Source organism: Carassius auratus, chromosome 2, assembly GCF_003368295.1.
Source record: "Carassius auratus strain Wakin chromosome 2, ASM336829v1, whole genome shotgun sequence".
NCBI classification, from domain to species: domain Eukaryota; kingdom Metazoa; phylum Chordata; class Actinopteri; order Cypriniformes; family Cyprinidae; genus Carassius; species Carassius auratus.
The window spans coordinates 18660470-18732558 of NC_039244.1; the positions used below are offsets into that span (position 1 = coordinate 18660470).

Genomic DNA, 72089 nt, shown 5'->3' on the forward strand with positions numbered 1-72089 from the left:
ACAGTAGCATTTCATCTTTTATAAAATGCGATTTGGCCAAATGCATTTTACCACAGGAAAAACTGAGCGCTCCGTCTATATAGCTACAAAAACTAGTTTGTAACCTGTAGATGCAGGTGCCGTCGCCGTTTTAATGACGGACAAAAAAAATCAAATTTGCACACATTCGCTGGTCAAAAACTATATATTGATAAGTAATACAACAACATATAATTTGTTTTTACCATCGGAAAATCATAACAGGTGCGCCCCCGCGCTGTTTCGTAGGCCTACTGGAACTTAAGGCTGGTTCACACGGCAGGATAATTAGGCCGATTTTAGCCCGATTCACCCCTTCCGACAATCTTAGGATGCTCCGATTATCGTAAAATAATCTGATCAAATATTCCTGCCGTGTGTGGTGTGTTAAAACTGCTCTCCTCTGCTCGGAAGAATGTCGGGACCGCTCCGATCTCAAATCGGGGATATCCAACATTTTGGATTTATTTGGCCCGATTTCTTCTCGTGTGTGGTGTCCCCCGAGGACAAACAATCACCCAGCCTGTGGACTGTGGCGTGTAGCCAATCAGAAAGCGAGGTGACGAGGCAGTGATAGTACCGGGAAACAAATCAAAACAGCCGGCGTATATAATATAACAAATATAACAAATACAAATAAAGTCGATGGGCATAACTACATCCAAAACTGCAGTCCACCAGAGTACATGGAAACGAATATATGAACGTTTATTTCAACGGTTATTAATCTGTGTAGTACGTAACAACATTTCTATGAGATAAAACAACAACTTATCTCCATATTATGATATAGCAAGTATAGTCCATGCTCGCGTTGTCTCCACCTCTTTGAACATCGCCTTTTCTTGTTTTTCTTATGTTTTTTTTTTGTTAAAAAAAAGCACAAACTATGGCCACTGCATCCTCTTCGTCCGCCATGGTTGTTTACTCTAAAGGCACGTTTGATCTTGAGAGATTTTGCGAGATTTCCCGTCTGACCTGGGAATGCTCGGGAGTTAAATCGGTTCGTGTGTGATGTGTTGATATTGCCGTGTGGCTGCACACCACACACTGAACAACCAAAACTGTTAGACCCGTGATTTTTTATCGCCATGTGTGGGGTCTCTCAGGTTTGGAAAATCGGCCGACAATTTTAAAATTGTCCCGTGTGAACCAAGACTTACACAAAGCGACGAGTGATCCTCATCACCTAGATAACATATATTTCTAAGAAATTTCTTCTTTGATTTATGATTGCTGATACACTTAATTTATTAACATTTAGGGTAATCATGTTATGGTACTCTCCGCTCGGCCTCACATGTATAAAATGTAGTAAAACATGGTTTTACTACGGTAATGTAGTAGTAACTAAGATTTTTATTTACAGAAGATCACTGTGAAATCTTTATATTTTATCATGCAGAATATAATTCATGATTCATTCCAAGGCTTCATTTATTTGATCCAAAATACAGCAAAAACAATAATATTGTGTAATATTTTTACAATTTTAAATAACTGTTTTCTATTTGAATATATTTTAAAATTTAATTTATTTTTGTGATCAAAGCTGAATTTTCAGCATCATTACTCTTCAGTGTCACGTGATCCTTCAGAAATGCTTTTCACTGCAACTGTACTTTTCTCACTATTTTTATTAATTTTTTATTAACATTGCTGGCTTATTTTAGGTAAAGTGTAGTGAATAAGAGACCTTCAAGAGACCAACATCCCTGGTCCACCACAGTTTCAAATTTTTGCCAGGTAGGCGGATACATGTTGTTATGTTATAGTAACGGTATGGCTATAGTTTCTTATAATTTGGAATTGAGTTGGACATAATTACTTAAATTATATTTCAAAAAAGTTTGTCAAAAATACTTGACTCATTGGTCACCTTCCCTTCTTCTCAATGTCATTCATTATCATGTTAACCAAATAATACAAATTAGCTTATAAAACCAAACAGAATAGCTAAAAAAGAGAATATATATAATTTTTTTTCATAAAAAAGTGAATAAAGTTCAATAAAAAAGATTTTGGTTTCTGTTTGGTTTTATAAGCTAATTTGTATTATTTTGTTAACATGTTTATGTATGAGACAAGTATCCAGTTTTTCTCTATAAATGCAATTTAAAAAAAGAGGGAGTACACAAGAGCTGTTGTAATTAGGTTTAAAGAAGCCCTTAAAACCATGTTTATCTATATTATCTATTTATCTAATATTATTATTATGGTTGTTATCAATCATGAATAAATCTAAAGCTTTTGAGACTATTATTTTGTGTTAATTGAATTTGTCATGAAGATGTGACCATTTCTTCCTTTTATGCAGGCTTACTAAATAATCTTGATATAAAAAAGGGAGGGGGGTGCCCTTTTTCAGTTTCAGCACATGCCCCTCAAAAGGTCTGTGCACGGCCCTGCAGTAGATCCTCGCTATGACTCTGCAACTTCAAAGACATCTACTTTTTGGTTAATTAAAAATCTAAAACTGGAGGACACTGCTCTCTACTACTGTGTGCTAGAAGAACACTACGATAAAATGTATTAATTGGCTGAAAAAAAAAAAAAACTGTTCAAAACTGTGTTGTTTGAAACCACAAAATACTTATTTCCCTGCAATTAATAATATTTACACCTGCAAATGAAGAATACAAATATACTAATATGCGATTGGCGAGCTACATTATTGTACATATTCCATACTAAGGAAAGAGTCTGAGCTTCCAGAGGAGACATCAGTTTTCACATGTCATGTTATATTATTTTGCTCTGCCTAGGCTCACAATGTCACTGTACATAGTTATTTGGATGTTAACCCTTGCAGGTATATTTTTCTTTAACAATTGTTTGTGACTGTATTACTGAAAACCGTTTTTCTTTATATCTCATTATATACTTCAATATATTCTCTTATTATTTACTTTTAAGATTTAACTCATGCAGAAGCCATTACTCCAGAATATAAAGAAGTGCATGTATTTGAGACTGAAAACATAACACCATCTTGTAGTTATTCCTCGGCATTAAGTCTCCTTTGGTATCGACAGCCTAATACATCAACTCTTCAGTTCCCTATACTCATCCTACAAAGCTCTGAAAAAAGTAATACAGACTTCAGATGAGCATCTGTCAGGAAAACTGAACGTGGACAAAAATCATGTGTATTTGGAAATCCCCTTTTCCAGAGTTAAAGACTGTGCAGACCATGGTAAAAGGAAGTGAAATCTTAATGTACAAAAAGCCGACAGCTTGAGATCTCATGGGGTTTATCATGAGTTAGGAGGAGCTTCAAGAGCTCTAGAGATCATAAGTGCCATCATAGGTGCACTATTTCAGCACGATGCTGCTCACCACAGTTATCCTGCTCTGTGCTGTTGGGAGTGAGTATAACTTAACATTACATAAAAGTCAAGTATATTTTTTATTTCTATTATGTTGTCTTAATAATATACAATATTTGACTATAATTACACCGTAAACTTCCAAAATGACTTCCTAAATGGCTTAATTAAAACAAAATGTGTTATTGTTTAGAGTCTATCATTACTTATCTTTATCATAATTTCCAGGTGGAAGGTTTGAGAGTCCCATTTCATCAGACCAAACTGAGGTTTTTCACGAGGAGGGTGCCAGTATAACTTTGTCCTGTAGCTACTCAACTGCAGTTACTTTATATTGGTACCGCCAATATCCCAGATCAGCTCCTGAATATCTTTTATCAATTTTTCAAACCTCTGGACGGGTCCAGAGCGCAGAGAATCTGGATTCTCGGTTTTCAGCAAGACTGAATGACAAGAAAAACCGTGTGGATCTGATCGTCTCCTCTGTCAAAGTGACAGATTCTGCTCTGTACTACTGTGCTCTGCAGCCCACAGTGACAGGAAACCTTTACACACTGTACAAAAACTTGCCTAGAAATAGCAAGTGTGTGTGTGTGTGTGTGTGTGTGTGTGTTTCCTTTTAAATAATGAACTGGGAATATAAATTTTCTTTTGTCTGTAATTTTTGCATGTATATGTATATTTAAAAATAATAAATCTAAAATTGTTCTGCATTCTCATAATTCATTTCCCTAAAAAAAAAATGTAACATTAAACTGAAAATTCAAATTGAAACATTGCCATAAATTAAAACTCTCTCTTCTTTCTTACCATTTTATAATGAACCAAAACATAAAAGAACAGAAGCCGGTGACACAATACAAACCTGGAATCTATCACATTTAATTGTAATGTTTTGTTTTGCTATATAGACAGCAATTAAAATATAAATGTTTTCAAGCTGGTAAACATTACATACAGTGGATTTTTAAGTCAGTGAGCTGCATTGATTTACAAAACATTTACTTTAGACTATTGGAGTTCACAAGAACACCAGTTTATGAGTTTGTAACAGCCCCTTATAGCATCTGTGACAACTGCCAGAGACATCACTGCATTGTGATTGGGTGTTGAAAACACTGGCAGGGAGCTTCAGTTGTCTGAACGGAGGCTGTTAGAATAGTTCTGCAAAGCTCAGTGAGGATACCATCATTTTAAACAATGAGCTTCTGCTTGCTACTAGTTTTAATGACATTAATTGGTAAGATTTCAGCTGATAGATGTATTTGATGAATTTCCTTTCGTTACACATTCACAGTGTGTATCTGATGATAACATTATGCTAACGTTTAGATGCTTTTCAACTTTAGCAAAGTTACTGAACAGAACTGAATCAACATTGGACTGACTCAAGCTGACTAGTGACAGTTTCTTCTGGAGAGTTGCTTATAGTTGAAACGGAAGTCATTTAATAACTGATTCATTTCCGAACACTGTTATTGTGATTTTTATTTCTGTTAAGCTGATTCAAACAATCTGTATTGTACTGTATATTGAGCTATACAAATAAATGTTACTTGATTTGACTTGCTAATTTAACATTCTTCTCAGGTGCCAGTATACAAGACAGAATTACCCCAACATCTCCTACAATCCATGCAATGGTCAATGAAAAAATTACGATGTCTTGTAAATACCATTACACTCTGTCAATGAATAATCTACAGTGGTATCGACATTCTCTCAACTCTGCGCCGGAATTCCTGATTCTAATCATGGAGTCAGGACAAAATCAAACGGCTACACCTCCTCACCCTCGGCTGACAGCTTCAGTCAATAAAGAAAACAAGACTGTGAATCTGGAAATCTTTCCTGCAGATGTGAAGGATTCTGCAGTGTATTACTGCACACTGCAGCCCACAGTGGAAGGAAATGCATGTACACCAAACAAAAACCTTCTAAAGCCTTAATAAACCAAGCTAAATGGAGAAGAAAATGGTTTAAACCAACAAATGCCACAAGGGGGCAGAACTTTTTTACCTCACTCAACAACATCAGAAGCATGCAGCGATGTTGACCTGTTACAAGTGGTACAAGACTGCTCAGAAACAAATAGCAACACCTTAAGATTGTGAACAGAGGCATAGCTGATCAGTAAATTCAGGATGAGAAGATCAGTGGTATTAATTCTCGTAGCTGCGTCAGGTAAGCTATTTTTGTAAATTGATACTAATTTAAAATGTAAAAAACTGACATTATATTTATTTAAGTCTTCACATACCACTTTTTACTTCCTTTCCAGTTGCTCTTGGTGATCGCATTGTCCCAGATCAAGCTGTTGTTATCAGAGATGAAACCGACCGGGTCACATTGAGTTGCTCGTATGAAACAAGCAGTGAATATGTTTATCTTTATTGGTACAGACAGTATCCTAAAAGTGAGCCACAGTACATACTGTGGAAAGGTGCAAGATCAAGAGATGATCGGGGTAGTACACCAGATCCTCATTTTGAATCTTCTACAACCAGAACATCCACTGAACTGATTATTAAAGCAGCTACTCTGAACGATTCAGCTCTCTATTACTGTGCTCTTCGGAAAAAAACCCAGTGATACAAAGTTTCTGAGAAGCTTTACAAAAACACACATGCTTTGACCTCCAAATCATCAAAGTATTAGCCAAACCAAAATGTATTATCTGCCAAAACCATTACTGTATGTGGGAACACCTGCAACTGATACAGCAGCCAAAACCAAGAGATTCATAAATTTAATAAAGCAGCATTGTGTAGTGCACTGTGAGGACAGAAGTGTTGAAATGCAGATAATTTACATAAACTGATATATGTATAATATTTGGATTATTAACTCCAATTTTCCTAAAAAAAAAACAATTTAATTACTCAGAAAGATACATTTACTGTACATGTATATATACACATGTATAGTAAATGTATATATATATATATATTACAAAAATCCAAACCATTAAAATTGTTAAAATAATTGTTATTAGCATTAGATATTAAAACCATACTTTAGAGTCTGTCACCAAGTTTAGTAACATTATGTGAATTTTATTCAGTTTTGGTGATGAATTTGGGTTTGGTTTTGATTGAATTTGAAGTCTGATTCTGTTGTATAATAAAATATAATATTCAACCTAAATTTATTATGCTTATATGTTCTGTAAATAATTTAGTGGCTTTTTTTTTTTTAACTGGACCCCCAATTCTAGACCTAAAGTGTGTGTTAGGGGTCAGTAAAAGGGGCTTTGGTGTTCTGATACACACGCCCTATTCGGACGGGACTAGTTTTATAGGGGCTCGTTAGAGAAATCTCCGTTTCACAGACGTACTTGGTAATTTTAATCCCGTCCGAATCTGCCACGTCTGTGTTTTTCTCACACAACCTCTGTGATAATTCCAGAGCAAATTACCTACCGTTTTTCAGCAAACTCAGTGATCCTCTGAGAAAACTAATCCCGTCCGAATGCGAATGTCTTTGATTGCCGGTGATATTTTATTTCACAACGCGTTTCCTTGTGTGTTTTGGCCAACGTGAATTACCGTAGATGCTCTTACCGCGCGGATGTTTGATATATTTGCTTAGCGGCAAATAAATAATAATAATAAAATAATACAAATAATAAAATCAAGATCAAGATTGCGTTAACTGTTAATACTGTTAAATAAAATTTTAGGGGAAGTCGTGGCCTAATGGTTAGAGGGTTGGACTCCCAATCGAAGGGTTGTGGGTTCTAGTCTCGGGCCGGACGGAATTGTGGGTGGGGGGAGTGCATGTACAGTTCTCTCTTCACCTTCAGTACCACGACTTAGGTGCCCTTGAGCAAGGTATCGAACTCCCAACTGCTCCCCGGGCGCCGCAGCATAAATGGCTGCCCACTGCTCCGGGTGTGTGTGTGTGTGTGCATTTCGGATGGGTTAAATGCAGAGCACAAATTCTGAGTATGGGTCACCATACTTGGCTGAATGTCACTTCACTTCACTTCACTTCATACCGGCTATTGTAATATCAGCATCAGGTAAGATTACTCACGTTCATTTATGTACTCAGTTACATAATGTTTTAATTACATTTAATAAAAAAAAAGAAAAAGAAAAAAGGAAAACAAGTTAAACTAAAGGAACCACACATTAATATGGTTTTGTTATACTAGCCATTTAGTATTTATTGTGTAATAATACTAAGGCAGTCATTCTGAATGAATTAAATGCACGCATACAGAGCGCTTATCTCTGTGACGCCCAGATGCACAATACAGACCCTCCCACCTCTGTAATAAACACGGAGATACTAGTCCCGTCCGAATTGGTACATGAAAATCACAGACGTCAGGTGGTAAGAATCGAAACTCAAACGTAGTTTAGAAAACTAATCCCGTCCGAATAGTGCTTAAGTCATCCTTAGGACTGTACAAGCTGAGCTGTTAGTCAGAACATCAGCCTGAACAATGCCACTTTGTTAATTTGGCTTACTATCTACTTTCGGAGGTGAGTAGCTCAATTTCTGTTTAAGCTCCTCCTGCCGATTTGGTTCTATTTGACTCTTTTACCGAGTTTCTACTGGCCAATGTATGGGCGCAGACACTTGTGATGGCTACAATTCTCCACAAGAGAGAGCTCTTTATCTAAATAAAAAAAAAAAATCTACAAATGGTTAATAAGGGGAAGAGATTCAAGGCAATTCCTTCAGACATGCAGTGTATTACTGCACACTGCAGCCCACAGTGGGAGGAAATGCATGTACACCAAACATAAACCTTCTCAGAGCTAAACTGAGAAAAGAAAAATGGTTTAAATCAACCTGAGACCAAAGAGTCTGGACAAATGCCACAAGGGGGCAGCACTTTTCTACCACACCCAACAACATCAGAAGCATGCAGGGATGTTGACGTGTTACAATTGGTACTAGACTGCTCAGAAACAAATAGCAACACCTTAAGACTGTGAACAGAGGCATAGCTGATCAGTAAATTCAGGATGAGAAGATCAGTGGTATTTATTCTCGTAGCTGCGTCAGGTAGGCTATTTTTCAAAAATGATACTAATTTTTAAAATTAATGCATAATTTCTCAATTAAAAAAAAACAACAGATTTTATATTTATGTAAGTCCTCACATACCACTTTTTACTTCCTTTCCAGTTGCTCTTGGTGATCGCATTGTCCCAGATCAAGCTGTTGTTATCAGAGATGAAAGCGACCGGGTCACATTGAGTTGCTCGTATGAAACAAGCAGTGAATATGTTGATCTTTATTGGTACAGACAGTATCCTAAAAGTGAGCCACAGTACATACTGTGGAAAGGTGCACGATCAAGAGATGATCAGGGTAGTACACCAGATCCTCATTTTGAATCTTCTACAAGCAGAACATCCACTGAACTGATTATTAAAGCAGCTACTCTGAAAGATTCAGCTCTCTATTACTGTGCTCTTTGGAAAGACCCAGTGATACAAAGTTTCTGAGAAGCTTTACAAAAACACACATGCTTTGAACTCAAAATCATCAAAGTATTAGCCAAACCAAAATGTATTATCTGCCAAAACCATTAATGTATGTGGGAACACCTGCAACTGATACAGCAGCCAAAACCAAAAGATTCATAAATTTATTGAAGCAGCATTGTGTAGTGCACTGTGAGGACAGAAGTGTTGAAATGCAGAACATGTACATAAACTGATAGATGTAAAATATTTGGATTACTGACTACAATTAACCTAAAAAAATCAATTTAATTACTCAGAAAGATACATTTACTGTACATGTATATTTACACATGCATAGTAAATGTATATATTAGTACTTATATTACAAAAATCCAAACCGTTAAAATTGTTAAAATAATTGTTATTAGCATTAGATATTAAAACCATACTTTCTGTCACCAAGTTTAGTAACATTGTGTATGTGAATTTTATTCAGTTTTGGTGATGAATTTGGGTTTTGATTGTGTTGTAAAATAAAATATAATATTCAACCTAAATGTATTATGCTAATATGTTCTGTAAATAATTTAGTGGCTTTTTTAACTAGACCCCCAATTCTAGACCTAAAGTGTGTGTTAGGGGTCAGTAGAAGGGGCATTGGTGTTCTGATACCATCTAAATCATCCTGAGGATGTGGTTTTAGAATAGATTAGCTACAAGCTCAGCTGTCAATCAGAACACCGGCCTGAACAATGCTACTTTGTTTATTTGGCTTACTATCTACTTACGGAGGTGAGTAGCTCAATTTCTGTTTAATTTTAATACCTTTAATCTTGTAACCACATTTTTTTTTTAAATGAGATTATCTTCCCAGGACCTGTACAATAAACCCTACTGAGGGCAGGTTCACATAGGTCAACCAAAATACAATACAACTCATTTCTCTTTTTCAGTAAGAGCAAACCCTGTTGTACTGTTCAGTTGTACAAAACCCTAAATCTGACATAACAAAGCACATTAAAGTACTAAAAAATATACTTAACCATTGAAACCCTGAATCCACTTGAATCCACATATGTTTCATATCTAGTCTGATTCACACAATAATTATACTGTTCAGGATATTATTATTATTATTAATGTATTTATTAATAAGTGTTGAAACTACTGTATGGCTGACCAATCAAATTAAATGAATAGCCATTATTTTATTAGATTAAAATGAGGTATAGAATAATTACTGAAGACCATGTATTATTATTAAATAGAGTAAAATTATGTTCTTAAAATTTTTTTTCACTGTTTATTTTTCTCCTTGTGAAAAGGGTGAGTAAAGGTTAATGGGTAAATAAATCTGACAATAAAATTCTTATACATAAGTAGAGATTAAATTTTTCTAAATATTACACATTTTGATATGATTCACATCATATCGAATTCATACAAAATCATCACCTTGTAAAATTGGTAGGTTTTCCTGTGAGATCAGGTTGGAGATTCTAATCCTGTGATGTCAATTTCACACAGACCAGCAAACATTTTACAATTTTTGATGCATACAAATAATATCTAAGTCCTCACTGCAGTATAGTCACAAATGGCTTTAGTGTGTAGCTCTTTAGAACTACAGGTGAAGACTAATTTTTTGCTATATTGATGTTCTATGATTCTTCTTTGCTTATACAACACTGTAAAAAATCTAATGAGCTATTTACTTAAAAAAATATGGTAACAATATTAAACATAATATTTTTGAGTAGTTTTTCAGGCTTGATTTTTTTAATGGAATCTACCTGAATAAATCATGTGAAATCTCCTAAATTAATTAATCTATGACACAATAAATTTAACATAATTAGGGAAATGTGCTCATTTATTTTAAGTTTATTCTCAAAAGTCTGTGATGTTAAATGGGGTCTGTTTGTATTTTGTTATTTTATACATTTACAAGACTTTATACAGCCAATCAGCTCAAATAGGAAAATACTTGAAAAATACTGGAAAGTACTGCATAGCACTAGCAATGCTACTGCTCATTAAACAAGGTTAAATGCCTTAGAAGAGTAGTATCCATAACTACAAGCTCTACTCTTCTGCACAGTGGTAACGATTCCACTGTGCAATGGAAACTTCAATGTAAGAGAAACTCTTACAAATGTCAAACGTAACTGAACATTAAACATTAATAGATGCTTCCCTTCACTCAAAAACATAAAGTAGCATTTAATTTCAAAATTTACTCTCCATATCCAGCCATATGCAAAGCATGCTGGGAACTAACAATCACCTCTAAAATAAATTTGCAAAATTGAGCTAATTCACTTAAAATAAATAGGCAGCCTTCTTTCCTTAATTATTTTAGTTTAATCAGTTCCCCAATTCAAGCACCAAAACTGCTTAAGTCTCCTTAAAAAAAAATGAGGAAAACGCATCTCTTGGTTTTCTTAGTAAAAAGTCCTCATTATTTTCTATACAACACTGAATCACAATTTCTTTAATGAAATCTACACATTATTTTTAATTATCACCTTAATTTTTTTAATGAAAATTACAAGACCCTGATTCATTTTTTACAGTGTAATATTGTTATACAATATATTGAATGACTTTTAATTATATTAACAGTGGATATTGTTGTCTTCCCAATGGGTACAACACTGTGTCAAGAGGTGGAGCTCTAAGATTACTTTGACTTACATTAGTTTGACTTTTGCTTATTTTCTAATGTGGAATCATCTCACCATCACTGTGTTAGAGTATCAACCAACATGTGCGTGCCTGTCTTTCTCATTTTGGTTCTTCATATAGGTGAGTTTTGATTCATTTCTCAAAATCCATGACTTAAATTAATGAATAGATTGTGATCAGTTAAAATACTCTTATTGTCTTATTCAATGTCTTTTTCTTGTTTATTTCATTTAATTATTTTTGATTTCTGATAGGTAACATCCTGACAAACATGATAACGTCTCATGACTCCCAAAAACAAGTTTTAGAAGGTAAAAATGTAATACTCACATGTAACTACAGTGGAGTACCTGATAATCTCCATTGGTACCGTCAGTATCCCAGATCTTCACCAAAGTTCCTCCTTCACATCTATGAAAGTGGGGTGATGAGTGACAACATACCACAGCGTTTAACTCCAAGAATTAATAAAAACACGAAACGAGTGGATCTGGAGATCTCTTCTGCTGCAGTATCTGACTCTGCTGTGTACTACTGCGCCCTGAGGCCCACAGTCACAGGAAACAAAGCTACGCTGTATGAAAACATGAGAAATGTATAACCAGTGAAGTTTTGAGAATATATATATTTTCAGCTTCTTTTGTATATCACAGTTTTAAAGGGTTAGTTCACCCAAAAAGGAAAATTATCTCTCAGTTCCTCCATTGAAAGTGTGTGTACGGTATACTGTCCATGTCCAGAAAGGTAATAAAATCATCTTCAAAGTAGTCCATGTGACATCAGAGGGTCCGTTATAATTTGTTGAAGCATCGAAAACACATTTTGGTCCAAAAATAGCAAAAACTATGACTTTATTCAGCATTGTCTTCTCTTCCGGGTCTGTTGTGAGCGCGTTCGCTGCAGTGTATAGTGATGTCGAGTGTTTATAAAAAGTAATCTACTTGTAATACCAAGCTTTGCCTGTAAAATATGAAGATACGTTTCAAGCTGTTACTGATTTTAAATCGGAGTTTCTGTCTTGTGCTCCTCCTGCCGATTTGGTTCTATTTGACTCTTTTACAGAGTTTCCACTGGCCAATGTATGGGCACAGACACTTGTGATGGCTAAAATTCTCCACAAGAGAGAGCTCTTCATCTAAATAATAATAAAAAAAAAATATACAAAAAAACTGAACCAATTCTACAAATGGTTAATAAGGGGAGGAGATTCAAGGCAATTCCTTCAGACATGCAGAGGTTTCAAACATAGTTGCTCATCTGTTCCTTGTCAGTGATGTTATTCCTATTTTGTCTGTGGTTTATCTCCCTCTTTACAGGTAAGATAAATTAAATTAATCAAACAAACACAACTTAAGAACAAAACAATATAACATACTTCACTTCTGTAGTTCTGTTCATCTCCATTCATTATTCCCATCATTCTTCCTCTCTTTCTCTTAGGTGATGCCTCTAGTGAGGGAATAGCACCAGTCTCTCCTAATGAATTTGTCTCAGAAGGGAACACAATCACCCTGTCCTGCAATTACAATGGGTCAGCTACTACAGATGCTCTCCATTGGTATCGTCAGTACCCGAGATCCAGACCAGACTTCCTGTTTCTAGTTAATGAAGCTGCATTTAAGCAACCAGCGGATCCTCCAATTCCTGGAATATCTGCTAGATTAAATGAGGAGAAAAATCGTGTGGATCTGGAGATCACTGGCACTGCATCAACTGATTCTGCTCTGTACTACTGTGCCCTGCAGCCCACAGTCACAGGAAAACTTTACACACTGTACAAAAACTTGCCTAGAAAATTCATAAAAAACATGTTTTCCTGGACACATACCTTGTAAACTTCCTTCAACAAGTTAAGATACTGTAACATCTAAGATACAGTGTGACAGCCCGAAAAAGAAAAATATGTAATTATAAAAAAAGTAAAATATCATGATCTATCTTTTTACTAGAATGAATCTGCTATCTATGGTCATTTATGGTTAGTACACTTGCTGGATTACTGGTGAAATATTTATCGTGAAATTTTAATATAGGACTATTATCTACTCAAAAAGTAGTGTGTGTGTGTCTGTTTCTTTTTAAATAATAGACTGGGAATATAAGTATATTTTCTTTTGTCTGTAATTTTTGAATGTATGTGTATATTTAAAAATAAAACATCTAAAAATTTTATCTAAAAATCACTGCATTGTGATTATGTGTTGAAAACACTGGCAGGGAGCTTCAGTTGTCTGAACGGAGGCTGTTAGAATAGTTCTGCAAAGCTCAGTGAGGATACCATCATTTTAAACAATGAGCTGCTTGCTACTAGTTTTAATGGCATTCATTGGTAAGATTTCAGTTGATTGATGTATTTAATGAATTTCCTTTCGTTACACATTCACAGTGTGTATCTGATGATAACATTATGCTAACGTTTAGAGGCTTTTCAACTTTAGCAAAGTTACTGAACAGAAGTGAATCAACATTGAACTGACTCAAGCTGACTAGCGACAGTTTCTTCTGGAGAGTTGCTTATAGTTGAAACGGAAGTCATTTCATAACTGATTCATTTCCGAACACTGTTATTGTGCTTTTTATTTCTGTTAAGCTGCTTCAAACAATCTGTATTGTACTGTATATTGAGCTATACAAATAAATGTTACTTGATTTGACTTGCTAATGTAACATTCTTCTCAGGTGCCAGTATACAAGACAGCATTACCCCAACATCTCCTGCAATCCATGCAATGGTCAATGAAAAAATGACGATCTCTTGTAAATACCATAACACTCTGTCAATGAATAATCTACAGTGGTATCGACATTCTCTCAACTCTGCGCCGGAATTCCTGTTTCTAATCATGGAGTCAGGACAAAATCAAACGGCTACACCTCCTCACCCTCGGCTGACAGCTTCAGCCAATAAAGAAAACAAGACTGTGAATCTGGAAATCTTTCCTGCAGATGTGAAGGATTCTGCAGTGTATTACTGCACACTGCAGCCCACAGTGGGAGGAAATGCATGTACACCATATAAAACCTTCTCAGAGCTAAACGGAGAAGAAAATGGTTTAAACAACCTACAGTATGAGGCCAAAGAGTCTGCACAAATGCCACAAGGGGGCAGAACTTTTTTACCACACTCAACAACATCAGAAGCATGCAGCGATGTTGACGTGTGACAAGTGGTACTAGACTGCTCAGAAACAAATAGAAACACCTTAAGATTGTGAACAGAGGCATAGCTGATCAGTAAATTCAGGATGAGAAGATCAGTGGTATTTATTCTCGTAGCTGCGTCAGGTAGGCTATTTTTTTAAATTGATAAAAAAAAATTAAATGAATGCATAATTTCTCAATTTAAAAAACAGATTTTATATTTATGTGAGTCCTCACATACCACTTTTTACTTCCTTTCCAGTTGCTCTTGGTGATCGCATTGTCCCAGATCAAGCTGTTGTTATCAGAGATGAAACCGACCGGGTCACATTGAGTTGCTCGTATGAAACAAGCAGTGAATATGTTTATCTTTATTGGTACAGACAGTATCCTAAAAGTGAGCCACAGTACATACTGTGGAAAGGTGCACGATCAAGAGATGGTTGGGGTAATACACCAGATCCTCATTTTGAATCTTCTACAAGCAGAACATCCACTGAACTGATTATTAAAGCAGCTACTCTGAAAGATTCAGCTCTCTATTACTGTGCTCTTCGGAAAGACCCAGTGATACAAAGTTTGTGAGAAGCTTTACAAAAACACACATGCTTTGAACTCAAAATCATCAAAGTATTAGCCAAACCAAAATGTATTATCTGCCAAAACCATTACTGTATGTGGGAACACCTGCAACTGATACAGCAGCCAAAACCAAGAGATTCATAAATTAAATGAAGCAGCAATGTGTAGTGCACTGTGACCATGGAAGTGATGAAATGCAGTTTATATATATATAAACTGATATACATATATCAGTTTATATATATATAAACTGATATATGTATAATATTTGGATTATTAACTCCAATTTTCCTAAAAAAAAATCTGTTTAATTACTTAGAAAGATACATCTACTGTACATGTATATATACACATGTATAGTAAATGTATATATATATATATATATATTACAAAAATCCAAACCATTAAAATCGTTAAAATAATTGTTATTAGCATTAGATATTAAAACCATACTTTAGAGTCTGTCACCAAGTTTAGTAACATTATGTGAATTTTATTCAGTTTTGGTGATGAATTTGGGTTTTGAGTTAAGTCTGATTCTGTTGTATAATAAAATATAATATTCAACCTAAATTTATTATGCTAATATGATCTGTAAATAATTTAGTGGCTTTTGTTTTTTTTTAACTGGACCCCCAATTTTAGACCTAAAGATTCAGATCATATCGAATTCATACGAAATCATCACCTTGTAAAATTGGTAGGTTTTCCTGTGAGATCAGGTTGGAGATTCTAATCCTGTGATGTCAATTTCACACAGACCAGCAAACATTTTACAATTTTTGATGCATACAAATAACATCTAAGTCCTCAATGCAGTACAGTCACCAATGACTTTAGTTTGTAGCTCTTTAAAACTACAGGTGAAGACAAATTTTTTGCATGTGCAGTGTTTTTTTTATATATATTGATCTTCTATGATTCTTGTTTGCTTACACAAAAATATATTGCATGACTTTTAATTATATAAAAAATTGATATTGTTGTCTTCCCAATGGGTACAACACTGTGTCAAGAGGTGGAGCTCTTAGATTACTTTGACTTACAGTAGTTTGACTTTTGCTTATTTTCTAATGTGGAATCATCTCACCATTTCTGTGTCAGAGTGTCATCCAACATGTGCGTGCCTGTCTTTCTCATTTTGGTTCTTCATATAGGTGAGTTTTGATTCATTTCTCAAAATCCATGACTTAAATTAATGAATAGATTGTGATCAGTTAAAATACTCTTATTGTCTTATTCAATGTCTTTTTCTTGTTTATTTCATTTAATTATTTTTGATTTCTGATAGGTAACATCCTGACAAACATGATAATGTCCCATGACTCCCAAAAACAAGTTTTAGAAGGTAAAAATGTAATACTCACATGTAACTACAGTGGAGTACCTGATAATCTCCATTGGTACCGTCAGTATCCCAGATCTTCACCAAAGTTCCTCCTTCACATCTATGAAAGTGGGGTGATGAGTGACAACATACCACAGCGTTTAACTCCAAGAATTAATAAAAACACGAAACGAGTGGATCTGGAGATCTCTTCTGCTGCAGTATCAGACTCTGCTGTGTACTACTGCGCCCTGAGGCCCACAGTCACAGGAAACAAAGCTACGCTGTATGAAAACATGAGAAATGTATAACCAGTGAAGTGTTGTGAACATATATATTTTTCAGCTTCTTTTATATATCACAATTTTAAATAATTAGTTCACCCAAAAAGGAAAATGATGTCATTAATGACTCACCCTCATGTCATTCCAAACCCGTGAGACCTCTGTTCATCTTCAGAACACAGTTTAAGATATTTTAGATTTAGTCTGAGAGCTCTCAGTCCCTCCATTGAAAGTGTGTGTACGGTATACTGTCCATGTCCAGAAAGGTAAAAAAATCATCTTCAAAGTAGTCCATGTGACATCAGAGGGTCCGTTAGAATTTGTTGAAGCATCGAAAATACATTTTGGTCCAAAAATAGCAAAAACTATGACTTTATTCAGCATTGTCTTCTCTTCCGGGTCTGTTGTGAGCGCGTTCGCTGCAGTGTATAGTGATGTCCAGTGTTTATAAAAAGTAATCTACTTGTAATACCAAGCTTTGCCTGTAAAATATGAAGATACGTTTCAAGCTGTTACTGATTTTAAATCGGAGTTTCTGTCTTGTGCTCCTCCTGCCGATTTGGTTCTATTTGACTCTTTTACAGAGTTTCCACTGGCCAATGTATGGGCACAGACACTTGTGATGGCTAAAATTCTCCACAAGAGAGAGCTCTTCATCTAAATAATAATTTAAAAAAAATATACAAAAAAACTGAACCAATTCTACAAATGGTTAATAAGGGGAGGAGATTCAAGGCAATTCCTTCAGACATGCAGAGGTTTCAAACATAGTTGCTCATCTGTTCCTTGTCAGTGATGTTATTCCTATTTTGTCTGTGGTTTATCTCCCTCTTTACAGGTAAGATAAATTAAATTAATCAAACAAACACAACTTAAGAACAAAACAATATAACATACTTCACTTCTGTAGTTCTGTTCATCTCCATTCATTATTCCCATCATTCTTCCTCTCTTTCTCTTAGGTGATGCCTCTAGTGAGGGAATAGCACCAGTCTCTCCTAATGAATTTGTCTCAGAAGGGAACACAATCACCCTGTCCTGCAATTACAATGGGTCAGCTACTACAGATGCTCTCCATTGGTATCGTCAGTCCCCGAGATCCAGACCAGACTTCCTGTTTCTAGTTAATGAAGCTGCATTTAAGCAACCAGCGGATCCTCCAATTCCTGGAATATCTGCTAGATTAAATGAGGAGAAAAATCGTGTGGATCTGGAGATCACTGGCACTGCATCAACTGATTCTGCTCTGTACTACTGTGCCCTGCAGCCCACAGTCACAGGAAACTCACATGCACTGTACAAAAATCAGACACATTTAAATAGAAGCTGCAATGTCATTTAAGTGCTCACTGGATCATTATGCATTGATTTTGATCCAGCATTTGGGAGCAAAGGATTAAGAATGAGATTTTGAGTTTCATTTGTCTAATCATTGTCTCCTTATCAACTGACCTTATGTTCAAGAAAACAGAATACTAAAATACACAATCAGAATTTAAGGACATGCATCTAGTAAACCACTCTAACAGTTATCATCAGTATACAGTATACATTTTGACACATTTTAGTCCGAATTTTGTCAGCATATCTATTGCATTGCTATCATGTTGTTATGCTGCGCAATAATGCATTTTCTTATTTTTCTCATTACTGCATTTCAGAGTATAAATACAAAATATTAATAAATCATCCATTACTAAAGCATTAACTAAACTGTGATCTAATCACTTCACCTACTCAAGTTTGTTGTCAAGAAGTTGCCATTTTGATATGATGCCAAATTATATTAAACACTTATAAACACTTCATGCATAATAATATAGCATGTCCCATAATTGGATGTGTCATATTCCCAATTCCATACTTTCTGTGTTTCATTTTACATCAAAGATGATTTTCAGTTTTTTCTTTTTTGTTTGTTTGTTTGTTTGTTTCTATAATGAGAGGTTTAGTTGCTAAATATTCTGTTGCAACAGAGGACACAAATGTAAATTCTTTATTGCAGCCACTTGGTAGCATTATTTCCAGTCGTATATCTCATAAAACAGAAGTCTTGCCCGACTAACAGATTAACAGTGAAATTGCATAGGATTCATCCTGTATAAATTCAAATGACTGCTATGAAATCAGCAAAATCTAAAGTCAAGTATACTGTCTGCATCAGTCCAATTACTTTTCCGTAAACAGCTATCGCATTAGTATTGCAAAGTAATAATTTATTTATTTATGTGTTTGTTTGTTTGTTTGTTTGTTTTACTTATTTATTATTTTTGCAGTGGCAAAAAAGAAATGACAGACAATTTCCTCAGATTTCACTTGTAGGAAATCCTTTGGGTGGAGCTTGATGAGAATGGGTACAGCAGAAGTTAGACCTGTCCTCATCTTGTATATGATCTCCCACAGCCATAATGATTTTGTTTTACCTTGATGTTTTGGCACTTCTAACAGGTATGTAAATTTGATATAATATATATATATATATATATATATATATATATATATATATATATATATATATATATATATATATATATATATATATATATATATATATATATATATATATGCTAGGAGACTATATACTCCTATAAAAACATATCAATGAACAGATACAATTACTGAAGGTGAACTATTATAACTGTTCTTTGGTTGTCTATATTTTCTCAGAGAATGTTTTTGCGAATGCAATAACACCCCTCTTTACTGAAAAGCATGCTTTTGAAGGAGGCAAAGCGACTGTTTCATGCAACTACAGTGGAAGTAACATACAGAATTTGCAGTGGTACAGACAGTATCCCAACACTGCCCCTGAATTTCTCTTGCAAGCTTTTGAAAGTTTGGGTCAAGCGCAGAAGGACCGTCATATTGCTGAAGCTCAAAAAGACAAAAATCATCTGAACCTGGAGATCTCCAAAACTGAGGTGGCAGATACTGCAATATACTACTGTGCCCTGGTGCCCACAGTAACAGGAAACCCTCCAACACTGCACAAAAACCTGAGATGAGGAGGAAAACAGAAAGAAAGAAAGAAGAAGAAAGAAAGAAAGATAGAAAGAAAGAAAGAAAGAATGTTTCTATAGATGTTAAATGCCAATAAAGAACTTTTTAAATGTTCAGCTAAATATTTTGTATTATGAATAATCACATTGTTCTCTCACAGCTGATTGATTGAAATGTATTACTGCAGACACTGGTGGCATTATTAGTATCTCATAACACACTGTAGCATTGTCAGCAGTGATGCTAAGGTTTAATTTACTGACAAAAACTGGTATAAATTTATTAGGATCTAAAATCAAACATTCCTACTACATCATTCAGACGTCCCTAAATAACTACTGCAATTAGTAATACAAACTAATTCGTAATCAGTGAAGTAATAGCATAAAATGTACAGCAGATGGCAGTGTTCACTCAAATTACCAAAGAGATTTGAATCTTCAGTTAAAGTAACAGTTCAAAAAGGAAAATTCAGTCAGAGTCTGTGAGTTATGAAGTTTGAGCTGCTTGTGATGATCCACGATGTTTCTATACAGTGTCTGCTTCATTCTTCTCTTTTCAGGTAAGATATGTGACCTTCATCCTTTTAAATAAACTTCACAAATATACTGTAATTCATCAGACATTAATCATTTGTGTTGAATGGGTATTAAACTGCAATGCTCTGTCTGTTTCAGGTAATGCATGTGGAGAAGGAATAGCTCCTCTCTCCTCGTCTGAACTTGTTACCGATGGTGACTCCATTACTTTGGTCTGCAATTACAATGGGACTTACAATAGTGATTCTCTCCTGTGGTATCGTCAATTCAGCAGCTCCAAACCAGAGTTTTTGTTTCTGGTTAGTGAAGCCAAATTCGAGCAGCCAGCTGACCCTCCAATACCTGGAGTGTTTGCTAAATTAAATGAGGAGAAAACCCGTGTGGTTCTGGAGATCTCCTCTGCTTCAGTATCAGACTCTGCTCTGTACTACTGTGCCCTGCAGCCCACACTGACAGGAAAACACAAAACACTGTACGAAATTAAGGGCAAAACAACTAAACAAACAATCTGATGAACTACACTAAATAGAAGATTAAACCTCTATATGACTGTGTCTTTATTGCATGATGATCAGGCAGACCATCCACACACTTCTCCTCAATTTACAGGAGACCTTCAAACATATTAAATGGATGCCTTTGCTTGTTTAATAAGTTGTTTGTAATGAACTAAGAAAATAAAATGTATAATTTCCAATAATATATAGAAAAATGTTTATTTAGTTTTGCTTTATTGTTTGGTAATTCATTAAGGTATTAACATTTGTTCAAATAAAAATTGTTCATAAATGATGAATAACACTTCTTAATTCAAAGATGCCCTTCATTTTAGTTTTTCGATGTCCAGTAAATATAAGAACATTTTCTAATCATTTTTTTTTTAAGAATCTCACAGGGAATATATGTATGTTGTGTGAAATATCTGTGTGCACTATTAATTTCTAAGAGTCAACAGAGTCCCACAATCCTTTGGGAGGAGTTTGGTGAGAATGGGTACAGCAGTGGGAGGCCATGTATCCACAAATCTTATTTTGTATATGATCACTAACAGTCATAATGGTTTTGTTTTATCTCACTGTTTTGGCACTTCTTACAGGTATTTACATTTGATATTTATATTTGTTAATATTTCTATAAACTGTATGTCTATAAAAGTATATTAATGAAGATACAATTACTGAATGTGCACTAATTGTTCTGTTGTGATTTCCCAGAGAGTGTTTTTGCGAATGCAATAACAGCCCTGTCTTCCGAAAATAATGCTTTTGAAGGAGAAAAGGCGACTGTTTCATGCAACTACAGTGGAAGTAACATACTGAGTTTGCAGTGGTACAGACAGTATCCCAACACTGCCCCTGAATTTCTCTTGCAAGCTTTTGAAAGTTTGGGTCCAGCGCAGAAAGGACCGTCATGTTGCTGAAGCTCAAAAAGACCAAAATCATCTGAACCTGGAGATCTCCAAAACTGAGGTGGCAGATTCTGCAATATACTACTGTGCCCTGGTGCCCACAGTAACAGGAAACCCTCCAACACTGTACAAAAACATGAGATGAGGAGGAATTCATTTTATTTACATGTTTAGCTAATTTTCGAAAACTTTTAATGATATCCCAAATAATATTCTTCTAATGTCAAAGTGTTCGTCACACAGAGACAGTATTTATCAGAGAAAATGTAGATTTAGAGGGCGGAGCTCTCTCACTAAGATGCTGATTCAAAGTCTCTCTACTTTCACTGACTTCTCTGAAGATCATCCATCATGTTTCTCTTTTGTTGGACACTTTCATTATTCTTCGGTAAGAGACATTCAAATTTGTTGTTTATGATGCTAAAATCTTTAATAATAAAAATGAATATCTTTTTTTTTACAGGTATTTCTTTTGCGAACACAATAGAACCATTATCCTCTGAAAAGCATGTTTTCAGAGGTGAAAGCGTGGTTCTTTCTTGTAAGTACAGTGGCAACGTAAATAATCTGCAGTGGTATCGTCAATATCCTGGATCTCGACCAGAGCACCTCATTCTCATCACAGAATATTCAGAACCTGATCTTTCACGTCGTCTGTCAGCAAAAGCTACAAAAGACCTAAAACAAGTGAATCTTACAATCTCCTCTGCTGAAGAGACAGATTCTGCTCTGTACTACTGTGCCCTGGTGCCCACAGTGACAGGAAACCTGAAAACACTGTACAAAAACCTTACAATCTTACCTGTACATAAACCTAAAAAATAAATCTGAATCCTCAGCAATGAAAGCTTGATGTTGCATGAAATAAAATACTGAATAACATTTTACAAGTGCAAACATTTGTCCAATGTCTTTCAATCAAACAGCAGCAACAAACTGAACAAAGCAGAGTATCATCTTCACATCGAAGAAACAGTGATATACAGCTGGGGTCTGAGACCACTACTAAAAAAAGCTATTTTTCATATTTGTTTAACTTGTTTTTTTTTTTTTTTTTTTCATTACATACATATTTATTCATTCCACCTAACTGTATCATGAAGCTGAAAAGTTTGAAACAGTCATTCAAGTTTGACCCACAAGAGGGTGCTCTTCTGAGCTGAGAAGCTGCTTCACTGTACTACAGTACTAAACTCTTATAAAGATCTTATATATAGTCACCGAAGATACCTGTATTCCTGATAAGCTAAATCTTTCATTAAAGAAAAAGTAATTATGAAAGTATGAATATAACATACTGTAGTAGCCTCAACACAAAGATGTCTGTTGTTGCCCACAGGGTGGAGCTCTGCAGTCTGATGCTCAAGCTCAGACTAAATGTGACTGACAACAAGGTTGAGTTTGACACTTCAAGCTTTCTGTCTACTGAACAGTGACCATGTTTACTGTTGTCTTTATTGTATTTCCACTGCTCACTGGTAAGTAATAATTTAACACTCACTGTTTCATTAACATCAGTACCAGTCGACTGAACATGTTACAGTAACTCTCTTCTGCATCACTATAGATTCAGATTTATGTTGAACAAAAATTACTTTTAAACATTTTCTCTCCTCTTCTTTTACAGAAAGTGCTGGTGCATATACAATAGAATCTCTCTCACCAGAAAAGCATGTTTTAGTTGGACAAAATGCTGTTATCTCTTGCAAATACAGTGGCATTGGGCCAAGCTTTAAGTGGTATCGCCAATATCCAAGATCCAGACCAGAGTACCTTACTTATAGCACAGAGACTGTGTTTTCATCCGAACCTACTTTACGTCTCAAAGCAGTGGCTAAAAAAGCAATCACAGAAGTGGAACTGGAGATCTCCTCTGCTGAAGTCAAAGACTCTGCTGTGTATTACTGTGCCCTGGTGCCCACAGTGACAGGAAACCCACTTGCACTGTACAAAAACTCTGATTTCAGTGGAATCATTTTGTATTGTGATGTAACAAGTTTATTTTTTTCTTCAAAATTGCAAATAAACTAAGATTATTACTTCAGTCTTTCTACTTCAAAGTTTCAATGTGTTGTTTGCTTTATCTTTGTGATTAATTTCTGAAATTTACAAGTAATATCTGAGTGAAAAAAAAATTCTAGACCATTTTTAGTGTGCGTGTTACTACATTTATACTTAAGTTTAAAATTTCCATGTACAATCCAACCCCATTGTTTCCATTATACAGAAAGCATTTATTTTCTGTTTGATTTCACTTTCTTAAAATGCGATAAATATGTCATATATGTTTGCATTATTAGGTGCTACAGTAATTTCCATGTGCACAACAAAAATTTAAGAAAAATGTCAGTAACTTAATGTTTAAAATTTCTCTCTATAAAGTGATGCCAAAGTATAACCCTACAGAACAGCAATATGACGGATACTTAAGAACCTTCTAACTTGGCAGAAGTAATCATCAGAGGGTAAAAATACAAATACTGTCCAAGTCCTCAGTGATTTGTGAAAGCCTAAATGTGTTTGTTCACCCAGAAGAGGGCGTTCTTCTCTTTTCTGTGACCCTCAACACTTGTCATGAAAGGGCAAATCTTGCCACAGGGTGGAGCTCCAGGCTTCAATCACTGTGTTCCAGTCAGGAAAAAACACATCTGAGTTTGTCATTTCATTCCATCATGCTGCTCTGTGCACTTGTAATATTTTCAGTACTCGCAGGTGAGATTTGTTTATCACGTCCTCTTTTGATTTAAAATGTTAGTATTGCATTTATCTGATCACAACAGTAAATTTAGTATGTCTTTTTTAGGAGACTCTCTTGGTAATCTAATAACATCTCATGGTTCTGAAAAACAAGCTCAAGATGGTAACAGTGTTACTCTCTCCTGCAACTACACTGGCACTGTTTATAATCTACTGTGGTATCGTCAGTATCAAAGATCCAAACCAGAACTCCTTCTGTACATGACTGAATCTGGAGATCCAGTTAAAGAAGATCCATCAGCCCACTGGTTATCTGCTAAAGTTGACAAACACAGAAAGCTCATGGATCTGGAAATCAGCCCTGCTAAAGTATCAGACTCTGCACAGTATTACTGTGCCCTGCAGCCCACAGTGACAGGAAACTCTTTTCCTCTGCACATAATCTTTCTGTATATTAGTCATGCTTTTTATTGATGCTTAACAAACATTCTACAGGATGTATTATTTCAGTGACTGAATGAGCCATCAGTAACACAAGCGTCTCTTAATGAATCCTTAAGGATTAATACTACACATATTTCCATAGATACATGTAGGCACAGCTTAATGTGGAATGGAGCAGAAGAGCTCAAAGAGGCTTGATACACACCTAGTCATTGAATATTACATTCAAACCACATACAACAATGATCATCATCTGCTCTGTTCTAACATTTGTCTTGAGTTATGGTAAGCCACAGTCTTTTGACACCTTTTACTAATTCTATTATATTAATGTACAACTTTATGATTTTGGTAACACTGAATTGTTCATCTACTTTGCAGGTGAAGCTATAAGAGTCCTATCAGTTCAGATAAAGTATATGTGTCTTTAAACGAAGGCAGTAATGCTACACTGTCCTGTTCCTTCGATGAATCAGCTTACCGTCTTCACTGGTATCGACAGAAGACTGGATCAAAGTTAGAGTTTCTGCTGCTAATTGATAAATCCACTAAAGTTGTAGTGCCAGCTAGTCCAGCTCTTCCGCATACAGTATGTCCACTAGCATCCATAACAACAATCAGGTAGATCTGGAGATCACCTCTGCTCTGTATTACTGTGCTCTGCAAACCACAGTGACAGGAAAGTTTCCAACACAGTACAAAAACAATATTTTGATAATTATTTTAAATGAATAAATTACTTGTACTGAGGTTTTGGCTTATATGCAGTCCTCTATGATTCTCTGTTTATACTGCATTTCAGCAATCACAATTTAACTACTCATGACCACCAACAGGACCTGCGGTGTGACATGGTTATCTCCATTAGGGGTTCTCCGATCACGATCGGCCGATCGTTAATGCGCATCGCGTCAGTAAAGCCGGTTCTCTAATCAGCGATTAATTCCATCAGGTGCGTGATTTCACATAGAGCAGCTGTTACTACAGAGAGCCGTTGTTAACTGAGAAGATGCACCAAAAAACGCTGAAAATGAAGTGGATTTGCGCATCTTCTCTTTTAACAACGGCTCTCTGTAGTAACAGCTACTCTATGTGAAATCACGCACCTGATGGAATTAACCGCTGATTAGAAAACCGGCTTTATTGACGAGATGCGCATAACGATCGGCCGATCGTGATCGGAGCACCCCTAATCTCCATCTTTAAAAAGTCATATACAGCATTTTATAATTCAAGTGAATACTTATTTTATTCATAGTTATTTAACCTCTAATCAATTGCTATAAAAAATATTAGTTCAAAACTTTATTAAAATTGTAAAGAAAAAAAATGTTGGCCACCTGGTAATTGTGATGAATGACAGAAATGAAATAAGAAAAAATAATACATTTAAAAATAAAATAAAAACGAGCAATTATATCTCCACCGTTTAATGTTTTCAGCTAAAGTTTAAGCATTACAAACTTATTATGCCTTTGCTTTAATATACACTGCTGGAGACTTTGAACCACAGGTCACATTAACTGGTTTAAAGACTAAGGTATAAAAACTAAATAATTTTCCCATAGGGCGGAGCTTAATATCAAGATGTAGAAGCATTTTAATCTGAGGGAGGATGTCAGAATTCAAAGACATCCAGTCTGAATGATACTCAAGTCTCTCAGATTCTTCTTCAGATTTCTGCTGTCATGATTATTTTTATTCTCCTCAGTTTTCTGTGGATGTGTATTGGTAAGATAAAATTCTCTCTAATCTAGACCTGCTACTTTTTTCTTATTTACTACTACTTTTTACCAGGAGTTACTGTTTGATTTATTATTTAGGCTTTTACTCTCCATTAGGTCACACAGAGGCAGACACAATAAAACCCTTGGCACTGAATGTAAATAGACGTGTTGGTGACAGTATTACTCTGTCCTGCAGTTATAAAGACTATACAGCTACTGTAAATAATTTACAATGGTACAGACAATATCCCAGATCCAAACCGGAGTTCCTCCTTTACATCTTCCCACATGGAGCTGTAAGTGACGACAGACCACCCAGATTTACTGCTGCAGTGAATAAAGACAACAAACAAGTGGATCTGAAGATCTCCTCTGCTGTAGAGACAGATTCTGCTCTGTACTACTGTGCCCTGGTGCCCACAGTCACAGGAAACCCCCATGCTCTGTACAAAAACGTAATACCTTAACAGATCTTGCATTAAAAAAAATTAAAAAAAAAAAAAATGAGACACCAGCTTCTAATCATGCACAATAAATCATCGCTGAACAGTTTTTTTCCCTCTCTAAATCTAATGAAACATTGTATTATATAAATGTACTTTCATTTTGAGAAAGAAAAATAGCCAACCAGGGAAGAAGATAAAGCCTCAGCTGAATTCTAAAGTGGAATGCTTGAAAGCCTGATTCATTTAGAACCATCCTGCTTTGATAGTTTTACGATCACTCTTCATCAGAAACCATTTTTCTGTTTTGTTGGATACCACTGACATTACTCATAGTTAAATATTTATATATATATATATATATATATATATATATATATATATATATATATATATATATATATATATATATATATATATATATATTTTTTTTTTTTTTTATGTATTAAAATGTATCACATTGTGAACAAGTTACTTAGCATTAATTAAATTAATACAATTGCATGTATTTTGTCCATACAGGAAATAGTTTTGCTGACACAATACAGCCTTTGTCTTCAGAAAAATAAATTTTCAGAGGTGACAATGTGACTCTGTCCTGTAACTACAGTGGGTGTTGTATATGATCCTTTTGGGGGATTTCGACCAGAATTTCTGATACTTGTAAATGAAAATTCAGAGGTATCTGAGCCTTCTCTTCGTCTGTCAGCAAAAGACTTAAAAAAGACCTTTACAAAAGACCTTAATTCTTGACAGAAGTAATCATCAGAGGTTTAAAATGTAAATACTGTCAATTTTATCAGTGATCCTCTATGATTCATGACGGTTTAAATGTGTTTTTTTTTTTTTTTTTTTCACCCAAAAGATGGCATTCTTCTCTAGTCTGTATTCCTCATGCACACAATCAGCTCAACACTTGTCATGAAAGGGCAAATCTTGCCACAGGGTGGAGCTCCAGGCTTAAATCACTGTGTTCCAGTCAGGAAAAAACACATCTGAGTTTGTCATTTCATTCCATCATGCTGCTCTGTGCACTCGTAATATTTTCAGTACTCGCAGGTGAGACTCATTTATTTTATCACGTCCTCTTTTGATTTAAAATGTTAGTATTGCATTTATCTGATCACAACAGTGAATTTAGTATGTCTTTTTTCAGGAGACTCTCTTGGTGATCTAATAACATCTCATGGTTCTGAAAAACAAGCTCAAGATGGTAACAGTGTTACTCTCTCCTGCAACTACACTGGTTCTGTTTATAATCTACTGTGGTATCGTCAGTATCAAAGATCCAAACCAGAACTCCTTCTGTACATGACTGAATCTGGAGATCCAGTTAAAGAAGATCCATCAGCCCACTGGTTATCTGCTAAAGTTGACAAACACAGAAAGCTCATGGATCTGGAAATCAGCCCTGCTAAAGTATCAGACTCTGCACAGTATTACTGTGCCCTGCAGCCCACAGTGACAGGAAACTCTTTTCCTCTGCACATAATCTTTCTTTATATAACTCATGCTTTTTATTGATGCTTAACAAACATTTTACAGTATTTATTATTTCGGATACAACTAAAATCATTTGTGATACTATCCAATATTTGTATAATATAAATATAAGTATAGTATAAAAGTTCAATAAAAATGGTAAAAAAAACACTTGGGTCTTATTATGAAAATGAAAAAAAATGAAATAAGAAAAATGGCATTAAGAATGTAAAAATAAGCAACTAGATCTCCGATATTCAGTTAGTTCTGTATAGTTATTGTGATTTTGCAATAAAAAACAGATATGTGAGAGAGAAATAACTCTACCAATTAATGTTTTCTGGCAAAGTATTAAAAAGTATTACAATCTTCTCACGTCTTTTCTTTAATACATATTAGCAGAAACTTTGACTCACGGGTCACATGAACTGGTTTAAGCATAAAGACTTTTTCCAGTGGGTGGAGCTTAATATCAGGATGATTAGCATTTTAATCTGAGGGAGGATGTCAGAATTTAGAGACATCCAGTCTGAATGATACTCAAGTCTCTCAGATTCTTCTCCAGATTTCTGCTGTCATGATTATTTTCACTCTCCTCAGTTTTATGTGGATGTGTATTGGTAAGATAAAGTTTTATTTTTTCGTCTAGTCCAGACCAGTTACCTTTTGCTTATTTTCTACTTGCTACGTTTTACCATTTAAATTCTGTCTAATTAGGCTTTACTCTCCATTACCAGGTCACACAGAGGCAGAAACAATAAAACACTTGTTACCGAATGCAAATAGACGTGTTGGTGACACTGTTACTCTGTCCTGCAGTTATAAAGACTATTCAGGTACTGTACAGAATTTACAATGGTACAGACAATATCCCAGATCCAAACCGGAGTTCCTCCTTTACATCTTCCCACATGGAGCTGTAAGTGATGACAGACCACCCAGATTTACTGCTGCAGTGAATAAAGACAACAAACAAGTGGATCTGAAGATCTCCTCTGCTGTAGAGACAGATTCTGCTCTGTACTACTGTGCCCTGGTGCCCACAGTCACAGGAAATCTAACTGCATCATACAAAAACCTCCCATGTCATCATTAAAGATAGATGAAGCCTCAAACACTTAAATCATCCTGTCTCAAAGGCCAGTGCATAATCAACACAATAGTTTGTAATTTTGCTAAAACAAGTCATAACATACAATACAGTAATATAGTGAAAAGTTCTGACTGAAATAGTACTTTTTTGCAGAAGGCGGCGCTGTTTTTTCATTCTTACATTTTGCAAGTTTGCATCTTCTGCTGCGTATGAGTTCCATTTCACATTATTATTAGATTAATTTTCTGTCATTTTTGTTATTTCACAGGTCAGATTCTGCCCCTGTATTTACGATTATTATGTATGTTTAAAGTAAGAGTTTGACATTAGTATTGTTAGACAGTAGACAGTACTGTCAGTTTGTTTCAGATTACGTTGGTTAATCTAATTGGTTGTTCCCAAGCTTACTATAAAAAGAGAGCTTGCATCAATTCTGCAGTGTTCTTGTTATTGATAATATTCCAGATACTGCTGAACAATTCTGTGAAGATCATTTCACCTATTGTTCACTTTAACAATCATCGTTTATTTTTCTTTTACATATTCTGCCAGAGGGAGGAGCTATAGGATTCATGTTTTTCATTACCCAGCTCCAGCTTTATTGAATTTTAGGAGGAAATTGATTCTCATAGTCATTTGTGTCTCTTTAAGATGTTGTTCCTGATTTTAGTCAGTATTCCTCTGCTCAAAGTTCAGTTATTGATTTTTTCCCCCACTGTTATTATATATTCAGTGTGAACTACATTTATGCATCCTAATTTAATGAGTCCAAATGAATAATTTATCATTTTTGATTTTTCTTTTACACAGAGAATGCTGATGCAAATACAATAAACCCACTGGTCTCAGAGAATCACATCACGGCATGAGACAGTGTTACCCTCTCCTGTGATTACAGTGGAGGTGTTAACACACTGCAGTGGTATCGACAATATCCAGGACCTCAATTTGAGTTCCTTATATTTGTCACAGAGCTCAATGGCCGGTCAGAGCCTGCTTTACGACTTTCATCTGTGGCTGATAAACGTAATAAACGCATGAATCTCAGGCAGAAATGGAAGATTCTGCTTTGTACTACAGTGCCCTGGTGCCCACGGTGACGGGAAACACTGCAACACTGCAAAAAACCTGATATCATTGGCAGTAGACATAGATTCAACATCAGATTTTAACCAATTTTTCAAAATATTTTTAAAAATCAAAGTTTGATGACTTCGCTTGAATGAAGCACAAAGGTGATGTTTCAGAGAATAAATATGAGTTTATGCATTGATCAAGCTAGAATTTTCATTACATCGTGTTTGTGACATATGTTTACCTCTGAGTATACAGTGAGTGCTAAATCTCATGTTAAGAGGTTTGAATATAAAGACACCATAAAAAAAGCAGGCTAAACTAAATAACTTTCCCATAGGGTGGAGCTTAATATCAGGATGTAGAAGCATTTTAATCTGAGGGAGGATGTCAGAATTCAAAGACATCCAGTCTGAATGATACTCAAGTCTCTCAGATTCTTCTTCAGATTTCTGCTGTCATGATTATTTTTACTCTCCTCAGTTTTTTGTGGATGTGTATTGGTAAGATAAAGTTGTCAAGTTTTTCCTCCAATCTAGGCTGTTGCTTTTTTACTTATTTACATATGCTTTACCATTGAATTGCTGTCTAATAAGACTTTTACTCTTCATTACCAGGTCACACAGAGGCAGACACAATAAAACCCTTGTCACCGAATGTAAATAAACGTGTTGGTGACAGTATTACTCTGTCCTGCAGTTATAAAGACTATACAGGTGTTGTACAGAATTTACAATGGTACAGACAATATCCCAGATCCAAACCGGAGTTCCTCCTTTACATCTTCCCACATGGAGCTGTAAGTGACGGCAGACCACCCAGATTTACTGCTGCAGTGAATAAAGACAACAAACAAGTGGATCTGAAGATCTCCTCTGCTGTAGAGACAGATTCTGCTCTGTACTACTGTGCCCTGGTGCCCACAGTCACAGGAAATCTAACTGCATCATACAAAAACCTCCCATGTCATCATTAAAGATAGATGAAGCTTCAGTTACATACAGTACTTCATCCTTTCTCAAATACCAAATGCATCACCACAATAGTTCATCCTTTCACTGAAACAAATCACATCATGCTTATTCACACCAAAGTACACATCTCCCCATGACTAAAAATTGTACAGAAAACATTACACTTAACCGTATTTGCCAAGAGGTGGCGCTACATGGCTAACCTCTTTGCTTTAAGCGAGTTTATCTTACAAAATAATTGTTGTTTTATTCTATGGGATTTTTTTTTTTTTTTTTTTTTTTTTTTACACAGATTTTGAGCATATAATTTATTATACTTTGCTTAATGGTCAATGATTTAAATATCTGATGTGCAAGATATTTTCAGTTAGTCCAGCATTCTTGAAAACATGTTCCAAAAGGCACAGCAATGCCATTAAAAAATATATTTTTCAGTTCACTCTTTCAGTGAACTGTTCTTAAAATAACTTTTTTATTATTAGTATTGCAAAGAGTATTTTAATAATCCAAGGTAACTTTTTCTTAAAGTAAATTAATACATAAATAAAATAAGTGAAATTGGAATGGGATATCAATGGAATATCACATTTTTATGGAACATCGATTCAAGGACCTTTTTTGAAGATAAAAAAAATTACACTCAGTGTAGTCTTATTGCTGAACGTATTAGTCCGTTTTTTTTTTTTTTTTTGTAGTGAAAAAAATCACATAGTTACATCTTAATTACTGAAAGATACATTTGAAAGCTGCTGATTAATTTTTTTGGGATTCCCATCCCCACTGCTTGGAGAAGAATAAAACTTTATATGTAATCCTTCAAAGCTGTCAGAAGGAGGAGCTCTTTGAGAGTGTTTTTCATTTCTGACATCTAAGTGTGCTGTCATTCTGTGACATAAAACAACATCATGTGGCTCTATTTACCGTTGCTCCTTTCAGCACTTGTAGGTGAGAATGTTTTACTTTTCATATTAATTCTTCATGCTAATTTGTCATTCATTAACATTTTAATTATTTAGATTTTAAATATAAATTAATATTTTGTGTTTGTGTGTGTGTGTGTGTGTGTGTGTGACAGGAGACTCTCTTGGTGATCTAATAACATCTCATGGTTCTGAAAAACAAGCTCAAGATGGTAACAGTGTTACTCTCTCCTGCAACTACACTGGTTCTGTTTATAATCTACTGTGGTATCGTCAGTATCAAAGATCCAAACCAGAACTCCTTCTGTACATGACTGAATCTGGAGATCCAGTTAAAGAAGATCCATCAGCCCACTGGTTATCTGCTAAAGTTGACAAACACAGAAAGCTCATGGATCTGGAAATCAGCCCTGCTAAAGTATCAGACTCTGCACAGTATTAATGTGCCCTGCAGCCCACAGTGACAGGAAACTCTTTTCCTCTGCACATAATCTTTCTTTATATAACTCATGCTTTTTATTGATGCATTCATTCATTTAACAAATATATGTATTCTACAGTATGTATTATTTCGGATACAACTAAAATCATTTGTGATACTATCCAATATTTGTATAATATAAATATAAGTATAATATAAAAGTTCAAAAAAAAAAAAAAAAAATGATTTCTAACACTTGGTTCTTATTATGAAAATGAAAAAAAAAATGAAATAAGAAAAATGGCATTAAGAATGTAAAAATAAGCAACTAGATCTCCGATATTCAGTTAGTTCTGTATAGTTATTGTGATTTTGCAATAAAAAACAGATATGTGAGAGAGAAATAACTCTACTAATTAATGTTTTCTGGCAAAGTATTAAAAAGTATTACAATCTTCTCACGTCTTTTCTTTAATACACATTAGCAGAGACTTTGACTCACGGGTCACATGAACTGGTTTAAGTATAAAGACTTTTTCCAGTGGGTGGAGCTTAATATCAGGATGAAGAAGCATTTTAATCTGAGGGAGGATGTCAGAATTTAGACACATCCAGTCTGAATGATACTCAAGTCTCTCAGATTCTTCTCCAGATTTCTGCTGTCATGATTATTTTCACTCTCCTCAGTTTTATGTGGATGTGTATTGGTAAGATAAAGTTTTACTTTTCTGTCTAGTCCAGACCAGTATACCTTTTGCTTATTTTCTACTTGCTACTTTTTACCATTTAAATTCTGTCTAATTAGGCTTTACTCTCCATTACCAGGTCACACAGAGGCAGACACAATAAAACCCTTGTCACTGAATGTAAATAAACGTGTTGGTGACAGTATTACTCTGTCCTGCAGTTATAAAGACTATTCGGGTACTGTACAGAATTTACAATGGTACAGACAATATCCCAGATCCAAACCGGAGTTCCTCCTTTACATCTTCCCACATGGAGCTGTAAGTGACGGCAGACCACCCAGATGTAATGCTGCAGTGAATAAAGACAACAAACAAGTGGATCTGAAGATCTCCTCTGCTGTAGAGACAGATTCTGCTCTGTACTACTGTGCCCTGGTGCCCACAGTCACAGGAAATCTAACTGCATCATACAAAAACCTCCCATGTCATCATAAAGAAAGATAAAGCCTCAAACACTTAAATCATCCTGTCTCAAAGGCCAGTGCATAATCAACACAATAGTTTGTAATTTTGCTAAAACAAGTCATAACATACAATACAGTAATATAGTGAAAAGTTCTGACTGAAATAATATACTTTTTTGCAGGAGGCGGCGCTGTTTTTTCATTCTTACATTTTGCAAGTTTGCATCTTCTGCTGCGTATGAGTTCCATTTCACATTATTATTAGATTAATTTTCTGTCATTTTTGTTATTTCACAGGTCAGATTCTGCCCCTGTATTTACGATTATTATGTATGTTTAAAGTAAGAGTTTGACATTAGTATTGTTAGACAGTAGACAGTACTGTCAGTTTGTTTCAGATTACGTTGGTTAATCTAATTGGTTGTTCCCAAGCTTACTATAAAAAGAGAGCTTGCATCAATTCTGCAGTGTTCTTGTTATTGATAATATTCCAGATACTGCTGAACAATTCTGTGAAGATCATTTCACCTATTGTTCACTTTAACAATCATCGTTTATTTTTCTTTTACATATTCTGCCAGAGGGAGGAGCTATAGGATTCATGTTTTTCATTACCCAGCTCCAGCTTTATTGAATTTTAGGAGGAAATTGATTCTCATAGTCATTTGTGTCTCTTTAAGATGTTGTTCCTGATTTTAATCAGTATTCCTCTGCTCAAAGGTCAGTTAATGATTTTTTTCCCCACTGTTATTATATATTCAGTGTGAACTACATGTATGTATCTTAATTTAATGAGTCCAAATGAATAATTTATCATCTTAGATTTTTCTTTTACACAGAGAATGCTGATGCAAATACAATAAATCCACTGGTCTCAGAGAAGCACATCACGGCAGGAGACAGTGTTACCCTCTCCTGTGATTACAGTGGAGGTGTTAACACACTGCAGTGGTATCGACAATATCCAGGACCTCAATTTGAGTTCCTTATATTTGTCACAGAGCTCAATGGCCGGTCAGAGCCTGCAGTACGACTTTCATCTGTGGCTGATAAACGTAATAAACGCATGAATCTCAGGCAGAAATTGAAAGATTCTGCTTTGTACTACAGTGCCCTGATGCCCATGACGGGAAACACAACACTGTAAAAAACCTGATATCATTGGCAGTAGACATAGATTCAACATCAGATTTTAACCAATTTTTCAAAATATTTCTACAAATCAAAGTGTGATGACTTCGCTTGAATGAAGCACAAAGGTGATGTTTCAGAGAATAAATATGAGTTTATGCATTGATCAAGCTAGAATTTTCATTACATCGTGTTCGTGACATATGTTTACCTCTGAGTATACAGTGAGTGCTAAATCTCATGTTAAGAGGTTTGAATATAAAGACACCATAAAAAAAGCAGGCTAAACTAAATAACTTTCCCATAGGGTGGAGCTTAATATCAGGATGAAGAAGCATTTTAATCTGAGGGAGGATGTCAGAATTCAAAGACATCCAGTCTGAATGATACTCAAGTCTCTCAGATTCTTCTTCAGATTTCTGCTGTCATGATTATTTTCACTCTCCTCAGTTTTTTGTGGATGTGTATTGGTAAGATAAAGTTGTCAAATTTTGACTCCAATCTAGGCTGTTGCTTTTTTACTTATTTACATATGCTTTACCATTGAATTGCTGTCTAATAAGACTTTTACTCTTCATTACCAGGTCACACAGAGGCAGACACAATAAAACCCTTGTCACCGAATGTAAATAAACGTGTTGGTGACAGTATTACTCTGTCCTGCAGTTATAAAGACTATTCGAGTAATGTAAATAATTTACAATGGTACAGACAATATCCCAGATCCAAACCGGAGTTCCTCCTTTACATCTTCCCACATGGAGCTGTAAGTGACGGCAGACCACCCAGATGTAATGCTGCAGTGAATAAAGACAACAAACAAGTGGATCTGAAGATCTCCTCTGCTGTAGAGACAGATTCTGCTCTGTACTACTGTGCCCTGAAGCCCACAGTCACAGGAAATCTAACTGCATCATACAAAAACCTCCCATGTCATCATTAAAGATAGATGAAGCTTCAGTTACATACAGTACTTCATCCTTTCTCAAATACCAAATGCATCACCACAATAGTTCATCCTTTCACTGAAACAAATCACATCATGCTTATTCACACCAAAGTACACATCTCCCCATGACAAAAAATTGTACAGAAAACATTACACTTAACCGTATTTGCCAAGAGGTGGCGCTACATGACTAACCTCCTTGCTTTAAGCGAGTTTATCTTACAAAATAATTGTTGTTTTATTCTATGGGATTGTTTTCTTTTTTTTTTCTTTTTTTTTTAAACAGATTTTGAGCATATAATTTATTATACTTTGCTTAATGGTCAATGATTTAAATATCTGATGTGCAAGATATTTTCAGTTAGTCCAGCATTCTTGAAAACATGTTCCAAAAGGCACAGCAATGCCATTAAAAAATATATTTTTCAGTTCACTCTTTCAGTGAACTGTTCTTAAAATATCTTTTTTATTATTAGTATTGCAAAGAGTATTTTAATAATCCAAGGTAACTTTTTCTTAAAGTAAATTAATACATAAATAAAATAAGTGAAATTGGAATGGGATATCAATGGAATATCACATTTTTATGGAACATCGATTCAAGGACCTTTTTTGAAGATAAAAAAAATTACACTCAGTGTAGTCTTATTGCTGAACGTATTAGTCCGTTTTATTTATTTTTTTTTTGTAGTGAAAAAATCACATAGTTACATCTTAATTACTGAAAGATACATTTGAAAGCTGCTGATGATTTTTTTTTTTTGATTCCCATCCCCATTGCTTGGAGAAGAATAAAACTTTATATGTAATCCTTCAAAGCTGTCAGAAGGAGGAGCTCTTTGAGAGTGTTTTTCATTTCTGACATCTAAGTGTGCTGTCATTCTGTGACATAAAACAACATCATGTGGCTCTATTTACCGTTGCTCCTTTCAGCACTTGTAGGTGAGAATGTTTTACTTTTCATATTAATTCTTCATGCTAATTTGTCATTCATTAACATTTTAATTATTTAGATTTTAAATATAAATTAATATTTGTGTGTGTGTGTGTTTTCGTGTGTGTGTGTGTGACAGGAGACTCTCTTGGTGATCTAATAACATCTCATGGTTCTGAAAAACAAGCTCAAGATGGTAACAGTGTTACTCTCTCCTGCAACTACACTGGTTCTGTTTATAATCTACTGTGGTATCGTCAGTATCAAAGATCCAAACCAGAACTCCTTCTGTACATGACTGAATCTGGAGATCCAGTTAAAGAAGATCCATCAGCCCACTGGTTATCTGCTAAAGTTGACAAACACAGAAAGCTCATGGATCTGGAAATCAGCCCTGCTAAAGTATCAGACTCTGCACAGTATTACTGTGCCCTGCAGCCCACAGTGACAGGAAACTCTTTTCCTCTGCACATAATCTTTCTTTATATAACTCATGCTTTTTATTGATGCATTCATTCATTTAACAAATATATGTATTCTACAGTATGTATTATTTCTGATACAACTCAAATCATTTGTGATACTATCCAGTATTTGTATAATATAAATATAAGTATAATATAAAAGTTCACTAAAAATGGTAAAAAAAAAATAATAATATAAAAAAAAAGGATTTCTAACACTTGGGTGTTATTATGAAAATGAAAAAAAAAAACATGAAATAAGAAAAATGGCATTAAGAATGTAAAAATAAGCAACTAGATCTCCGATATTCAGTTAGTTCTGTATAGTTATTGTGATTTTGCAATAAAAAACAGATATGTGAGAGAGAAATACCTCTACTAATTAATGTTTTCTGGCAAAGTTAAAAAGTATTACAATCTTCTCACGTCTTTTCTTTAATACACATTAACAGAGACTTTGACTCATGGGTCACATGAACTGGTTTAAGTATAAAGACTTTTTCCAGTGGGTGGAGCTTAATATCAGGATGATTAGCATTTTAATCTGAGGGAGGATGTCAGAATTTAGACACATCCAGTCTGAATGATACTCAAGTCTCTCAGATTCTTCTCCAGATTTCTGCTGTCATGATTATTTTCACTCTCCTCAGTTTTATGTGGATGTGTATTGGTAAGATAAAGTTTTACTTTTCTGTCTAGTCCAGACCAGTTACCTTTTGCTTATTTTCTACTTGCTACGTTTTACCATTTAAATTCTGTCTAATTAGGCTTTACTCTCCATTACCAGGTCACACAGAGGCAGAAACAATAAAACACTTGTTACCGAATGCAAATAGACGTGTTGGTGACACTGTTACTCTGTCCTGCAGTTATAAAGACTATTCAGGTACTGTACAGAATTTACAATGGTACAGACAATATCCCAGATCCAAACCGGAGTTCCTCCTTTACATCTTCCCACATGGAGCTGTAAGTGATGACAGACCACCCAGATTTACTGCTGCAGTGAATAAAGACAACAAACAAGTGGATCTGAAGATCTCCTCTGCTGTAGAGACAGATTCTGCTCTGTACTACTGTGCCCTGAAGCCCACAGTCACAGGAAATCTAACTGCATCATACAAAAACCTCCCATGTCATCATTAAAGATAGATGAAGCCTCAAACCCTCAAATCATCCTGTCTCAAAGGCCAGTGCATAATCAACACAATAGTTTGTAATTTTGTTAAAACAAGTCATAACATACAATACAGTCATATAGTGAAAAGTTCTGACTGAAATAATATACTTTTTTTGCAGAAGGCGGCGCTGTTTTTTCATTCTTACATTTTGAAAGTTTGCATCTTCTGCTGCGTATGAGTTCCATTTCACATTATTATTAGATTAATTTTCTGTCATTTTTGTTATTTTACAGGTCAGATTCTGCCCCTGTATTTATAATAATTATGTATGTTTAAAGTAAGAGTTTGACATTAGTATTGTTACACAGTAGACAGTATTGTCAGTTTGTTTCAGATTACGTTGGTTAATCTAATTGGTTGTTCCCAAGCTTACTATAAAAAGAGAGCTTGCATCAATGCTGCAGTGTTCTTGTTACCAGGGCCGTGCAGAGACCCTTGGAGGGGCAGGTGCTCAAATTATAAAAGGGGCACATGGAACAAGGTTTAAATAGCGCGGTTCAAAATATCAATACAGCAATATATTGTGATGCATTCCTTGTCGATTCACGTGTCGATATGGATGATTATGTATTGATACGGCAGCAAATGCTGTGATTTGCTACATTTCCTTCTTTTTCTTCCTCCAACTCCATATCCTCATTTGATCTATTACTTTCCACTCTCTGTCCATCTAGTTACAAGGCTCAATTTACTATTTCAGCATTAATCTATTATTTTAACCATCACTACTACTCTTGCACCTAATCAATAAGTCCACCTTAAATATTGATACAAAACATTAAACAACTGATACACTGGAATATAGTGATTCATATTTTTATTACTGTTGTAGTTCTTGTTGTCTAAAATTGAACACCTTTGCAATGTTAACAAATGACAGGCTACATGTGTTATTCATCTCCTTGACACTGCACTTTGATGCCAGGTCAGGTATATTATTCATTTTATATTGACATTGATATTTGTAAATTTATTTCCAGAGAGATATTATTGAGTTTACAGGGTAAAGTGGTCTTGCTGTAGTAAACACTGTTGCTATTGTAGAAAAAAATATATATTTTGTGTCACATTTAAAATATAATTATATTTTAATTCCTTTCTGAATTGTTTTTATTTTCATAATGATTATTCAGATGATGAGAAAATCTGAATAAGGCTTACCAGTGTTGTGATCATTATTTTAAGGCACTCTGCGTGTTAAAAAATAAATACTGTAATATAATAAAAGTTTAGTCAAATAACATAAAAAGATCAGACCCCTCGATCAGGGGCGTCATGCATTCATGATTTTTGATGGGGCACATTGGGGGGTATAAGTCATGCTATGAAAGCACTGTATAACTGATATAGGATTATGTTTTATTTATTTTTCCTTTTTATTCAAAACAATTCTAAACATGCTTAATATATCAGGAAATATCTCGATTCTCAAATGTGTAAGTAAACCCGTTTGGCACCTTTATAGATTGTTATTTAATCAATATATGGAAAAGTAGTGTAATCTATTAACTACACATAATACCCCGACTTTTTACTTAAGTGCCATATAATATTTTCAATATGACTGAATTTGCATTTAATGTAAATTTGAATAACAATATTGTAAGTTACTTATTTTAACACTTTCATTTTACAGAGAGTAAAGAAAATTTACATTATCAAAGAACATTTTCATTCAGTCTAGCCAGAGTTCAGGCACTCTCAAAAACTCCCAATAAAATCACTGAAGCACTTTACATTACATTATGCACATCTGCACTTTTGCTGTTTCTGATGAGAGAATTCGCTAAATAATTCAGTCAGCGATTGACCGCGTTTCAGTGACGACTCTTCTGTATGTCTCTGATTGCGCAACAGAATCGTTTCTGATTGGTTATCATGAAGCGTTATACGAAAGCGTCTGTCTCTGCCACAGCGCCAGCCAGCGAACACAGATTTGAATTTAGCATTGAATTTGGAAGCTGCATTTAAAATCCACTTTGCTAACAAATCTTTGAATGGGCATGACGCCTCTGCCCTCGATGCCTGTGAAACGATTCTCCCTCAAACAGCACGCTAACGTTACTTCTACACTACAGCTACACACTGCAGTATAAACAACATATCTGCATGTTCTCACATCTCGTCGTTCTTGTAAAATAATAATAAGTAAATAAATATCAAAATCACTTCGCTGAGAATGAAACACCACTTACCAGCTTCCGCGGTGTTGAAAATATCCTCTGGCAATTAAAAAATGCGCGGCTTGCGCGCGCCGCGAGACGAATCTTCCCGGTCGTCATAGGTGAAAGGTCATCATGTGGGTCATCTTATTGATGGCTAAATTATTATTCAGAAATTGTACTAATATTTAGACTGGGCATAGGCAGGCATTCACAAAAGGGTACGTTATGACAAAAAAAAATAAAATTTGAGAAAATTTTGCTTTGACAAAAGGGCACTTTGGGCACCAAGGGGCAAAGCGGCAGGTGCTCAAGCACCCATCGCTCCCCCCTCTGCACGTGCCTGCTTGTTACTAATAATATTCCAGGTATTGCTGAACAATTCTGTGAAGATAATTTCACCTATTGTTCACTTTAACAATCATCATTTATTTTTCTTTTACATATTCTGCCAGAGGGAGGAGCTATAGGATTCATGTTTTTCATTACCCAGCTCCAGCTTTATTGAATTTTAGGAGGAAATTGATTCTCATAGTCATTTGTGTCTCTTTATACATAAGATGTTGTTCCTGATTTTAATCATTATTTCTCTGCTCAAAGGTCAGTTACAGATTTTTTTCCCCACTGTTATTATATATTCAGTGTGAACTACATGTATGTATCTTAATTTAATTAGTCCAAATAAATAATTTATCATCTTAGATTTTTCTTCTACACAGAGAATGCTGATGCAAATACAATAAATCCACTGGTGTCAGAGAAGCACATCACGGCAGGAGACAGTGTTACCCTCTCCTGTGATTACAGTGGAGGTGTTAACACACTGCTGTGGTATCGACAATATCCAGGACCTCAAATTGAGCTCCTTATATTTGTCACTGAGCTCAATGGCCGGTCAGAGCCTGCTTTACGACTTTCATCTGTGGCTGATGAATGTAATAAACGCATGAATCTCAGCATCTTTCAGGCAGAAATGGAAGATTCTGCTTTGTACTACAGTGCCCTGGTGCCCACGGTGACGGGAAACACAACACTGTAAAAAACCTGATATCATTGGCAGTAGACATAGATTCAACATCAGATTTTAACCAATTTTTCAAAATATTTTTACAAATCAAAGTGTGATGACTTCGCTTGAATGAAGCACAAAGGTGATGTTTCAGAGAATATATATCAGTTTATGCATTGATAAAGCTAGAATTTTCATTACATCGTGACATATGTTTACCTCTGAGTATACAGTGAGTGCTAAATGTCATGTTAAGAGGTTTAAATATAAAGACACCATAAAAAAAGCAGGCTAAACTAAATAACTTTCCCATAGGGCGGAGCTTAATATCAGGATGAAGAAGCATTTTAATCTGAGGGAGGATGTCAGAATTCAAAGACATCCAGTCTGAATGATACTCAAGTCTCTCAGATTCTTCTTCAGATTTCTGCTGTCATGATTATTTTTACTCTCCTCACTTTTTTGTGGATGTGCATTGGTAAGATAAAGTTGTCAAATTTTTACTCCAATCTAGGCTGTTATTTTTTTACTGATTTGCTGTTATGTTTTACCATTTAATTGCTGTCTAATAAGACTTTTACTCTTCATTACCAGGTCACACAGAGGCAGACACAATAAAACCCTTGGCACTGAATGTAAATAAACGTGTTGGTGACAGTATTACTCTGTCCTGCAGTTATAAAGACTATACAGCTGCTGTACAGAATTTACAATGGTACAGACAATATCCCAGATCCAAACCGGAGTTCCTCCTTTACATCTTCCCACATGGAGCTGTAAGTGACGACAGACCACCCAGATTTACTGCTGCAGTGAATAAAGACAACAAACAAGTGGATCTGAAGATCTCCTCTGCTGTAGAGACAGATTCTGCTCTGTACTACTGTGCCCTGGTGCCCACAGTCACAGGAAATCTAACTGCATCATACAAAAACCTCCCATGTCATCATTAAAGATAGATGAAGCTTCAGTTACATACAGTACTTCATCCTTTCTCAAATAACAAATGCATCACAACAATAGTTCATCCTTTCACTGGAACAAATCACATCATGCTTATTCACACCAAAGTTCGCATCTCCCCATGTCTAAAAATTTTACAGCAAACATTACACTTAACCGTATTTGCCAAGAGGTGGCGCTACATGACTAACCTCCTTGCTTTAAGCGAGTTTATCTTACAAAATAATTGTTGTTTTATTCTACGGGAATTGTTTTTTACACAGATTATGAGCATATAATGTATTATACTCTGCTTAATGGTCAATGATTTAAATATCTGATGTGCAAGATATTTTCAGTTAGTTCAGCATTCTTGAAAACAAAGATTCCAAAAGGAGTTTTCACAGCAATTCCAATAAAAAAATATTTATATTATAAAAATAACTTTTTTAATTAATAGTATTGCAAAGAGTATTTTAATAATCCAAGGTAACTTTTTCTTAAAGTAAATTAATACATAAATAAAATAAGTGAAATTGGAATGGAATATCAATGGAATATCACATTTTTATGGAACATCGATTCAAGGACCTTTTTTGAAGATAAAAAAAATTACACTCAGTGTAGTCTTATTGCTGAACGTATTAGTCCGTTTTTTTTTTGTTTTTTTTTTTGTAGTGAAAAAATCACATAGTTACATCTTAATTACTGAAAGATAAATTTGAAAGCTGCTGATGACTTCCTTTTGATTCCCATCCCCACTGTTTGGGGAAGAATAAAACTTTATATGTAATCCTTCAAAGCTGTCAGAAGGAGGAGCTCTTTGAGAGTGTTTTTCATTTCTGACATCTAAGTGTGCTGTCATTCTGTGACATAAAACAACATCATGTGGCTCTATTTACCGTTGCTCCTTTCAGCACTTGTAGGTGAGAATGTTTTACTTTCCATATTAATTCTTCATGCTAATTTGTTATTCATTAACCTTTTAAATTATTTAGAGTTTAAATATAAATTAATAAAAAAAAAAAAAATTGTGTGACAGGCGACACTTTTGGTGATCTAATAACATCTCATGGTTCTGAAAAACAAGCTCAAGATGGTAACAGTGTTACTCTCTCCTGCAACTACACTGGTTCTGTTTATAATCTACTGTGGTATCGTCAGTATCAAAGATCCAAACCAGAACTCCTTCTGTACATGACTGAATCTGGAGATCCAGTTAAAGAAGATCCATCAGCCCGCTGGTTATCTGCTAAAGTGGACAAAAACAGAAAGCTCATGGATCTGGAAATCAGCCCTGCTAAAGTATCAGACTCTGCACAGTATTACTGTGCCCTGAAGCCCACAGTGACAGGAAACACTTTTCTCTTGTACAAAATCTTGCCACTGATGACAGACTGGCTGACAATGTATTTTACTTTTATTCAACTGTTTTTATTTTTTTGTATTTAACTGTAGCCTATTATTAATTTATTTATTTTTTCTCAGTCAGAAATATGTAGTTTTGACAAAAGTATTACTATATCGTGGGGGCTTGAAAATAAAAACATGTTTTAATATGACAGTACTCATCTAAACACATTTAAACAGGTACAGTGTAGAAACTATTCCTTTCCTTTTGCCCTCAGTAAATATAGCTGGAAAAAACAAAAACTGTGTCTGTTTTCATTTCAGGCTGCAAAGAAACAAAATGTGATTATTTTACAGGGGGTGATTCTTTTCTTTACCCACCGTACTATGTGGGAGGAGCTCAGTGTTTGGTAGACTCCAGCAGAATAAACCAAAGATACAACACTGACGTTCCTTCATACAGATCCTGATAGAAACCTGAACGAAAATGTTTCTCATCTATTCGGTTTTAATATTTCTCCTAAGCTACAGTACGTAATATAACTTATATTCTACATCTCAAATTACTGAAAGAATAAGCTATTTATCAAAGAAGTGTAAATTAATTTTAAAATGACAACTAAAATGACTTTCTTTGCAGATGGAGTATGTGGGAATGTCATCAGACCAAACCAACCGTCTGTAGTTTTAACTGAAGGAAACACCACTCTGTCCTGTACATATGATGGATCAGCTTACAGTCTCCACTGGTATCGACAGAAGCCTGGATCGAGACCAGAGTTTCTGCTGCTGATCACGAAGTCTTCTAAAACTGTAGTTCCAGCTTCTCCACCGTACCCACATATGTCCATCAGACTCCGTAATAATAATGATGTGGATCTGATCATCTCCTCTGCTGCTGTATCAGATTCTGCTCTGTATTACTGTGCCCTGGAGCCCACAGTGACAGGAAAACCTTGTACATTGTACAAAAACTGTTTCCTTTTCCTTGCTATACAGTCCGATTTCTAAGAACCCTTAATTTACTGGAATATTGAATTACTTTGGATTTATTTATTTATTTATTTATTTATTTTGTATTGAACTAAAAGGCTTTATAGTTACTTTTGGAAATAGACATGCAGTCTAATGAAAACATTGTTTTCGTCATTTTACTGGAAAATAACTTTGCAATATAGTTAATCAATACATTTTTGCCCACTTTTGTAATTATAGAAACATTCATGAAAAAGCTGTTAATGTTTAAAATGTGTTTAGTTTGCCTGATTTAAATTAGTGAGCACCAGTTTAACTTGCATCTGCCAGAAGGTGGAGCTCTAGGTTCAGTCATTTTAAAATAGAGCACATAGACATACACAGACAGATTTCACTAAGGAAAGTCACAATTTAAGGCCTTTTTGTTTCTTGCTGGTGTAGATGTTTTTTGTTTCTTCTGGTCCTCTTGATACTTTCTCCTCTTAAGGGTATGTAATTTCTAAGAATAACTTCCAAATAGAAAAATACTAATTTTAATTGTTAATGTATCAATAAAACACCTGTTTAGACTTTTTTTTTCAAACAGAGAATGCTGACGCTGAAATGATAACCTCATTCTTCACAAAGCAGCACGTTTTGGCAGGAAAAGATATTACTATTTCCTGCAATTACAGTGGCTATGTTCCAAATTTGCAATGGTATCATCAGTATCCTGGATCCAAACCTGAGAATATAATTTTTTTATATTGAGACGAGCCCAGGCTTCGTCTGTATGCTATGGCCGATAAAATAATCAAACTTATGAATTTGAGCATATCTTCTACTCAAATGGATGATTCTGCCATGTACTATGCCCTGGAGCCCACAGTGACAGGAAACACAACTGCACTGTAACGTTCTTATGGCCAATTCTTACTAGAAGGCACTTTCACACCAGTTTTTCCTAATTGTCTTTCCTGACTGATATGATGTGATGCACTTTTTTTATGACAAAAAGAACATAACTTGGTGTCACTATCAAACACGGCAAAGTCTCATGAGATAACATCTCTGCTGCTGCATTAGTTGATTATCTTTTCGCCAGCATTCCAATGCTATTAACAGTTATTTGCAGAATTTGAATTTAACTGACAAAGATCCTCATTTATACAACGAGTTTGTTCTTTGAATGCAGAAAAGTCTGATGCTATGTTCATGTTCTCATACTTGTAGAAATGTTCCAATAACGTACACTGTACATAATGCATAAATCTTAGGTTTTTGTATATATGAAGTGCTCATGCTCCTAATTGATGTTATTTATCATTGCTTCATGACATGAAAAAGTAACCTCAATTACCATTTTACTGTGTTACTGCTGATGCCCGATGTAATGCACCATTTGCTTGTGAATTATTAAAAAGTACTCTAAATTACAAAGCCAGCATAATAGAATATGTAAAAAATAAATACCCACATTATATAAACAAAAGGTTTTATATAAACTTTTTGTAAGTTCCCATGTGTAAGAATCATTCATTGTATGTGTATTATTCTGCCAGAAGATGGAGCTCTAGAAATCTTTTTACTCTAAGTTCAGTTCTTTAAAACAGAGCAGACATGCATAGAATAAGTCATACTCTAAAAGAGAACTGTAAGTCTTGACTCTTAAAGTCAGTGTCTCTCATTAGCCTAGATGTTGCTCCTAGAATTCATTATATTTTCTCTTCTAAAAGGTGAGTGAATTATAACAATTACTGTGGAAGTGTTATTTCCATATTCTAACGACAGTCTGAATTAGTCCATTACAAATAACGAATTACATAAAATAATTATAATAATACATGCTTCTGATCTAATATGGTATTAAAACATACTGGCCATTGGAAATGACTGACCATTATCAGATGTATTCATTTTACACTATTTAGCAAGGACATTTCTCAAAGAGCAAAAAAATAATAGGACTATAATCATAATCAATACCAAAATGGTCTACAAAAAGACCAGGGGCATGTTCAAGTTCAAAACGGTGAGCAACGTTTCCCTATCATAGGTCACTTCGATGCTGCGGTGACGTCACCACGTATGGGAACACCTCCGGTGTGACGAATGTCTGAAGCCCTATACCATCCCGCCAATCCTATTGGCCAAATGGCGCATAGCACCACCCTACGCATGCGCACTAGGGGTGTAACGATACGCGTATTCGTATTGAACCGTTCGGTACGACGCTTTCGGTTCGGTACGCGGTACGCATTATGTATACCGAACGGTTCGTTGGACTAATTAATTATATTTGAAAAAAAAAAGAGAAATATAATGATATGCGTTCAACAAGGTAGCCCAATAACCCAAACGACGTAACAGGCAACGCCCCTGACACTCCCGAAGAAGAAAAAAACACCAACTTATATGTTTATGTTATGTTATGACTCAGTCAGGCGCTCGCTCACTCAGTACGCGCTGAAGGCTCGTTGCAAAATGGCCAATGCGTTTAACAGACTAGAAAAAGAAGATGACTCTCAAACATATTGTTTGAGATGCATGATTCCATCTATGAACTGCTCGATCAGAGTGACATGAGAGCCCCTCCTTAGAACATTATTTGTAAATCCATGTTATGGTAAGTGTGCACGTGAAGTCTTTGCACACTTTCTTAAATCCACACTGTGGTAAGTTTGCACACTACACTAGTGCTCTGCATTCTTTCTAAAATCCTATATAGTGAGGGCTTCGCGCGGTTGCTTCATTGCTTCAAAAAAAAAAAAAAAAAAAAAAAAACACCAGCGTGAATACTTGAAACATGTCAACTCATTTACGCCGACATCACCTTATTGTGTCAGTATCTGGGAAAAGACGAAAAAAAGGAGAAACATGCACGCAACAAACTATGCCTGCAGCATTTAGACACCAGTATTATAGCTTACAGGGAATCCAAAGTGCACCCAAACACCAGACCTGTTGGTTATTTTAGGATCTTATATTTCTGGTCTGTTAAATGCATTAGACATTTTGCAATGAGCCTTCAGCGCGTGCTGAGTGAGCGAGCGCCTTAGGGGCCGTTCACATATCGCTCCTAAAAACGCGTGGAAAACGCTAAGCGCGTCTTTCTCCTCCTTTCCAAAGCACTCGGGCAGAAGCGCTCATGAGGCGTCTGTCTTGCTAAGCAACAATGACGTGCTCTCTCCATGAGACGCGGAAATTTCAGCAAAGGATAAATGGATTTGCAGCTCTAAAAATCGCTTGCAGTAGCTCTGCAACTAAATTTATTTCAAAATTGCAATCCATATACAACTATAATCAGCTGTTCCTTCATCTTGGGTGAGTTTTCAACGTTGTTATGGGAAAGGATGAAGCTGATTGGTTAGTTCTTGTCACATGACCCGCGGTGCGCTTGCGGCATTCTGAAAAGTTGAGATGTTTTTGCATTTTGCTGTATCTAAAACGTACCGAACCGAACCGAACCGAACCGTGACATCAGTGTATCGTATCGAACCGAACCGTGAATTTTGTGAACCGTTACACCCCTAATGCGCACGCATGATATTCCTGGGTGCAGCGCGCCATTTCGCTCAGATTTCATTCCTTCAGGAATAGCGAATCATCTGTGCCCTATCATCTCGCGTTCTCCAGCGATTTTCTTCGAGCAGTGTTAACTCCTCTTTCGCGGACGCGATGAGTCAACGAAAGGTAAGAGCCATATATGGGTTTATCACAGGGAGGCACTCATGAGAGATTCGTTTGCAGCCTCTCTCATGTTCTCTCTGTGATAGCCTACGGCTATGGTAAAATAAGAAAAGTAATCCGCGCTCTGGAGTCTATTTCTTCAGTCGCCTCGCGTCTAACCCCCACCGTTCGCTTCTGCGGTCGCCGAGGCCCCGCACGAGGTGTTGGTTAGGGGCGATATGTGCGGCTTGACTATGAGTACAGTGATGCACTGGAGTTTCCACTTGCTCGCTCTCCCCTACTCGAGCGCGTTAATCAGAGCAGTTTTGCTTTATACTATGTTGTCTAACCGCAGCTTCTACTCAGAGTAGGCTCTGACCGGCATAAGCGGTTCTCTCCCTCCGAGCGGACAGGAGAAACGCGCTTCCCCTTTCTCAGTGTGCTAATATGTGGCTATCCACGCGGTGGATAAACTACCCTTCTCACGGACCTCCACCAAGAGGTTCGAGGTCCTGGAAGCAGCCTTATCAGCGCATATCACGAACGGCGCGGGTTTTTGCCACGATTAAGTGACATGCTATTATATAGCGATGCCGTTTGACTACCTCTCTAGCCGAACGGATCGCGCCTAACTCCGCCGCGACCTAGTCTCGTCTAGACGTATCGAGTCGTGTCTATTTCGGGAAAAATTTCATTCTCTTATTACGGTTCTTTACGAGAAGCCTCTCGTTCTTCCCCTACGCTCTAACATTGACTGTCTCGCAGCACAAGCACTTCGAGCGTCACTGAACTGAGCTGTTATTGGAGCGCCCCCTCAGACACTCGGCACTATTCAGCCTTCAGAGTCTGAGGGACGCCACAAGAGGCTGGAAAATATGGCCAGTTTATGACGGCTCACACAGCTGCCGCGTTCTCGCTAGCGGCGTGGCCTAATGTTTTCTTGTTGTATTAAATCCTGCCGTGAACACGCTTCAGGATTATACGCAATGAAACGCAGCGAGTTTGACGCATGCGCTTTACTTCATGTTTGCCAGGGTCTGTGCCCTCCACTAGAGAGTGCTGTTGGACTGCTAATGCACATCCAACCCTTTCACTGCAGTCCCCACGCTCTAACATTGACTGTCTCGCAGCAAAGGCACCTCGAGCATCATTGGATTGAGCTATCATTTGAGCGCCCCCTCAGACACTCTGCACTATTCAGCCTTCAGAGTCTGAGGGACGCCACGAGAGACTGGCGAATATGGCCAGTTATGATGGCTCACACAGCTGCCACGTTCTCGCTAGCGGCGTGGCCTACTGTTATCTTGTTGGATTAATCCTGCCGTGAACACGCTTCAGGATTATACACAACGAAACGCAGCGAGTTTGACGCTTGCGCTTTCCTTCTATGTTTGCCAGGGTCTGTGCCCTCCACTAGAGAGTGCTGTTGGACTGCTAATGCACATCCAACCCTCTCACTGCAGTCCCCACGCTCTAACATTGACTGTCTCGCAGCAAAGGCACCTCGAGCATCATTGGATTGAGTTATCATTTGAGCGCCCCCTCAGACACTCTGCACAATCCAGCCTTCAGAGTTTGAGGGGCGGCACAAAAGGCTGGCAAAGATGGCCAGTTTATGACTGCTCATACAGCCGCCACGTTCTCGCAATGGCGACGTGGCCCGATTTTTATCTTGGTGAATTAAATCCTGCCGTGGATACGCTTCAGGATTATACACAACGAAACGCAGCGAGTTTACGCATGCGCTTTACTTCATGTTCGCCAGGGACTGTGCCCTCCACTATAGAGTGCTGTTGGACCGCTAATGCGCATCCAACACTCTCACTGCAGTCCTTACGCTCTGACATTGACTGTCTCGCAGCAAACAGCGCTTCGAGCAGCATTGGATCGGGCTGTGACGCCAGGCATAAATAATAACTAATAATCCCTCAGACACTGCGCAATCTAGCTTTCAGATTTTGAGGGGTGATTCTAGGGTCTTACACAGACGACCCATTTATGACGGCTCGCTCAGCCGCCGTTTTAGTTAGCGGCAGAGCTTGATGTTCAATTCGTTGGTCTAATTCCTGCCGTGGACACGTTCAGGATTATACACAACGGGACGCAATAGCTCTTATGCATACACTTCCCCTGTGCACGAATGCCGCAGGCTTTTCCGTGCACGGACATTATGTGTATGACAACGTTGCAGAAAGCGGAAATTTGAGACTGCTAGTATCGTTTTGGGTCGCGTGTAACGCTTCCCCGGCATTTCTCAATGGGTGTTACGCACAATTGTCATGGATACACCAATTCGCTTTTTAGAGGCCCGCCTCTTTCCGCTGAATTCTTTCCACGGTGGTAGACTGATGGTATAGCAGTGTTGTGACAGGAGATGTCAACTCTGCTGAGCAAAGGGGCTATAGAAGTCGTAGACCCCGTACTTCTCAATGCATGGATGTAGCTCTGGCCCCGTTGCGGCTCCAGGGCGTCCATCTGTTAACCACTTGGACGATTGACAGCGGCATTCCCCGTAATTTGTCTGGGGTTACTTCACATGCGCCCCTTTTCAGTGAAAAGTGGGCGGAAAGACGAAATATTTCACCCCGTTGTCTTCCGCATCCGACGATTTCGGTGACACGGAGTTGTGTGATGTCGTTAAAACTATGGATGCCAACCGAGTTTCTCCTACCGGGGTTCGGCTGGGGATTGAGCTTTCCCAGAGACCGTCACGACGGATGCGTCTTTGACCGGTTGGGGAGCTGTTTGTCAAGGGCTATCAGCCCATGGAGTGTGGACAGCTGCACAACGCAGTTGGTATATAACCGGTTGGAATTACTGGCAGTTTTCTGGCTCTCCAGTAATTCGCGAATCTGCTGATCGGCCGTCTTGTGCTGCTCAGATCAGACAACACAGCGTTTGTCTCATACCTGAATCATTAGGAAGGATTACGCTCTCGCCCCCTGTGCAGGCTGGCGAGACATGTTCTTCTCTGGTCTCAGAGAAAATTTCTGTCGATCCGAGTTGTTCATGTCCCCGGACGTTTGAACTTCGGAGCGGATATGCTATCCAGACAGGCTCTGGAACAGGGAGAATGGAGATTACACCTCCAGACGGTGAATCTTTTATGGTGGATATTCGGCAAAGCGAAAGTGGATTTATTCGCGTCAAACATGACTACGCATTGCCCGCTATGGTTCTCCCTATGCCCCCCATCGCCCCTGGGCGTGGATGCATTAGCTCACAGCTGGCCCAGGACCAGTCTGTATGCTTTTCCTCCGATTCATTTGATCCCAGCGGTATTATGCAGAATACGGCGGGACAGAGTGGAACAGCTGCTGCTGGTGGCTCCGCGATGGCACACGCAGCCGTGGTTTGCGGATCTATCAGTCTGCTAGCGGGCTCTCCGTGGAGATTCCCCTCAGACAAGATTTATTATCACAAGCACAGGGGCTGATTTGGCACCCGAGGCCGGATCTGTGGAAACTGTGGGCGTGGCCACTGAGCGGAGTGCATTAGTATGTCCCGGTCTTTCTGTTGGAACCACTGAGACTATATTGAATTCTAGAGCAGCTTCTAGGAGACGCTTATATGCTTTCAAGTGGAGACTGATTACAGCCTGGTGTGGCAATCGTAATGTGGATCCAGTTTACTGCCCAGTGGCTTCAGTGCTGGAGTCCCTCCAGGATTGTTTTTCGGATGGCGTAACACCAGCCACTTTTAAGGTTTACGTGGCAGCCATTTCAGCTTACCACGAATACATAGGCGGTGCCTCTATGAGGCGTCATCCACTAGTTTCTCGTTTCGTACAGCGTGCGCGACGGCTGAGGCCTTTCCGCCCTGTGCGAGTTCCTTCATGGGGTTTATCCTTGTGTTGCTAGGTTTATCAGGGCATCCGTTTGAGCCCTTGGAGCCCGTATCGTATAAATTCTTGACACTGAAGACATTTCTTCTCATGGCTTTATCCTCCCTCAAGAGAGTTGGGGATTTACAGGCTCTTTCTGTTTCACCCTCATGCATGGAATTTGCACCGGGCTCTGTGAAGGTGCTGCTGCGGCCCAGGCCTAACTATGTTCCTAGGTCGCATCTAACCTCTTTCGCTTTCAGTAAGTGTTCCTGGAAGCTTTTTCACCTGCTGAGGCTGGATCAAGAGATCTAAGTCTTTGCCCTGTGAGAGCTTAAAGACTTATGTGGATCGTACAGCCTCTTGGCATGAATCTGACCAGCTGTTTGTCTGTTTTGGACATAAAAGTAAGGGCCATGCGGTTACAAAGCAGCGCATGTCCCATTGGCTGGTGGAGGCAATTTCTTTGGCCTATGAGGCGCGCGGACTCGCTTCGCCCTTAGGAATTGAGGCTCATTCCACTTGAGCTGTGGCTTCTTCTCAAGCTTTTCTCAGTGGATCTTCTATGGATGATATCTGTGCTGCGGCAGGATGGTCCTCACCGAGCATTTTTATCAAGTCCTACAGTCTGGATGTGAGGATGACTCCTGGCTCCCGGGTTTTCTCCGCTTGAGCAGATGCTTCCTCGGATCTCAGTTATCAGGTACGTCAGGCGTTTTGGTATATCGTTCCCATACGTGGTGACGTCACCGCAGCATCGAAGTGACCTATGATAGGGAACATCTCGGTTACGTATGTAACCTTGGTTCCCTGAATAGGGAACGAGATGCTGCGGTTCTGGCCGTTCCGTACCTTGATAATTTCTTCATCTTCAGTCATGAAATCTGAGCGAAATGGCGCGCTGCACCCAGGTATATCATGCGTGCGCATGCGTAGGGTGGTGCTATGCGCCATTTGGCCAATAGGATTGGCGGGATGGTATAGGGCTTCAGACATTCGTCACACCGGAGGTGTTCCCATACGTGGTGACGTCACCGCAGCATCTCGTTCCCTATTCAGGGAACCAAGGTTACATACGTAACCGAGATGTTTGCTACGGTTTCCGGGTTGAACGTCATGTTTCCTGGAAACGGTGTGCACCGGTGTGCAACGGGGTTTGAGATGCGTTTTCTCTTGTTTGGTGGGTGTGTCAGAACTGCAGTCCAATCAGCAGCAACATGTATATAAAGCACGCGGAATTAAAGTGAACTCGCACAATGGCTTCAAGGAAAATAATGTACAAATGTGTTCGTTGCAGCTCGGTATACGCAACAACTGAGGATGTTATAAGACATGTTTGTCATAAGTTTTATTGTAAAAAATATAGGATATCAACATAATGATGTAGTTGTTTATATTTTAGCTTCATTGCAAGTGAATGAAATTTGGTATAGAAATAAACAACGGTAATTAAGTGCTTTTCCTAAAAATGAGAAAGAAAATACAGGGTATTAAAACCGTATGAACTACAAATAAAGTCAGTATGTGAGGCTAAATAGATGGCTCCGAAAATTCTTCACAAAGAACACAAATAATGGCCTTCTCAGCTGCCATAGTTGCAACTCTTGCGTAATCAGAACAGTGTGTTCAACGCATCACCGTTTCTGTTTAAAAAACGTTGTGCAACGTTTTGTTGGGGCTGAACGCAGCCCAGCATAAAAGAAATCCAATGTGTTCCTTAAAATGAAGCTTGGAATAAATTGAAAGTTTGTTTAAGACACATTTCTCTCTGATAAATTACTATAATGTTCAAATAGGCAGTTTTTTAAATGACTACAGCACAGATTTATCTCAAATATTTTAAATATATTGCCACAGGAAGGTTATTAGGTTTCTATATACTAGAGGTTTCCAGAGCCCTTGTTACCCACATAATTATTTTAGATTCACAGTTAAGACCACATCTAGACTACTGAATTTATAGTTAAATTTTAGTCTGTCACGTTCTACAGTGTCAGAAAGAGACTGATGAATGGGGTCTCCTTCAGGGAACGAGGGTTACATACATAACCTAGACGTTACTCTATAGATAGATGTGTAATTTGCTAATCATGTTTCTTTGATATAACTTTGGTTGTTTTAATTACATTTGAAAAAGAATTACATACTTAACCAGTGGTTACCACACACATTCTACACAGTCTCAGTGTTTTAATTTTTATTTTTTTTTTATATATATATAATGAAATAATATTTACATCAGAGAGACCCAGTTATGCATGGCGTTTGCCAGAAGGTGGAGCTCCCATTTACATGATTTCAAAACAAAGTGCAAATACAAACTGAGTCAGTTCGAAGGAAACTTGACTCTACAGGCTTTTTGTCTCATTGATGATGTTGCTCCTGATCCTCATGATATTTTCCCATTTTAAGGGTGAGGAATCCATGATAACTGTCATGATTCTGCCCTCGTGTCCTTGATTTTTCCTAGTCTTGAGGCAGGATCATGACAGACCCATGTTTTGTGTACAAGCGCATGGCCTTGTCTTTGGGCCATGTGCTTGTGTTGTCTTGTTCCCTTGCCCCGCCCCCTTGTTATCCTAGTCGTGTCGTGATTGTCCTATCTGTAACACCTGTCGTGTCTTGATTAGTACCCCTATTTAGATCTCCTAGTGTGCTCTGTCTTGCGTCGGTTCATTGTGTACTACTTATGTGTTCTACACTTGTGATTGTACCTCTGAAGTCCCTGTATAACCGTGAGTGTTATTTGTAGTTAGTGTTCTCCTGTCTTGAGTCTTTGTTTGCCTTGTTTATTGAGTTTTGTAGAATTATTTAGTGTCTACCCTAGCCCTTGTTTTCCCCCTCGTGGGTTTTTGTTTTCCCTTTTTTGTATTTAATAAACTCTTTGTTTTGTACTTCCTGTCTGCACTTGAGTTCCTCCCTTGCCTAACCCTGACAGAATGAACCGACCACCAAGGAACTCAGCAGACAGGAGGCAATGCTGGATGGCATCAGCCAGCCAGCGAGATTGTTTTGAGGGCTCTCGCCTTGTGGTGTTCCGGGGGACCAGGGGAGGTCGTTCCGGAGTGAGCGGGCGAGAGGAGGAGCCCCAGAGGTCCCCACCTACCCAGCTGCCGGCGATCCCGGAGGGTCGTGTCCTGGCCGTGGCAACCCTGGGGGGTCAGGCAAGCCCCTCCCAGAGTCCTGAGGTGCCCTCCTCAGCCAGCAGTCTCCCCATGAAACGAGGGAGACGGTTTTCATGGGAGTCGGCTTCAGAGTCTTCGGCGTCCGAGTCTGCCCTGTCCGAGACCAAACTCCCCCAACCCGCCTCTGACCCAGCTGTAGCCTCTGCACCGCGCCCGAGGAGGAAGAGGAGGAAGAAGGGGCCTGCCGGTCCTGTGACCCTGTCTCCTCCCGAGTCAGCAGCGGTGAGCGCTGGCGTGCCCGTGCCAGCAGCGGTGAGCGCTGGCGTGCCCGTGCCAGCAGCGGTGAGCGCTGGCGTGCCCGTGCCAGCAGCGGTGAGCGCTGGCGTGCCCGTGCCAGCAGCGGAGAGAGCTGGCGTGCCCGAGCCAGCAACAGTGAGCGTGCCCGAGCCGGCAAAGAAGAGAGCTGCAGTCGTGAGAGCGGAGGAGAGAGCCGCGGCCGACTCTGCAGCAAAGACTCTTGTACAGTCGGTCTCATCCCATAAGGAGCTGCCTATTATCCTAGCTGCTAAAGCTTTTTCTGATTATTTGTCCCGTCTTGTCCAAATTTTAGAAGTCCCCGTCAGTCCTGTTTTGTCCCCTGACCCTGTCCCCAGAAGTCCTAAGTGTCCAGCCGTTGTCTCCCCGTGTCCTGTTGATGTGGCCCCGTGTCCTGTTGATGTGGCCCCGTGTCCAGTAGATGTTGTATCCCCGTGTCCTGTCGTCTCCCCGTGCCCTGTTGATGTAGTCGCCCCTCGTCCTGTTGATGTAGTCGCCCCTCGTCCTGTTGATGTAGTCGCCCCTCGTCCTGTTGATGTAGTCGCCCCTCGTCCTGTTGATGTTGCCCCGCGTCCCGTAAGTGTTACCCCGCATCCTGTGTCTGCTCCCTTCAGTTATCCCGAGAACCCTCCCCGCCCCTCACCACCCAGACCTGCCCGTACCCCCGTCGTCAGCCTTCGTCCTGTCCTTCTAAGATCCCTAACCCTCCCACCCACCCTGGTCTGTCCCTCATGAACTTTGTACTCCCGCCCCCTCCCCTTCCCTGTTTGTTTTTTTTGATTTGTCACCCCAACCCTGCCGTTGTGTACTCATGTTTGCCTTTGTTGTTATTTGTCATATCCTGTTGGTTTGTGTCTGTGTCCCGTGTTTGATGTTCCCTTGAGGAGCGTCTGGAAGCCGCTCCTTAAGGGAGGGGTTCTGTCATGATTCTGCCCTCGTGTCCTTGATTTTTCCTAGTCTTGAGGCAGGATCATGACAGACCCATGTTTTGTGTACAAGCGCATGGCCTTGTCTTTGGGCCATGTGCTTGTGTTTGTCTTGTTCCTTGCCCCGCCCCCTTGTTATCCTAGTCGTGTCGTGATTGTCCTATCTGTAACACCTGTCGTGTCTTGATTAGTACCCCTATTTAGATCTCCTAGTGTGCTCTGTCTTGCGTCGGTTCATTGTGTACTACTTATGTGTTCTACACTTGTGATTGTACCTCTGAAGTCCCTGTATAACCGTGAGTGTTATTTGTAGTTAGTGTTCTCCTGTCTTGAGTCTTTGTTTGCCTTGTTTATTGAGTTTTGTAGAATTATTTAGTGTCTACCCTAGCCCTTGTTTTCCCCCTCGTGGGTTTTTGTTTTCCCTTTTTTGTATTTAATAAACTCTTTGTTTTGTACTTCCTGTCTGCACTTGAGTTCCTCCCTTGCCTAACCCTGACAATAACAATTTCCAGATTATTGATTTTGACTGGCTTAATGTATTAATAAACCAACTATTTTATACTCTTAATTAGATCATGAATTGTAATGGTTTTAATTTGTTTTTAATTTTTAATTTTTTTTTTTAACAGAGAATGCTGATGCTGAAGTGATAACCTCATTCTTCACAAAGCAGCATGTTTTGGCAGGAAGAAATGTTACTCTTTCCTGCAACTACAGTGGCAATGTTCGCAATTTGCAATGGTATCGTCAGTACTATCCCGGATCCAAACCTGAGAATATAATTTTTTATACTGAGACCAGCAGTCGGTCAGAGTCCAAGCTTCGTCTGTATGCTGTGGCCGATAAAATAAAAAAACTTATGAATCTGAGCATATCTTCTACTCAAATGGATGATTCTGCTCTGTACTACTGTGCCCTGGAGCCCACAGTGACAGAAAACACAACTGCACTGTACAAAAACAGATGATCAGGACACACTTTGTAATTACCAAACATTACCAACATGTACCACAGTGTACAATAATGAAAAGTGAAAGAAAAATGAAGAGAGCTTAAATCAACAAGTTTAAAGCTCTTTGAAACTTGTAGTTACAGTACTTTAAAACTGTATATTTTCCACATACCTGTACAGCTGATTTTTTATGAAATCATTATGTATGATTAAACAGCCATACTGTATTTACAAAACATTATTTTTAAGTAGATTAATTAGTAAACCAAACTGTTTTCACATGCAGTCAGTATTTTTTCTAGGGTAAGATGAACAAGGAGGTGTGTGTGGGAGGAGCTCAAGGTTTTGTCAGTTTCAGCAAAAGAAATCATTGAGACAGCACTGACTTTCCTTCATTGTTCAGTCTGAGCTCAAACTACAGAATCATGTTACTCATCTCTTCTGTTTTCATTTTTATCCTCAGTTACTGTAAGTACTGTTAGTCGTACATGTACCATATTTCAGAATATCACTAGAAAAAAAAAGTATATATATATATATATATATATATATATATATATATATATATATATATATATATAAATTTTAATTCATTCTAAACATAATCCATTATATTCCTTTATTCTTTATTATGACTCACGCCTGGCGCCGATACAGGATGGCTGCCTCCGTGACGAGCTCCGCATATGTTTTTGTGTTTTTGTTAGTTTGTCCTGTCTTTAGTTATATTCCTGCCATCAGTTTCACCAGGGAAGAACTGCTGAACATTCGGCAGAACACACCACAGGATATTTTACCGGATTTCAATTATTCAGACGTTTTACTGAACGTTGTTATCGGAGGAGCAGCGGCGCTGATCAAGCGCTTCAGGACGCGCAGACGGGGGAAGCGAGCGGGAGCGCTCGTCAGACTCAGGAAGCGCGGATTTCGAACGCCGTTGCCTAGCATCCATCTGGCAAATCTCCGCTCTCTACCCAACAAAACGGACGAACTCCTTCTGCTTTCTCGGACAAATAAGGATTTCACACACTCTGCTGCTCTGTGTTTCACGGAAACCTGGCTGAACGACACCATACCGGACAGCGCGCTCCATCTGCCGGGCTTTCAGCTGTTTAGAGCGGATCGTGACACAGAATCAACGGGGAAATCGCGTGGCGGCGGGACATGCTTTTACATCAATGAACGGTGGTGTACAGATGTAACTGTGTTAAAGAAGACGTGCTGCTCAAATCTCGAAACACTCTTCATCAACTGCAAGCCGTTCTATTCGCCGCGGGAGTTTCACTCGTTCATTCTGGTCAGTGTTTACATCCATCCTCAAGCGCATGTGAGCTCAGCTTTACAGAAACTCGCTGATCAGATCACAGAGACAGAACAACAACACCCGGACTCTGTTTTAATCATTCTTGGGGACTTTAATAAAGCCAATCTGTCCCGTGAACTGCCAAAATACAGACAGCATGTTACTTGTCCCACAAGAGACAGTAATATATTGGATCACTGTTACACCACAATAAAGGATGCATTTCACTCTGTTCCACGAGCAGCTTTGGGACGTTCTGATCACCTTCTGGTTCATCTAATACCATCCTACAGGCAGAAACTAAAATCAGCTAAACCTGTATCAAGGACTGTAAAAAGATGGACTAATGAAGCAGAGCAGGATTTACAATCTTGTTTTGACCTCACTGATTGGAGTGTCTTTGAAGCTGCTGCCACCGATCTGGATGAACTCACAGAGACCGTAACATCATATATCAGTTTCTGTGAGGATATGTGTATTCCTACAAAGACTCAACTAATTTACAATAATGACAAACCGTGGTTCACTGCAAAACTCAGACAGCTCCGTCAGGCCAAAGAAGATGCTTACGTGAAGGGGGACAATGTCTTGTATAAACAGGCTAAATACACATTGGAAAAGGAGATCAAAGTGGCAAAGAGGAATTATTCTGAAAAAATAAGGACTCAGTTCACTTCCAACGACTCCGCATCAGTGTGGAAAAGTCTAAAGAAGATCACCAATTACAAGACACCACCCCCCAGCACCGTAGAGAATCAACGACTGGCAGACGATCTGAATGAGTTTTACTGCAGGTTTGAAAGAACACCCATCACCTGCCCTGAACGCCTCCCCAACAACCATTCACACCTTTCACAACTCCTGCAACCAGCCCTGAATGCCTCTCCAAACTACCGTTCACACCATTAACAGCTCCTGCAACCCATCCTGAACACCTCTCCAATCAAGCACTCTCACCATTCACACCTCCTGCATCCCCCCTCTCCCCCACACCTGCAATTCAGATCAGCGAGGATGCGGTGCGCCAGGTCTTCCGGAAGCAGAAAAGGAAAAAAGCACCAGGCCCAGATTGTGTTACACCAGCCTGTCTGAAATCCTGTGCTGACCAGCTGGCCCCCATCTTCACACAGATCTTCAACAGATCGCTGGAGCTGTGTGAAGTCCCTTCATGCCTCAAACGTTCCACCATCATCCCCATCCCTAAGAAACCCAAAATTACAGGACTAAATGACTACAGGCCTGTGGCTCTAACGTCTGTAGTCATGAAGTCATTTGAAAAAACTGGTGCTGGGCCACCTGAAGGACATCACTGGGCCCTTGCTGGATCCTCTTCAGTTTGCCTACAGAGCAAACAGGTCTGTGGACGATGCAGTAAACATTGGACTGCATTATGTTCTGCAACACCTAGACAGACCGGGGACTTATGTGAGGATCCTGTTTGTGGACTTCAGCTCGGCCTTCAACACGATCATCCCAAACCTCCTCCTGCCCAAACTAAATCAGCTCTCCGTGCCCACCTCCGTCTGTCAGTGGATCAACAGCTTCCTGACAGACAGGCAGCAGCTAGTGAGGCTGGGAAAATACACATCCAGCACCCGTACAATCAGCACCGGAGCTCCCCAGGGCTGTGTTCTCTCCCCACTGCTCTTCTCCCTCTACACCAACGATTGCACATCTAAGGACCCCTCTGTCAAGCTCCTGAAGTTTGCAGATGACACCACACTCATCGGCCTCATTCAGGACGGTGACGAGTCTGCTTACAGACAGGAGGTAAAAGAGCTGGCTGTCTGGTGCAGTCTCAACAACCTGGAGCTTAACACCCTCAAAACAGTGGAGATGATCGTGGACTTCAGGAGAGACCCCCCTGCACTCCCCCCACTCACCATCATGAACAGCACTGTGACTGCAGTGGAGTCATTCAGGTTCCTGGGCACCTCTATCTCTCAGGACCTGAAGTGGGACATTCACATTGACTCCATCGTGAAAAAGGCCCAGCAGAGGTTGTACTTTCTCCGCCAGCTGAGGAAGTTAAACCTGCCACAGGAGCTGCTGAAACAGTTCTACTCCACCATCATTGAATCCATCCTCTGCACTTCAGTAACTGTCTGGTTCAGCTCAGCTTCTAAATCTGACCTCAGAAGACTACAGAGGGTAGTCCGGACTGCTGAGCGAATCATCGGTTCAACCCTCCCATCTATTCAAGAACTGTACTTATCCAGAGTGAGAAAAAGGGCTGTCAAAATCACTCTGGACCCCTCACATCCAGCACACTCCCTCTTTGAACTGTTGCCATCTGGTCGACGCTGAAGAGCACTGAGCACTAGAACGACCAGACACAGGACCAGTTTCTTCCCTCAGGCAATCCATCTTATGAACAGCTTATAATAACGGCGGACACACTACACTTTATATTTATATACACACACACTTTATTTATCTAACACACATACTTAGTATACACTTAAATTTTGCACACAATATATATGTACATACATAACTTCATTTTGTAATATACTTGCCTACAATTGTCATTTGTATATTGTTATTCACTCTCTACTTATTTGTATTTTTTATTCTTTATTATGTGTTTTATGTTCTGTCGCTGTCATTCTGTTGTACTGCGGAGCTTCTGTCACGAAAACAAATTCCTCGTATGTGTACATACCTGGCAATAAAGCTCATTCTGATTCTGATTCTGATTCTGATTCTGATTGTAGGTAAAGCGAATGGGAATGTCATCAGACCAAACCAACCGTCTGTAGTTTTAACTGAAGGAAGCAGCACCACTCTGTCCTGTACATATGATGGATCAGCTTACAGTCTCCACTGGTATCGACAGAAGCCTGGATCAAGACCAGAGTTTCTGCTGCTGATTGTTGAGGCTTCTAAGTATGTCACAAGAGCTGACCAACCTCATCCACATATGTCCATCAGACTCCATGAGGACAAACGTGTGGATCTGATCATCTCCTCTACTGCTTTATCAGACTCCGCTCTGTACTACTGTGCTCTGGAGCCCACAGTGACAGAAAAACCTTCTAGACTGTACAAAAACTTGTTTCTTGCATTGTTTAGTCATATATCTAAGCCTGCCCTCAGGCAGTGTCTCAGTATTTTTCAACTTTCCATTCCTTATAAGGTGGTTTTCTCTGAGAATTACTGTACCATTTTAGCAAATGTTATGCACCATTTACTTATTTATTGGTCATTTAAGGCGAGACACTGGAGGTGAAGGGTAAAAAAAATAACTAATAGTTATTGCCTACCCAAATTTAAAACTGCATACATTTCTAGTACAAAATATAAACACTTCATGATGTCAGTTTCAAAATTCTTGTTTAATTTTTTTTTACATTTTAGAGTCAAAAGTTTTTAAAGAGGGAATTTGGGGTATCTAATTTTTGTCACTCCATAATTTAGAAAATACTTAGAACGGACAGAAAACACTATATTTTCGAAACATTGGGGGGAATAAAATGTTGCATGTAATCAAACAAATAATAACAAATCCCTCTGTAAAAACCTTGAAATCAATTGACACAAATAGATAAAATGCTATAAAAGAAACAGTTAACCGTGTCTTTTGGATGTTTTCTTTCCTCTAGTCTAAAAAAAAAACACTTTATGAAAAAACTAAAAGCCCAAAATCTCATACTTGAGAGGTGCATGAAAAAACAGTGTTTTTGCCTGCAGTGTCTCCCCTCAAAGCCACTATTACAAGACAAAACATACTATAATTTACAATATGTTAAGCAGTACACCATAGTATGAACACACCTGCTAACATTATGCCAAATTTGGAAGAAAGGAAACTGCATGCAAGCATGAAACTAAATTAGTATTAATTATACAGAAATCAATAAAACAAATAAAAGTTAATTAACGCTTTAGACTAGGGACCAATTCTCACTATTAACTAGTTGCTTAATAGCAAGCATATTACTAGCATACTGGCTGTTTATTAGTACTTACAAAGCACATATACTCCATATTCTACATGAGACATTGTAGCAAAAGTCCTATTTTATGCTTTCTGCTGCCAGAAGGTGGAGCTCAGGAACCATCCTACTGTAGATCAGTCTCGGTTTAAACACAGAGCAGACATAAATAGAGTCAGTCCTACTCTAGAAGAGAACTGTTAGTCTTGACTCTCAAAGTCATAGGCTCTCATTAGTGTAAATGTTGCTCCTTGTATTCATTATATTTTCTCTCCAAAAAGGTGTGTGATTCATAACAATTACTGTGGAAATTGTTTAGTTTTTTTCTCCTTTTTATACTGTTTAAAATCTGAATGAATCCATTAGAAATTCTTAATTAAAACTTGCTTTGTTTTTTTAAACAGAGAATGCTGCTGCTGACATCATAAAACCAGTCTTCACAGAGAAGCAGATTTTAGCAGGAAAAGATGTTACATTGATCTGCAACTACAATGGAAATGTTCAGAATTTACAGTGGTACCGTCAGTATCCCGGATCCAAACCTGAGCACCTCATTGTGTTCTTTGAAACCAGCCCTAAATTAGAGCCCGCTCTCCGTCTGACCGCTGCGGCTGATAAAGCAGCCAAAACCATGAATCTGACCATCTCTTCTACAGAAGTGAAAGACTCGGCTCTGTACTACTGTGCCCTGCAGCCCACAGTGACAGGAAACACAACTACACTGTACAAAAACTGAATGTGGAATGACATTCAGGATGATGTTCAGTTTAAAAACTTAAATATAGCCGTTATATAGCCATTAGAAAGAGCTAATAAACAATATACAGTAATAAAACATGTTCAGTAAGCAAGTATGTAGTACATAAGCAGCACAATTGTAGTACAATTCTTTCTTGTGATAAAGAAAGTTCCAAGTTTGTTCCAATCCCTATTTAAATACAAGAGAAATGAGGTGTCCTCTAGATACAGAACATGTCTTCTCAGCAAATTAAATCTTTACCAAAAACAGTGACTAATCTGTATTCCAAGGATGGTTCTCAGCAAATCCAATGACAGACCTCCTGATACACTGTATGTAGACTATTAAATGGTAAAGCTTTGTACCAAACTCTGTATGAAGGAAGAACATGGAGAACTTCTAAAGCGTGTGAAGCTGTGAAAGTAATATATGAGTTGGAAAGGTGGAGCTAGCTGAGGGGAAAGTCACTGCAAACAAAAGAATGGCACAATGTCTCCGAAGACAGAAGAGGACTTTCAGTGATATTGAGAAATCTTCACAAAAACGATGTTGTTGCTCTGTCTGTTCATACCTTTCAATTACTTTGGTAAGAAATGAGCTTAAATTGGTTTTTGTTTTGGGGTAAAATGACAAACTACTTCCTGTTTTTTCTTTAAAAACCAAATATTATGTGCTAAATATATGTCTTCACAGGTGAAACTACTGGCTATTCAATCAAACCAGACATAAACACCACAGAGTTAATGGAGGATACAAACATTACACTGTCATGCATATATGAAGGCTCAACAGACAGTTTGCACTGGTACAAACAAAAACCTGGATCAAGACCAGAGTTTCTAATAATGATTGATGAAGATACTGAATATGTGACAAAACCCAATCCACCTTTCCCACGTCTGTCAATCAAACTTGATAAAGTACAGAAACGTGTTCATCTGGAAATCTCTTCTGCAGCAGTTATGGATTCCACTATGTATTACTGTGCTTTGAGGCCCACAGTAACAGGAAACACACGTACACTGTACAAAAACCCTTATGTAATTCAGAGTGACTGTGCATTTGAAATGTAAACATTTCTCTGTTTATTTTGTGATGCTGACTCCAGTCTTTTCAGTGTCTGTAAGAGTACGATTTCCAAGATGCACTACTTTGGTGTCCAGAGGGGATCTTCCACATTAAAGACACATTCCATGGATGAATAAGACCAACAATACAACCTCAGTCTCAAACGCAACATCTTCAGATATTAATATCCTGGAAAGTCCTGTAAGAAGTAGCCTATATGTGGCAGCAGCTACAATGAGTGCACGAAAGTGTCCAAAATTTTGGCAAATGATTTAGAACCACATGGGGAAGGGGAATTATTATTACTACAAGCTTACACCCCTTGTCTTACTGAAAAGAACCCTGAGGTTTTTACTAACCACAAAGTATGCATTTAGCACTATGCAGAACCCACAGGATAAGCATATTCTGGCTTTGTTTTCGGAGACAGTCACAGTTTTTGATTTCCTGAAAAAAAAAAGCCCTTGTCCATTTATTTGTGTGCATAAAGAATAAAGATGGTAAGATTATTTATTTCACTGAAAAAAAAAACTAATTTAAGTTAAGTTCACGTGATTACACGCACTTCAGAAATGAACCTACAGCTGTGGAGAACGTGTAGCATCAGCTCCAGCGGAAGACATGACAGAAACCTAAACCTTGATGACACCGAGCTCACATCTCCATCTCTGCAACCGAATGAACTTCACTGTTGAATCTCAATATTTAGTCGTACAGCACCATCTTGCGTCCAGAATGCTTAAGTGCAAGGTTATCTCTCAAATTGCCAATAAACAAATACTATATTCTGTTCTTTTAACAGAAATGTGGGATGCATTGCAATCAGCACAATAATAGTGTACTAATAATAATGTAATAATTAACCACATTTTTAATGCTAATTTATTGATTGAATGTATTACAGTACAGTTACAGTTTTGTGTGATGTCATGACTGTATCTATCTATCTATCTATCTATCTATCTATCTATCTATCTATCTATCTATCTATCTATCTAGCTACTGTAAATATTCTGTTTGTGAGATACACTTGTACATTCAGGATCATGTCATACCAGATCCTCAGTTCTCAATCTACTAAATATGTCTGCTGCCTTCTGCACAGCTAATTACCAGATCTTCACGTCTAGATTTTTATTTTTATTTTTATCTACAGTAATTAGCGTAAATATCAAATTATTATTATCTGTCTCCCTCCGCTGGCTGCAAACCTGCCTACATCAACTTCACTCACACTTATTGATCTATATGTAAGTCTCACATATAGATCTATCACTGCATTTGAACTTGCAGACGAAAACTCCTGCAAGTCTCTCGTATTGATGCTGTGACTGGTTTTAGGTGAAGTTGCTAGCAAGACTGATTCATCAAGCATACAAACTCATATTCTTGTGATATCTGAAGTGCTTTTTATCAATTTAGCAACTTATTTTTTTTAGCAAATTAATAAAATAATAATAATAATAATAATAATATTTGGGACATAATTGCATGTAATATATGTTTTAGAACAAAATGTGAGTCACTTTAAATATAAACTTTATTAAATATAAACTTTATTTTACAAATTAAAAATGTATTCTAAATAATCAAGTTAAGTCACCTTTATTTATATAGCGCAACTGAAGAACATTAATTAGGAAAACAGTGTCAATAATGTAAAATGACGGTTAAAGGCAATTCATCGTTGAATTCAGTGACGTCATCATTCAGCTCAGTTCAGTTTAAATAGTATCTGTGCAATCATTTGCAATCACGTCAACGATATCGCTGTAAATGAAGTGTCCCCAACTAAGCAACCAGAGGTGACAGAAGCACAGAACCAAAACTCCATCAGTGACGGAATGGAGAAAAATGGTTTACCATAATTAATGATACAACCACAATCAGATGATAAGATCAGGACATTTGTAAATCTAATTAGAGGACTCTCAGTACTATGATACGTCCTTGAAATCATCAAAATTGTCTCTAAGAAGGAATGTAATAGGATGCTTCCTTTTCTAGTATATTTGACGGAAAAGGGAGATTCAAGATCGGTCTGTAATTAACTAGTATAACACACACACTCACCTGCCACTTTATTAGGTTCACCTGGTCAATTGCTTGGTAACACAAATTGCTATACAGCCAATCACATGGCAGAATCTAGATGTGGTGAAGAAAGGGGATTTAAACATGGAATGGTTGTTGGTGCCAGACGGACTGGTCTGAGTATTTCAAAAACTGCTGATCTAATGGAATTTTCACTCACAACCATCTCTAGGGTTTAAAAGAGAATGGTCAGAAAAAGAGAAAATATCCAGTGAGCAGCAGTTGTGTGGACGAAAATGCCTTGTTGATGTCAGAGGTCAAGGAGAATGGGCAGTCTGGTTAGAGATGATAGAAAGGCAACAGTAACTCAACCAATCGTTACAACCAAGGTATGCAGAATACCATCTCTAAATGCACAACACACTGAAAGGGAGTTAAATGGTTAACTGACATTCAGGTGCAGGGCCACACCACAAACGGTCACCTGACTTCCCGAAACCTCCATATATCGGGCCACCTCATACCATACTGTTTGTCTCTTTCTCTCGAATCCACCCTTCCCTGGCTTTCTCATCCATTCAGACAACCTTATCCCACATTCACTTTCTTTCAGGTTTTATCGGGGGATCCTAATTGTCTGGCCTAAATATATGACTTAGATGGTACCCCCACCCCAGGGCTCTCTGAGCCATCAATTGTAGATGCCCTGATTGACCATCATCCCATTCCCTCTACCCCTTCATTCTCTTTGTACTCTACCCAAACACAGTTCGACTAACTGTTTCATAGCTTATTTGTGGCGTGGTCCTAGTGAACCCTGAAGAAGATGGGCTACAGTAGCAGAAGACCACACCAGGTGCTGCTCCCGTCAGCTAAGAACAGGAAACGGAGTCTACAATTCATACAGGAAAACCAAAATAGGACAATAGGAGATTGGAAAAATGTTGCCTGGTCTGATGAGTCTTGATTTTTGGCTGCAACATTCAGATGGTAGGGTCAGAATTTGGAGTAAAGAACATGAAATCATGGATCCATCCTGCCTTGTCTCAACGGTTCAGGCTGGTGGTGGTGGTAATCAGTGTGGGGGATATTCTCTTGGCACACCTTAGTGCCAATTGATCATCATTTAAACTCTGAGTATTGTTGCTGACCATGTCCATCCCTTAATGACTACAGTGTACCTCTCTATTGACGGCTACTTCCAGAAGGATAATGCATCATGTCACAAAGCATCTCAGACTGGTTTCTTGAACATAACAATGAGTTCACTTTACTTAAATGGCCTCGACAGTCACCAGATCTCAATCAAATAGAGCAGTTTCGGGATGTGGTGGAACTGGAGATTTGCATCATGGATGTACAGCCAACAAATCTGTAGCAACTGTGTAATGCTATCATGTAAATATGGACTAAAATCTCTGAGAAATGTTTCCAACACCTTGTTGAATCTATGCCATGAAGAATTAAGGCAGTTCTGAAGGCAGTCCAACCCAGTACTAACAAGGTGTAGTTAATAAAGTTGCCAGTGAGTGTATATACATATGCATTTTAAGATATATACTGTAATATATATATATATATATATATATATATATATATATATATATATATATATATGGTTGTTTGTATACATACATACAGTACATACATAGGCTATGAATAAAATACAAAAATATTTTTAATTTTGTGTAATTTATGACAAAATGTGAGTATATATATATATATATATATATATATATATATATATATATATATATATATATATATATATATGTGTGTGTGTGTGTGTGTGTGTGTGTTGGTTAGTATAGATAAATACAAAAACAACTGCATGAATGTGATGTGATACACTCACATAAACAAAAACAAAAAAACAATTGGTACTTCAGCTGTATACTGTATACAGCTTCTACATAGCACTGCTACTGTATAAAGAAACTGTTAAGCCCTTGAATGGTTCTTTAAAGGTTCTCTTACTCTCTAGTCTCTTTGTTTAGTTGGGTAAAGGATTAAAAAAATAACTCAACCTCATAGCAAACATATAAAAACATAAGAGAGTGGAGTAACATATCTAAAATCTAAGGAGAAGAATGGGGTTCCTCTTATGATACATAAAACCATTTGACTAAGGTGCTGTATAGCACTTAACATGGCTGCCCTATGATTACAAGCCAATGAACCACTTTTAGTGCTATTACTGTAGGTTTTTTTTTTTAGAGTGCAGGCACTGTCAAATCTATAGAAGGCTGTTCTCATTACAGAATGTTTCTTAATGGTGAGAAATACAGATAGGTGGAATTGTGTTATATATAGAGGGTGATTTCAAAAATACCAATCATAAAAAGCAGCAGGCAAATGTATATTACATTAATAAATTGTGTTATATTAAATAACTGAAAATACAAGACTGAATAAGAACATTAAGCATTTTCACACAATGCCAATATCAACTGTAAGCCAAAGCAAATCTCTCACGAAAACCAAGTGACAGGTATGATTAATGATGCAATGGCGTCATCTAGTGTGTATTTTTAAGCACAGCATGTAGTTGTAAGCACAGACCTGCAGATTACAATAATGACAATAGGTGGCAGTAGGTACTTAGTTTTGGTTGGGAGGATTCTCTTGCTGTAGGCCCTCTGTTGGAAGCTTCTGTCACTGTCTTAACATCAGAAGTCCTGCAGATTTGCTGAGGAATTAGTCCAAACCACTGACGCCTGATGGCAGTTTAGAGGTCTGGTTATCTGTACAAGGCTTCATGAAAGGGTTTTTCTCATGAATGCGCATGCACATACACATATCATGACATGTTGATGCATATATTACATACTAATGATTAAAAAAAATACAAACTAATAGATATCTTTAAAATACAGACTATTATTTTGTATAAAACACAATGTGAATTTCAATACAAAATGAGAATAAATAAATAAATAATTTAAAACCGTAACACAGTTTATTTTTATTATTATTTATTTTTTTCCGCACTTCTGCATGGGTAAATCTTATAGCGGTACTTATTAAACTGAAATGAGCAAAATGTTGATCATGAATCACACTTTCATGAAAAGCATAAGGGTTAAGCGTTGGAAAAAATCAGTCACAGAAATGATAAATCATTCTTTCTGTTTTGCAGTGTCTTTTATATGTGAAGTACATTTTATGTACTTTTATGACTAATCACACCCCCTGTTTCAGTTTTCAATAATGGTAATGAACAATACACAGATGATATACAGTATATGGAACAGTGTAAAAGCTTTAATGACAGAGGAAATGTGTATTTTAACTCAATATTTGTAGGTAAACTAGGCCTACATGATTGCAGATTATAAGGTTCATATTATAGACTAAAGTCATGCATGTGCTACATTTCTTCTCTGCAAGCTGCAAAATGTGCATGCATCAGTCTTCCTGTCCTCATTTCTGTCACCCACCCACACACACATGCGCAAACACACACACATCCTGTCTTGCTTGTCTCACAGAAGAGAAAAACAACCACACACATCTGTGACGTAGGCAGGAAGTTAGGCATCATGTCTTATTTCTGCACAGCACCCACTTCCTGTGGAAAATAATACTAACCCTTGATTCAAATCATCCTACTTACCTACTTTCAAAATGATGCCAAGGTTAGCTTTAGTTAACTTTATAATAATTATGCTGAAGTAGTTTTTGTTTTTTATCACTTTATTTCTACATAATTTATAGCTTGACTTTTTGCATTACAACACCATCGTCATGAAAAAATATTATGCTTGTGCAAAGTAAAATAATCATGATATGAACTGCACAATGAAAACAACATTATATCAAATGCTGCAGTTTTACACATTCACTTGAAAGAAATGACAAATTTCATCATACGTTTCATGCTGCAATTAATTTTTGAAGCATTCAGGTCAAAACAACGTAGATGCAATTTTCAAAGACACATCTAAGAATAAACATATTAAATGCATATTCAAAAGTGTCAACTTTTTTATGTTTTACAACAGTTAGGGGTTGATCGTATCAAGACACAAATTTCCATTTAGCTTTTCTCTGTAAGTTTTGGAAAAAGAGTGTAAGATTTTTCCATGGGGTTGTTCACTAACTGCATTTATTTTTTATACATTGCTTTGTTCAATGCCCCTTTCACATATATAACCAGGTTGCTGGAATTCACCTGTAGTACTTGGAAGTTTCATACTTTGACTGTTTTTAACTTTAAAACTATGCTGTATATGCATGTAAAAGGAAGCAGTAACATTATGTAATAATATAATATTGCTTTTAAAAAATGTTTAAAATAAATAAAATACTTAAAAACAAATCCTTCATAATCCCTCTTACTTACTTTTAAAATGATGCTAGAGGTATTTTAAGCGTGTATGAGGTGACCTCTAAAAAGAATTATAATTATGTTGTTTATCACATTTATTTAGCATTATTTCTAGCTGCATCATCATGATAAAGGACTACACATACATACATTTATGTATGCAACTGAAGATGAAGTAATGCTGCAGTATTAAACATAATTTTTAATTAGTGTTTCAAATATTCTATTTTCAAACATACAAAACCTTCTACTCGGTCTTAATTAAGAAGGACCTGTCAAAAATCGCTAAAAAGGTAAAAAGACCATGAATAACCTAGTTATTAACCTAGTTCTTTGGGATTTATATTTTCTATTAACAAACACAACAGCTCTAAATGTTGTAATTTTTTATGCTGAAAAATAGTTTTTGGTTGTGAAAAATAAATAAATATAATTTTATGATTCTTTTGATTTATATCTAGTAAGCAGTGCTGTTGTTGTCTTTTCTGCCAAAACTTTCAATTACCAGCAAATCAATACAATGTACAAGTAATTTATTATATTTTTTTTTACAATTGCTCACAACTCGTTCCTTTTAATTAGCATATTAACTTGCAATTACTTTCAAATCTTTTCTAG

At 37.4% G+C, this 72089-nt stretch overlaps 14 gene segments (V, D, J or C); all 14 read left to right on the forward strand.

The window, feature by feature from the left end:
- Positions 1–8162: 8162 nt before the first annotated feature.
- Positions 8163–8886, forward strand: LOC113110920 (T cell receptor alpha variable 14/delta variable 4-like). The segment is given in 2 exon segments: positions 8163–8369; positions 8493–8886. Coding segments are annotated over 2 exon segments (363 nt in total).
- A 3800-nt stretch (positions 8887–12686) lies between these two features.
- LOC113040865 (T cell receptor alpha variable 14/delta variable 4-like) lies at positions 12687–13299 on the forward strand. The segment is given in 2 exon segments: positions 12687–12780; positions 12905–13299. Coding segments are annotated over 2 exon segments (438 nt in total).
- Positions 13300–16304: 3005 nt separating this feature from the next.
- LOC113040875 (T cell receptor alpha variable 29/delta variable 5-like) lies at positions 16305–16825 on the forward strand. The segment is given in 2 exon segments: positions 16305–16344; positions 16479–16825. Coding segments are annotated over 2 exon segments (387 nt in total).
- A 717-nt stretch (positions 16826–17542) lies between these two features.
- LOC113040885 (T cell receptor alpha variable 14/delta variable 4-like) lies at positions 17543–18140 on the forward strand. The segment is given in 2 exon segments: positions 17543–17636; positions 17761–18140. Coding segments are annotated over 2 exon segments (423 nt in total).
- Positions 18141–19068: 928 nt separating this feature from the next.
- Positions 19069–19823, forward strand: LOC113110929 (T cell receptor alpha variable 5-like). The segment is given in 2 exon segments: positions 19069–19246; positions 19466–19823. Coding segments are annotated over 2 exon segments (378 nt in total).
- Positions 19824–20256: 433 nt separating this feature from the next.
- On the forward strand, positions 20257–20992 carry LOC113110935 (T-cell receptor alpha chain V region CTL-F3-like). The segment is given in 2 exon segments: positions 20257–20360; positions 20476–20992. Coding segments are annotated over 2 exon segments (414 nt in total).
- A 7071-nt stretch (positions 20993–28063) lies between these two features.
- On the forward strand, positions 28064–28580 carry LOC113040894 (T cell receptor alpha variable 12-3-like). The segment is given in 2 exon segments: positions 28064–28115; positions 28213–28580. Coding segments are annotated over 2 exon segments (408 nt in total).
- Positions 28581–32540: 3960 nt separating this feature from the next.
- Positions 32541–33041, forward strand: LOC113110942 (T cell receptor alpha variable 12-3-like). The segment is given in 2 exon segments: positions 32541–32624; positions 32755–33041. Coding segments are annotated over 2 exon segments (327 nt in total).
- A 1812-nt stretch (positions 33042–34853) lies between these two features.
- LOC113040905 (T cell receptor alpha variable 17-like) lies at positions 34854–35320 on the forward strand. The segment is given in 2 exon segments: positions 34854–34893; positions 35013–35320. Coding segments are annotated over 2 exon segments (348 nt in total).
- A 1791-nt stretch (positions 35321–37111) lies between these two features.
- LOC113040910 (T cell receptor alpha variable 12-3-like) lies at positions 37112–37694 on the forward strand. The segment is given in 2 exon segments: positions 37112–37195; positions 37327–37694. Coding segments are annotated over 2 exon segments (408 nt in total).
- Positions 37695–41554: 3860 nt separating this feature from the next.
- LOC113040915 (T cell receptor alpha variable 17-like) lies at positions 41555–42033 on the forward strand. The segment is given in 2 exon segments: positions 41555–41594; positions 41714–42033. Coding segments are annotated over 2 exon segments (360 nt in total).
- Positions 42034–43824: 1791 nt separating this feature from the next.
- Positions 43825–44709, forward strand: LOC113040923 (T cell receptor alpha variable 12-3-like). The segment is given in 3 exon segments: positions 43825–43871; positions 43988–44292; positions 44653–44709. Coding segments are annotated over 3 exon segments (402 nt in total).
- A 13714-nt stretch (positions 44710–58423) lies between these two features.
- LOC113040930 (T cell receptor alpha variable 30-like) lies at positions 58424–62535 on the forward strand. The segment is given in 3 exon segments: positions 58424–58527; positions 62080–62407; positions 62502–62535. Coding segments are annotated over 3 exon segments (405 nt in total).
- Positions 62536–63491: 956 nt separating this feature from the next.
- LOC113040938 (T cell receptor alpha variable 25-like) lies at positions 63492–64036 on the forward strand. The segment is given in 2 exon segments: positions 63492–63581; positions 63705–64036. Coding segments are annotated over 2 exon segments (372 nt in total).
- Positions 64037–72089: the final 8053 nt, after the last annotated feature.